Here is a 72,089-nt window from a genome sequence, read left to right as displayed (position 1 = left end):
GAATCAAGATCAAGATTCAAGAATCAAGAGAAGACTTAATCAAGATAAGTATGAAAAGGTTTTTTCAAAAACTGAGTAGCACATGGATTTTTCTCAAAACATGTTTACCAAAGAGTTTTTACTCTTTGGTAATCGATTACCAGTAGCAAAATGAATTTGAAAAAGTTTTCAAATGAATTTACAACATTCCAATTGATTTCAAAAAAAGTTGTAATCGATTACAATGTTTTGGTAATCGATTACCAGTGCCTTTGAACGTTGAAATTCAAATTCAAATGTGAAGAGTCACATCCTTTCACATAAAAGCTTTGTGTAATCGATTACACTGATTTGGTAATCGATTACCAGTGATTGTTTCTGAATAAATCAAAAGATGTAACTCTTCAAATGGTTTTTGACTTTTTCAAATTGGTTTTAAGTTTTTCTAAAAGACATAACTCTTCTAAATGGTCCTCTTGACCAGACATGAAGAGTCTATAAAAGCAAGGCTTTGTTTTGCATTTGATATCAATCCAATCAATCTAATACAATCCTTTACAAGCCTTGAATCTCTTTGAACTTCTTCTTCTTCTTTGTGTCAAAAGCTTTCCAAAGTTTTCTGGTTTTCTAAACCTTGAAAACTTGTGCTATTCATTCTTTTCATCTCTTCTCCCTTTGCCAAAAAGAATTTGCCAAGGACTAACCGCCTGAATTCTTTTTGTGTCTCTCTTCTCCCTTTTCCAAAAGAACAAAGGACTAACCGCCTGAATTCTTTTGTGTCACCCTTCTCCCTTGTCAAAGAATTCAAAACGACACAGTCTGAGAATTCTTGATTCTTCCATTTCCCTTATACAAAAGTTTTCAAAGGACTAACCGCTTGAGAATTCTTTTGTATCCCCATTCACAAAGTATCAAAGGTTTAACCGCCTGAGATCTTTGTCTTAACACATTGGAGGGTACATCCTTTGTGGTACAAGTAGAGGGTACATCTACTTAGGTTTGACTGAGAACAAGAGAGGGTACATCTCTTATGGATCTGTTCTAGTGGAGAGTACATCCACTAGGTTGTTCAAAGAGAACAAGGGAGGGTACATCCCTTGTGAATCTTTGCTTGTAAAAGGATTTTTACAAGGTTGAAAAGAAATCTCAAGGACCGCAAGTTGCTTGAGGACTGGATGTAGGCACGGGTTGTTGCCGAACCAGTATAAAAACTCTTGTGTGTTTGTCTCCTTCTTCCTTACTCTTTTAATTTCTACTGTGCATTTTAATTTCCGCTTTTACTTTTGGTTAAGTTTCTCTTCTACTCCTTATTCTCTTAACAACATAGTAAAAGCCTTAGAAGAGTAAATTTTTAATTAGTAAAGGTTTAGGAATAATTAATTCAACCCCCCCTTCTTAATTATTCTGAGGCCACTCGATCCAACATATCCAACTAAGCTTGTTGTTGTTGTTGTTGTGGGCCCTTATTTGAGAGACCTGCATAAGAATTGTTAGAAGGACCTGTTAAAGAAGTGTTAGTGGGACCAGAATATGCATTATTATTTTGTGGCCTCCAACCATAAGGCTGATTTGAACCTGAGCCTCCTTTGTAGCCTTGATAGTTTCCTTGAAAGCTATTTTGAGGTCTGGCTTGATTCTACAAATAATGGGCCTCTTCTCCCTATTGGCAATCACCAGGTCCTGAACAATGGCCATTATGATGGTCACTACCACAAAAGTCACATCTTAGAACTTGTTGAACTTGATAAGCTTGGTGTGTTTTTTGTGATCCACCTTTTTGAAATTGTTGAGGAAGTTGGACTATTTGTTTTGTTAAGGCCTCTATTTGTTGAGTCAAGAGTTTATTTTGAGCCAGAATTACATTATGAGTATCCAGTTCCATTATACATTTTCTTTGAACAAGAGCCTTATCATGGTGACTCTAATAATCATTGGCTGCAATGGAATCAATGATTACAATTTCTTCCTCAGGGCTCTTAGACATCATAGTACCTCTAATTGATGCATCAAGAGTCATTTTTTTTTGGGGTCTCAACCACTGTAAAAGATATGTAGTTGTGCAGCATCATCAAAACTATGGTTTGGGCACCTCTGCAACAAAGACCTGAATCTTTCCCATGTTTCATCAAGAGGTCCATTTGACCCTTGGGAAAAAGAAGCAATGAAGGATTTTGCACTGATAAATCTGGATAGAGGAAAAAATCTTGCAACGAATTTTTCCTCCACTTATTCCCAAGTGTTGAGACTTTTTTTTGGATGTGATTGGAGCCATGTCTTTGCCTTACTGCCAAGGAGAATGAGAAATCTCTGAGGTAGACAGTTTCAACATCTTCATTAGAAGCTCCCATGGTACTGCATAATTCCATGAAGGTAGAAAAATGTGTATATGGATCTTCATGATCCATACCAACAAAAGGGTGTGAGCGAATCAAACTAAGCATGGCTGGCTTTAGCTCCACAACCTTATTACTGAATGGAGGAATGATTATGTTGCTGTAATGATTTGGCCCTTGTTGATAAGCATAGTCACCAAGAGTCCTCCTTGGTGGTCTATTTTCTTCTTCTTCTCTTCCTTCCATGCCATCAATTACGAGTGGCTTTTCTGGTGAAGGAGAATCAATAGAAAAAGATTCACCGAGTGGTTTAGTGGTTGCTTGTTTTTTTCTTCATGTTCTTCCTTTCAGTCTTGGAAATTTTTGGATCAAATAACAATTTATTTGCAAAAACTTTACCTTGCATAAAGGAAAAAGAATTGACTACAATAAACCGTAAGCACCAAGGTTAGCGAAAATAAAATATATCTAGAGAGAATTTATACAAAATCAAGAGAAAAGAAATAAATACAAAAGTAAAGAAAAATAGCCTATCTAACTGAAAATTTAAATCAGAAAGAACTAAGTGGGTGACTCAAGCCCCTGGCAACGACGCCATAAACTTGTTAAACTATTGGCAAGCGTACCAATGTTGATGCAGGATATAGATTTATAAGAAGAGATCGTCTCCACATGGACTTGAGTTACTCAATTCCTTTCGGATAAAAGTAAACAGTAGAATAGTTATGTACAAATTCAATCAAAATATCATGGGTTTGTCTAACTAACGAAAGATAACTAAGGTAACAGAATAACGGAATTTAGTGTGTTGAAAATACGTATAATTACAGAAATAATAGTAACAAATTTGATTAATTCAAGAAAAATGTAAGATTGGATTTCATCGTTCATACCCTCAGTATCCTGATAAGATTAACATATATGAATCATTTTCTAACATTACTGATGCACACATTAAATTTCTCTGAATCGATCCCTCGCACTTGAGAATCCTAAGAATGTTTACCGAATATTGATCCCTCACATATGAAATAAATATCCCAGCATTACAATCATAATCTCATGTTATTTGCAATCAAAATGTTATGCTCTATTCCTAGCAACATAACGTGAAGAGTAAATTCATTCAGTTTAAATTCTAAGAGTACTTTCTAGTCAAACTTAAAATCCAATTTTATGAACCTAGTGATCAAATAGAATCAAACATTACGAACAAAATGAAATTACCAGTAATGAGTAAACAAGAATCATACATATATAAAATATAAAAAGAAATACATAAAGGTATGAAGATTACATCTAATTCTTTGAAGAAACTAGTCGATCATTGAGTAGAGCAAAAGATCAACAGGATGAATGACGAAGGATGTGATCCATGGTCTACAGCACCTGGCTCCACTTTTTCACTCTTGCTTCTCTACTGCGAGATTCATCTAGTTTCTTCATCTAGTTTCTTTTGGTTCTATTCTTTTTTAGCCTTCCTTTGCATGGCTTTTCATAGAAAAAAGGGAAGAAGTTGCCAGACCAACTCGCCCAGGCAAGCTGCACTCACCTTGACGAGTTGCTTGCTTAATGTTGAAGGTACTCACTTGCCAAAGTGAGTTGTAGCTAACCTATGCAAGTTAGTTGAAGAAACTTGATTATCCCAGGTGAGCTGGTTGCTAGCCTGGGCAAATCGTTGTCTAAAATCTTGGGAAATGACCATTTTGCCCTTCCTTTTAACTTGGTTTCTGGATCCAACAAACAACCATCAAAGCCTACAAATTCATGGATGAATCTTGCATATTTAAACAAAAAAATTAGTAAATGTACAATATATATATAACAAGTAGATTCAAGGGAAGTTTATAAGAAAACTATTATAAACAAAAGATAAGTCCTAACATTTTAATCCCAAAAATAACTAAAATATGACACTTATTAGAAGGACCATTGGGTGCCGATGGAGTTGTTGCCCAGGTTTGATGTCAGGTGTGTGGGGTTTGTAGGAGGGGAAAGGAGGGAGTTTTGGGTGATGGGTGGGTACAGCGTGTCGAGGATGATATTGATATTTTTTTGGTGGATGAGTATTATAGGGATGCAATGGTGATGGGTGTGAAGAGTGGCATGTGGAGAGAGATTGGGGATATGTGGGGGAATGGGGAGAGGGTGAGGGTTGGGAAGATTGTTGTGGTTAATGGATGTCCCGTGTTTTTCATGTTTGATGGGAATGAGATTTTGATGTACTTTCTCTGATTCTGTTTGTTTCTTCAATTTCACTGATTAATAGAAAATTCAAGTTTTGGCAGGTTCATCAAAAATGCATTTTTGGCCGAATAGGTTGCTAGAGGTAGAGTGGCATGGAAGGGGAGTGCATTGTTATGAAAGGTAAGGGTGTATACCTTTTTTAGAAAATAATAATTAAATTAAGGGAGAAATTGACAAAGGAGTGCATTTTGTAAGGTAATTTGGGGAAAAAAGGAAAAATGGAAGTGCATTAGTATATAGGGGGTGGAAATGACAATTGCCTAAAATGAACATGTTTTCTTTTCTTTCTATTTTTTGACAAACTTTTTCCTTTTTACTAATCACATGTTAAAAACACTCACTCTTGTAGTCTTGGGCGAATGACCCCTCAACTGACCCTTATTGAATCTCTTGGGCCGAACAGATCTTCTTGACCCACTAAATATCACATATGGTAAATATGGAACCTTCTTAATTTAATATATATATATATATATATATGTGTGTGTGTGTGTGTGTGTGTGTGTGTGTGTGTGTGTGTGTGTGTGTGTGTGTGTGTGTGTGTGTGTGTGTGTGTGTGTGTGTGTGTGTGTGTGTATCTATAATCATCTTTGGATTAAGTATAAACCCTAGATAACGAAAGATTAACAATGTAATAAGATTAAGGTAAGGTTCATGGATCCTGTTGGATCGAGTGGCCTCAGAATAATTAAGAAGGGGGGGTTGAATTAATTATTCCTAAACCTTTACTAATTAAAAAAATATACACTTCTAAGGCTTTTACTTATGTTGTTAAGAGAATAAGGAGTAGAAGAGAAACTTAACCAGAAGTAAAAACGGAAATTAAATGCACAGTGGAAAGTAAAAGAGTAGGGAAGAAGGAAACAAACACACAAGAGTTTTTATACTGGTTCGGCAACAACCCGTGCCTACATCCAGTCCCCAAGCAACCTGCGGTCCTTGAGATTTCTTTCAACCTTGTAAAAATCCTTTTACAAGCAAAGATCCACAAGGGATGTACCCTCTCTTATTCTCTTTGAACCTAGCGGATGTACCCTCCACTAGAACTGATCCACAAGAGATGTACCCTCTCTTGTTCTCAGTCAAACCCAAGTAGATGTACCCTCTACTTGTACCACAAAGGATGTACCCTCCAATGTGTTAAGACAAAGATCTCAGGCGGTTAAACCTTTGATACTTTGTGAATGGGGATACAAAAGAATTCTCAGGTGGTTAGTCCTTTGAACACTTTTGTATTAGGGAAAGGGAAGAATCAAAAGAATTCTCAGACTGTTTCGTTTCGAATTCTTTGACAAGGGAGAAGGGAGACACAAAAGAATTCAGGCGATTAGTCCTTTGTTCTTTTGGAAAAGGGAGAAGAGAGACACAAAAGGAATTCAGGCGGTTAGTCCTTGGCGAATTCTTTTTGGCAAAGAGAGAAGGGAATGAAAAGATGAATAGCACAAGTTTTCAAGGTTTAGAAAACCAGAAAAACTTTGGAAAGCTTTTGGCTCAAAGAAGAAGAAGAAGAAGAAGAAGAAGTTCAAAGAGATTCAGGGCTTGTAAAAGATTGATTGAATAAATTGTATTGAAAATCAAATCAAAGCCTTAATTTTATTGACTCTTCATGTCTAGTCAAGAGAACCATTTAGAAGAGTTATGACTTTTAGAAAAACTTAAAACCAATTTGAAAAAGTCAAAAACCATTTGAAGAGTTACATCTTTTGATTTTATTCAAAAACAATCACTGGTAATCGATTACCAAATTAGTGTAATCGATTACACAAAGCTTTTATGTGAAAGGATGCGATTCTTCACTTTTGAATTTGAATTTCAATGTTCAAAGGCACTGGTAATCGATTACCAAAACATTGTAATCGATTACAGCTTTTTGAAATTAATTGGAACGTTGTAAATTCAATTTGAAAACTTTTTCAAAAACATTTTGCTACTGGTAATCGATTACAATAATCTGGTAATCGATTACCAGAGAGTAAAAACTCTTTGGTAAACATGCTTTGAGAAAAATCACGTGCTACTCAATTTTTGAGAAAAACTTTTCATACTTATCTTGATTCTTGAATCTTGAGTCTTGAATCTTGATCTTGATTCTTGAGTTCTTGAATCTTGATTCTTGACTCTTAACTTTCTTCTTGAGTCTTGAATTCTTCTTGATTCTATCTTGAACTCTTGAATTGTTCTTGATTCACTTGAGTTGTTCTTTGATTGATCTTTGAGCTTTTTGTCATCACCTTTGTCATCGCCTTTTGTTATCATCATTGTTATCATCAAAACACCTTTGAATCACCTTTGATTCACCATGAAGTCTTGCTTCTACAGATCCAAGGTCCATTTAAATATGTATAAATAGGATCAAATTCTTGAGGTAACACATATTCATTCTTATTTATTACTATCATTATAAAGCCAAAAATCATAAGGGGATTGAATTGTGATTTTTTTTTTGCAATTCTTTTAGCAACGAAAGTTATCATCTGATCAATGAAGAACATTAAAAAGAGTTTTGATAAAAGTGTTTCAGGCAAAGAAGTTAACATATATTTCAAATAGAAAAATTTCAAAAAATGAAATCACAACCCAGGTCAGAAACAAATATAACAAAAGATTATTACACTAGTTTGTCTCTACCACTAAAACTACATCCAATTCTTGTCAACCCACCAAATTTTCACTATCTTTCTCACAAAGATACAAGAGTTCTACACTGTCACTTCTATTCTACCCAAGTAAATTTACAATAGCTTCTCCAAGCTAATAACACCAAGTATTATTTCCTCCCAAGCCACTTTTGTTTCTAAACAAATTTGCAGATTTGTTTTAGATTGGGTCACACAGACCAGTCTATCATCTTGCAAATGAATTGAAAAGATATACAAATATGTTTATACTAAGCCACAAATGTCTTAGAAGTGCCTTCTCCTATGTTCCCTCCGTCCTCTCTATCAACACTTTCCTTTTCTATCTACTATCAACTCCAACATTTTACCTTACATAGTTATAAATAAAAAAAAAAGGAAAAGAAATTAGGAGTAATATTTCACAAATATTTCATTGTCTCACAAGGAATGCTAGCAATAATCTTTGGCACTCTTACTCTAGCATTTTCTTTATGATTGGTTGAAATTTATAGAAAATCACCAATTTTGGTGGTCCCACTTCTCATTTAATGATTTTCTCTCTCTATCTCTCAAGAAGAAGGTGGAGGAGGAGGCTCAAGCTTAGAGTTCCCTATTGTCTTTCCATATCCTCTTTTCTTACTAGTTGCAGTAAGCCCATGCCTAGCTCGCTTATTTGTCGTGCATGACTTGTGCTTTCATGTTTAAAGGCCTAACTAAGCACAATGAATGTATGCTCAACATGATGATACTTTTTGGGTTTATGTTCAAGGGGCAAACTAAGCACAATGAATGTGTGCTCAATGTGTTTAAGTATGATTGCAGTCTAACTATGCATCAAATGTGCTAAATGCGAGGACTTAGAGAAAGTAAGGTTAAAACCTTTAGATGAGTGGGCTGAGCACATGATAGGCAAGCTAAGCGTGGGAGACATCCAAATAGCAAGTCTAGAGCCTTTATTCTAGAGCTTTAGGCACAAGCTATGCATGACAAGTGCGAGGGTCTTGTGCGCTAAGCACACAGTAGACAAGCAAAGTCCAACCTACCAGACAACAAGGGAGGGTTAAACATGTAGTGCTTATGCTAAACCCAATAACCTTAAACAATATTTCAAATTTAGTTCCTTTTGAATCTTTTACTTATGTTCTCATGTTTCAACTAGCTGCTTGAGGATAGTATATGATTGTTTCTTGTATGCTTGCCATGGTTGGTACCTTGAGGTGTTTGTTTGTTTGTTTTTATATTATGTAGTGTATATATGATGCTCTTGTTACAAGGGAACATGATATGCGTTAACTACTAGGCAAATGATTAGAGTGGGTTGGTATAATAAGAGGAACAAAGCTATGTGAGTTAGGTGAATGTTAGGACTATCTAAGAGAGTTAGTTAGCTTAAATTTGATTCTATCAATAAAATTAAGTATTAGAGGAAGAAGGTATTAGATATGTGTTAGTTGATAGGTAAATAATGAGTGGGTTAGTACAAGAGGAACAAAGCTACGTGAGTTAAAGTGAATGTTAAGACTATCCTAGAGAGTAAATAACCTTAAAATTTGAATTGTCAATAATATTAAGTATTAGAGGAAGAAGTGTAAAGCCAAAGGAATGTCTAGTACACTAGATACAAGTGGGGTGTGAAGTGTTTAATTTTGAGAATGAAAGTCTAAAAGAGTGATCATGAAAAAGAAACAATGAATTAATGCGAGGATAAGAGAGTAGCCACGAAAGGTATTACAATTGCCTATAGATTCAACCATGGGAATGACATACTTGATATAAATATGGATTGTTGGGTAAAGGAGTCTAGACTCACTACAGGTAGAGTCCTTAAAGCACTCATTGAAACATTATGTCTTACTCCTTTAAGCTCTCTTTCTCTAGGAAACAAAGGATGATGTGTGTCAATGGAGCTTGGAGCCTTATTTGTTAAGTCTGGATGGTCCATTGTCAATTGAATGATCCATCTCTACCCATAATTTTGATGATCACGAAGGTATAAATTATTGATGAACCAATGAACTATTCTTAAGTGAACAACACCTACCATATATGAGCACACTTAGTATTATTTCTTATCCTACAACTCCTATTAATGCGCGTCCAATCACAAGTGAAATGTTTTTTTTTATCAAAAAGTAATATTCAACATTCAACATGTTATTATAAACTAGCGTCTTCTTATTGCGAAAACTAGTTTCCATACACTGTGTTGTTTTTATTCGCGTCTAATGGACTTAATCATTTACATAATATATTTTATATTAAGTATAAGTGGCATCCAATGTTGTACTGAAATTAGTGTTAACTGCAACAGGAAGTGCACAAACTTAACTTTCACAAATTTATTTTAGCCCATCTGATTTTGAATTTAAGGAAAGACAAAATAGAAGGAAATAAAGGGTTTCAAAGGAATATTCCTCATCTGTCATTTTTGCTTAAGAAAAGGAGCACATATAGTTGTCTCCACTTTTTTTCTTTCTCTCTCCACAAGAGTGTGACACATAGCAATGCATCCAATTGTGAGACAATGGTCAAATCAAAGACAATGACTAATCCCATAATGGATGCTTTCATGAAGTCTATACAAAGCGATCAAGGCTTTGTCTGCTATCAAATGCAAGAAGAAAACGAAAGAAAATACCAAGTGAAAAGTAAGAGCATTTTGAAGTGAGAATTTATTAAGTCATTGGATGATACAAAATAGTGCTTAATTAGTTCATCCTTTGCATAACAAAGTCATTCATTTGTATTCGAGCTTTATTGTTTATCCACTATGTTGAGTGATTTGAATTTGTGTGTTCATTCAAACATTATTTGTTTGTGAAAGCCATGAGTGACTTAGTGTTAAACAATAGTTGGGTGTCTTAGATTCAGGGAGAGTCTAAGGCTGTGCCAGTAGTGGCCTAGAGAATATTATTGTAGCTAGGAGTGGCAAGACAAAATACTTGTTTGTAATCACGCTTTGATTAGTGGCACCCTTCACTGATTTGTGAAGGAGAACTGAACGTAGCTTTATTTGAGTGAACCAACATAAACTAAGTGTTTATACTTATCTCTAAAGCTATTTGATATGTATTCTCTCAAGCTTATGTTGACACACTTTGTCACACAAGTGTTCTTTTGAAAAACCATTGTGAAAATACTGTTTTATCAATTACTAGACGACAGTGTTTTTGTTTTCATAAAAAATGGTTTTACTCATTGGACGAAACTATCTATAACTTGGTTTTTGCAAATTTGTTTGTGAAAAACAACTTCTTGCGAAAAGATTTTATTTTCATCTAACACGTTATTCAACCCTCCTTCTAGTGTGATATCTATTTTTTCATTATCTTGGACAACATAGTTTAGTTGCATTGATGTTTCTATGTATTTCTTTTATGTATGTTATGATACCCACATCTTGAGGGTTAAATGTATTTAACTATATATGGATTGGGTTGTATTTTTATATATTTATTTGTTAGCTTCCAAATGATATTGTTGGATGAAAGTTTCTAATTTTCAAGCTTTCAAAATATACTTAAGCATAATTATGATGATATCGTCTAGAGTGTTAGAAGCAACATGTACAACAATATAACTACGGGTGGAAATAGGCTAGACTTTTCTAGGCTTGAGTCTGGCCTTGATTAAAATTACATGGCCTAAGCCTATCATACATAAAAGTCTAGTTTTGCTTGACCTAAAAGCCTATTGAAAGTCATACTTTATGATAATTTAACACTAAAATAAAGGTGAAAATATGTATGTTAGGTTTTATAATAATTGATTTTGTCTTATTTATATGATATAACATATTTTTAAGGTCTAATATGATATTATATTCATGATAACTAATTACCAACATATTTTATAATAAGACTTTTTTTTTAACAGATTATAATAAGACTTCTCAATATCAATAAATTTATCTTTCAATAAGCTCATAAACTTAAGCTTGACTCTTTATGTGAGTCAACATGCTTAACATTAAAAAGATAAATAAATGTAAGATTTTAATACATTATAATAATGATAACAGTTGTAACAACAATTGCTTCCGATATAATAGTAATATCAACAACAACAATATTTATTTGTGTTTATTTAAATAAGCCAGCCTAGTAGGCTTAAAAGTGTTTTTGGAAAGCCTAGAGGCCAACCTTTTCAAGACTTTAATAAAAGTTTTGGCTTGATTTCTTTACTGAAAAAACCTAATTTTGCTTAGAATACATTCTCTATTATTAATTGACATTTATTGAATATCACAAATTTTTGTGGGTTCAACCTCATTTAATAACTCTCTCTTTGTCGATTTTGTAGTTTGAATAAATTTCAACCAATGGAGAGTATGTGTTAAGAAGAGTATGTTGCTAACACTTCTCAACAAAGAAAACCTAAAAATAGGAACAGATCTACAAACATAAGAAAAAGGGGGCCAAAATTTTTTTAGCCTAAAAATAGGAATAGATCTAGAAACATAAGAAAAAGGGGGTCAAAAAATTTTCTTTCCTTTGTAAAATAAAATTATATAAATATATAATTTCTACAAATAATTATTTAACAAGTAATGACATTCACAAAAATATTTATTGGTTTTATATATAAAATTAAAACTAATTTTTATTTCACATTATTTAAATAGTAATAAAAATTTCTCATAAAAAAAGTTCTATTTCACATGATCAAATTTTCTATGATTTATAGGATATTGATTCTTTAAAAACAAATAAAAAAATATAATAATTATATTTTAAAAACTTTGTTGTGTAATATAATAACTGCCTAGCACAAATCTACTGTATTGTTAAGTCGTTTGTATGAATATCCAAGCATTATCATAGTTTACAACAATAATTAAACAAGTCTTACAAGAATAATCCCACAATCATCAAAATCATCATCAATAAAGTTATAAAGTCCTTGTAAATATAATGTGTATATATATATATATATATATATATATATATATATATATATCATTCAAATATTCATGATTTTTTTTTAATTATGCATAGGAATACCCCACTATAAACAACTTGTGTTTGTTATTGCACAAATTAGAAAAAAGAAAATAATCGGATACTTTATATACAGTACTACAAAAGTAACATATAACAACACAAGTTAGAAAGCACTCCGAAGTTAAAAATGCTGTTACAAGTGTGCTAGCCCATTAAACATGGCTTTGAAATTAAATGTGCCGTTATAATTTAGATTTTAAAAAGCTCTCCTAAGTAACTTACGTTGTCTTGATCTTAAAAAAAATGCTTCATCTAGGAAGTCTTAGAATTGGATGACCCATCACTGGAGGATCCATTCATTCCCTTTGATTTTGATTAATGATTTACATGTAAAAGTACATGCATGCATGACATATCATATAGAAGCATTATGGTAATAACTTCCTATACTTCAGCTCCATTTATGATTGTCGCTCACTCTACAATTTTGTACCTATTTTTAAAAAGTAATATCCAGTGTCCAATGTGCTGCTAATAGAACAAACGTTGAAAAAATAGATCATCCACTATGCTTTTATCATGCATCCAAAATAACTCTTAAACACTTACATAAATATTTTATCGATCTTTTGAAAGTGTAGTCCAATAATGAGTGGATTCATTCATACTACACTTTGTCTTATTTGTCTACACGAAGATTGTTCTTTATTACTTGAATTAAAGTAATGTTTGAATCTAGTATGATTGAGATAGATCTAGAAAGGATCTATTCAAGATGAATTTGCTACTGGAATCTTGAAGAGCTTATTTAGAAAGATTCGCACCTCCAATTGTCAATACACCAAATAGACTGACAATAGTTAAGTAACATATGATAGCTCACTACTAATCTATTCATATTGACCTCTAGGATGTTGTGGAGAACGGTTACTATACTCCACTAGAAGATCAACTAAATGAAGTTTGTAACACCTTGAAATATCGCTAATTATAAATCGATGTTTAATTGTATTTATCATGTTATTTGATTATATGATTGACTTGAATGAGTTGAGGTATGATGTGAATTAGTCATGTATGATTCAGTTGATGTGAATGTTGAGTTATGGGGAGTTTTATTAACTTAAGTTGAAATTATGAGATTTCAAAATTTACCTAAAACTATTCCAGTAAAATTGCAATCCTACATTCGTTAACCGTTGGGATTTTTCAAATAACAACTTTTGACCTCTCGCTTAGCGCAAGAAGCGTGCTAAGCACAATTACAACTCAAGAGGAAATTGCGCTGAGCGAGAATTGTCGCGCTTTGCGCAAGAGGAATTGCGCTTAGCACAAATTCCAACCCGAGAGGAATTGCACTGAGCGTGAAAGGTCACGCTTAGCGCCAAAAGTGGACTTTCGCTTAGTGAGCTTATCTTGATAAGTGTGATCTGTAGATTATAAATACGTTCTTCAATGTGAAAAATACGATTTTTCACTCTTTTTCTCTCCAAACATCCACCCAAGCCCTAACACCTCCTCCTCCATGACCCATGACCACCGGTCACCACCACGAGCTGTCGTTGCTTGCCGTCAAACCACCACACCAAGAGGAACATTTTAATCGGAGCGGAATCTTCAGAATCCACCTCAAGGATTAGGTGGAGAACAATCCCTCAAATCCTTTCTTTTGTAGCTTCTCTGAGATAATCTTGACTTCTATGCCTTTCTTCTACTTAGTTAGAGCTTCTCTTAGTATCTCTTGTGTTTTGGGCATTGTAATAGGGTGTTTTTACACTTCCTTTAAAAACCCTTGAAAATGAGACGTTATAAAAGTTATGTTTTTATAAAATTGATGTTATTTTCGTGACCTTCCCTAAACCCCGGTCACATTGGTGTGATTGAAATTTCAAAATGACGTCTCCTTTTAGTAGAATCCGAAACACCTTTTATCCCTTTATGTTATGACAGGGGTAATTGACCCCGAATATTGTTATTAACCTTGTTTTTCAAATCTATACTAAATTTCCTTCAATTTGGTATATAGAACATTGTGTTTGGACTGATAAACATGAACGAGAGAGGTCTCTGAGCGACGCAAAGAGGAACTAACGGAAAACTCATGATAAGTGAGGGGAGTTTATTATAATTTACGGCTTTTAATACCATAGTTGGGTTCAGGGAACCTAACTATGGGGATGTATACTTGTCCTTGTTGCATGCTGGTTTTCAAGAAAAATAATGTTTTTGACTAATGGGATGTGATACGTCTGTTATTGATATATGACATTATTATTTTTATTAGACTTGTGTTGTCTGAAGACCTGGGAGTGTGAATCTCAGGCATGAACTATATATGTGTGTATATGCGGAATGTGATTTACTGGTGATATTGTTATTGATGATATTAATTGATGAGGTGACATTGATGTTTATGATAATTTTGATAGAGAATGATCTTGTTATTGAAGATGATATTGATAATAATTGATACAAGATGATGATGGTGTTTATGATAATGTTGATATGAAATGATGTTGTTATTGATGATTATGTTGATATGAGATGATGATGTTGTTGTTGATAATGTCATTGAGATGAGATGATATTGATGTTGAGAATGACATTGAGATGAGATGATATTGATGTTGATAATGGCATTGAGATGAGATGTTGATGTTGAAAATGCCATTATGATGATGTGTGATGTGTATGTACATGGGGGTGCAATGATCATGTTGGATATCCCTAGTGGGAGAAATAGAGTAGTTAGAGAGTTTTGAGCATCTCTGGAGGGTGATGACTTAGAATCTTTAATTATCCATGGTCAGTGTATTTATGGTGCCCATGTTTATGCTTCATATTGCATGGAAATACTATAAACTTTGTTCGTAAGTACTTGTAGTTTCTCATGAGGGAAATACTTGTACTTGGGGGCATGTCACTCGGTTTGGAACTCCCTTGAGACTCAGGCTGATCATGATGGGGGGGAGTTGCCTGTGCATGATAGGGTGACCTCGACACTTACTACCTAGTTTTCCTAAGTGAGAGTATTGTGTGGACACGCTTAGGCTATTTTCTTGATGAATGGTACCACATTGCATTTGAGAGTTGAGGTCAGGTGCATGCATCATACTGAGCATGATTGATTGGAATTATGGATGGATGATGATTACTTGTTGAGTGTATGTTGGACTAATGGTAGAAAGTTTAAGCCAAAACTCAAAAGATCATAAATAAATTCAAAGGAAGCATGAGGAAAAGGTAGACAGTTTTTTAGATTTTTCCACTCAAGAGTGTGATATGTAGTGTGTGCCTACCCCAAATATCCATAAAAAAGGGAAAACAATCCTACACTCAGACCAGTCACTATCCAAGACCTACAAGTGATATGTAGTGTGTGCCTCTATGGTGATCGATGGCATTCAGGGCTCATCTAACAACAAAAAGTGGCGTTGGATGTAACCAAAGTATGCGTGGAGGCATGCTTCTTCCTTCACCGTGTAGCTGCAGTGGTAGCTACTGATCCTGGTGAATATCCTCTGTGGATGCTCCATGACCTCCCCCTAAAATGGTGGTTGTAAGGGTGAGTCCTCCTCTTCTCAAATGCCACAAACAATAGGCAATAGTTAAACAAAACTAAAACATACAATCTATGTAACCACTATATATGGTTATCTAAACAAACAACACTCTTTGCATCCTAAGCGTGTAACTATCCACTTATTTCACCATTGGGCCCAATCACTGCCACCAATCCTCCTAGGTCTTGATGGTCTTAAAAAATCATATGGATGATAGTCGAGAGTGATTGCTATATACGGATACATTATACACTGACCCCTCATCTCCCAACTCAAAAAATATAGTCTTGGAGTCTGTTAGGAGTAGCAAAGTAAGGCATGCGAGTAGCCCGCGCTAAATGAGTGCAGCAAATGATAGGTAATCACCACTTGCTAATTCCCCTAGGTTATTCAAACCTTTCTGCCCACTATACCCCAATGTATATCTATCCATCATCCACTTCCTCAATGCAATCTCACATTCTCATAGAAGGAAATAGAACCACTGGGTCATTATGCGCACACACACACACACACACACACACACACACACACACACACACACACACACACACACACACACACACACGAAATAAATTTGTGTGCTACAAATATAATTGTCAGAGTTCATACTCTACCATTCTTATCATTTAATAGTCATAATAATAAAATATAGACACATATTTCGGTAATTTTATCAACAAAGAATCATCCCAATTTTAGAACATTCATTAGTCATCACATCTTGCAGATCTCTCAGCCACACAATAGAAAATAAATCAGTAGTTCCTAAAAATAAATAATTCTAAGATAATTTATATGGAGGCACAAATCCCAAAGTTAAGCTATCTACTTTCTAAAATTACTTTGTCGCTCAATTTTTCAAAGTTCTGCTCCCAACTTATTTTGAGTGCTCTCAGTACTCTCAGAGTCGGATTTTTGCAAATCTTATTTGCTACCCTATATCTTCTAACCTAAAAAATTCATTTTTGAGGTCAAAACTTTAATAAAAAAAAATAGTTCATACTGTTGTAACTCTCAGTCCAAATTCATGACAAATTTTTCATTTTATAAAAGTCCTTAAACTTGTTTTATTTGTAAGTTTTGCTAGGAAACTCCGATTTGGGTGAAATTTTAGGCTAAATCTATGTTTTAACATGCAAATAACTCACTTTTGGATTTAAAAACTCAAGGAAAGAAACTCAACACATAGATTCTGTACATGACAGAAAGCTCAAAAATTTCAAAGCAACATGTTCAAGGAAGTTCAATACCAAGCATATGGTTCAAGAGTTTGAGAGACCCCTCTTACCTCTTATAGTCTCCATGAAATTTAGAAGGAAGAATGAGGGAGTTTAGATTCAAATTTCCAACCTTCAAGAGTGCAAAATAAGGTTTTGAAACTACTAGTGAGAATAGAGCAAGAAAATGAAGTGAAAATCAAGCTTAAAGTTGAAAATAAAGGTCACTTACCTATGCTTAATGAAAGAAGGGCTCAAGAACACTTGGTAAAACTTGGAAGAAGAAGATAAATACGGTCTCCTCTTTCTCTTAAAGCTTCAAAAAATGGGAGAACTAACCTAGACATTGGCTTTTAAAAACAACACTTATTGAAGGTAAAATGCTTGGACCAATGGGATTGCAAGGCCTAATCCTTATCTTCTTAATTTAAGCACTTTGAATGACCATTAATATGGCTAATTGGTAGCTTGGACAGCCCTTGAAGTGTTTTCCATGAGCTCAACCATGCCTTATATGGCTTCTTGCACTTTTCCAAACTAACTATAAAAGGATAAAGTAAAGTTTTGCCAAAAAATGATAAAAAAAAACTATTTTGGCTAAAACTGGTAACTCTTATCCTTATCTTTTAGATTAGTGTGCTAACCTCCCTTGGGATATGTGTACTTAGAGTGAACCTTGTGAAAAAAGATGATGGTACTCAACAAACCAAGAGGGGGGTTGAATTGGTTTTCAAAACAAAATGAACTTCTAAAACAGAGTTACAAAAACTTCTTTTGTACGGATTGTATCACAAAACTTTTCATAAATCAGATTTAATTGCACAAGATCCTTTATTAGAGTTCTTTCTTTCACAAAGATATATCTTGAACCTTTTTGAAAACTGGTTAATACTTGAATGAAAGATAAAGATCAGATCAAGAGAAGAAATACACAATCTTTTATACTGGCTCACAATCTATCACTAGAAAAGCTAATCCTTTCGACAAAACCTCACTTGACTGAAGAGGTATTCTTCTTGAACTCAAGAAAGTGACACAGCTCACTTATCACAAAAGATCTTCGCAATCAAAAGATTTGAAGGTGTGAGTTACTTCTTCTAATCACTTTTCATCTCTCCTTTCTTTAACTAATAACAACATGTGATCTTAGTTCATTCAGAGGCTTATTATGTTATTTTTGAGATTTTTAGATATTGAGTATGTTTAGAAGAGAGGACAAACTGGTTATTTATAGAGAAAACAATTATAACAGCATGTAATCGACTAAATCTACAAGGTAATCGATTAATTCAATGAAGTAATTGATTATATTATCTTTTTAATCGATTCAAGTGTTCTTCCCAAAACCTGGAAACAACTCAAGAAGAATACTCAAAGTAATCGATTAAAGTGTTCTTGTTCACTTCTGAACAACTTATAGAAAGAGAAGTAATCGATTATATCACATGGTAATTGATTAAAACAAACACTCCTGAATAAATCAGTCATTGTCACAAAATAATTGTGTAATCGATTACGAGAAGGTTGTAATCGATTAAACCGATATGAGACATAACTCTGCAAGTTTCAGACAACTTGTGTAATCGATTACGATAAAGGTGTAATCGATTAAAACTAGTTTTGCCTTCTGAAGAAACTTTTCTAACTTAGAAATATTTATTCTCATTTAGTCATGATAACGCATGATGCACAAAATATATGATATGGACTAAGATTCAACATTCAATAAACAACCAATACAAATGCCACTCAAGGGAGTTAGGCATGTAAAAGACAAAACATCTTCAAGCTTTTCTCCAAGCTTCAAGCTTTAGTATTCATGTTGTTTATGTTGCTCCCCCTATCTCTAACACCTTGCACAAAGTCCACTCATACAAAGATAAATTACATTCCGACTCAATGCACAATGCAATTCTTGCACAAATGAAAAATCTAGCTTAGAAAATTTCTATATAAAAACATATAACTACTAAAATTAAATTCATACATGCATAGATGGCACAGCACAGAGTTTCCTCTGTCAGTTTGAGTTGTAATTTTTTAGGGTGTTACAACTCTAACTTATTTGACCATTATTTGACCAGAGAATTTTCTATGAATTATCCTTATTCTCTTTAGACTTTAGCTTAAAAACTTAAGAGTTTAACCATGCCTAGGTATCCTATGGTAACATCTCATTTTTTACCTTTTCATTAGTCTAAAAACACTACCCATGCCAATTGCACAACAAAGCAATAACATTGTCTACCACACACATACATGAAAAATTGGGATGTTACACTCACCGGTAAGGAAAAAAAGAGACCACAAACAATTTTTATATTGGTTCATCACAACCTTGGGGTACATCTAGACTTCACCTTCCAAGTGAGGTTTTTATATTGGTGTCAGCTGTACTTGACTTGTTAGAATTTTGAATTCATAATGAAGTTTCCATTCTAAAGAACCATTTTGATGAGCTTTTGAAGGTACATCATAAATGCATTCTGATGTTGTTGAGGAAGGACCTATTATGATGTAGGTTCCTTCTAATGAAAACTTCTTGATAACTCTTTGTAGGTAGCTCAACTTCATCATACTTAACATTTCTTTGCAACACAAATCAATTTGAAGTAACATACTTCACCATAGCCATAATATGCCTGTTGTTGTTGGTGTTGTTGTTGTGTTAGTGTTTTGTCCTTCGTTTAGACTTCACAAAGTCTCTTCAATCTTCATTATGTTGTTGCACATCAGATCTTCTCAAGGACATATCTCAATTTTTCAACATGATACATCTTGAAATGACTAAATTAAGACAACAAACTAAGTAAGGACTAAAAACTAGAATTTAAATTTTGAGGGACTTAAATCAAAGAATGAAAATTTTACAAGGACTTAAAATGAGGAATGAAAATTTTCTACAACTAAAACAAATTTCAAAATTTTAAAAGGAGTAAAAATGATAGCGAAAACATTGCACCATGAGGCATCACATGAAAGTGCCACGTGATAAACCAACAAGGCTGACATGTTTCACTTTCTTAGGACACCATGTGGCACCACATAGGAGTGCCACATGGCACTTCCAAGTCTCCTTATGGTGTCACATCGGACCTTAATGTGGTGTTACCTTGCATAAATGTCAGCAAAGTTTTACACTTATTCTTTGCACCAAGTTGTCAAATCACTATGGTGAATGTGTGATGTTTTAGTTTTTATACAAGTAATGTTTCGTTGTAGCGAGGTGTCAATTCACTATGGTGAAACTAAACTATTTTTTATTTTCAACCATAATTTTGGGAGTGAAACTAAATGAAACAGATCAAAATATTGTTAGGATGAAATCCATATAATTCTTCATATGAATCTCGTTCCTAATCAATCTCCTAATTCAATGCAACCAAATTTTAAACTACAATGACTAATCCTAATTCCTTAGCAATTAATTATTGAGTTCCAATTCAAATCCCTAATTCCTCAGGTGACTAAAACCTAGAAACTCAGAAGAAGATCATTGAATTTTTACAAATGCAAGTATTGGATCCATTCTTGACTTCAAAGCCTTGCACAATTTCAATTCGGATCAAGGAACTTGAACTTGTTTTCACACAGTCCAAATCCCCAAAATATAGGTTCATAACTCCTAATGTGCATATAAGCATAAATGTGAAACAAGATCACATTAACCATGAGAATTGATAAAAAAAAATATTACACACTTGAATTCTATTTCAACCACTCAGCAACTATGAATTTTTGCTCATTTGGATCATGGAGGATCCAAATAGAACATTAAAAGAGCAATAATGGAGGCAAAGAGAGAGAGAGAGAAGAGAGAAAAAGTTCAAGATTCTATTCCTGAATTTTTCAAATGAACCCAAAGTCCTTAACATGTTGTTACAAACTCTTAAGTAGAGTTGAGATTACATCTATCTTTTGTACCTCAAAGGATTTTCATTTTAGCGAGACTACACCTAGGAACAAAGGACTCTGCACTTAATCTTCATGCCTCTACACCTTTATTTGCTAGGGTGAATGGAATAACTCATTATGGTGAGTTTCTCTTAATTCTAAGGACTTTAACTTTATGAATTCGTTGTGCCAAAGTGCAACTTCAATGTGACAAATCTCTGTCAGTTCCAATTGATCAAGCCTATCCCGCTGTGGCAAAATCATCTCTACAACTCTTCAATCTTTGATGATAAAAAAATATGCTATTGTAACATCAAAATTTACACAAAACATAAAAAACTATCTTTTGAGTTTCTAAAACCATTTAATATGTTGTGGAAATCCATAATTATAAACAAATTATAAAGAAAAATTAAGATAATTGCTCACAAAATAAGGTGTGAAAAATAATTATCAGGCTACCATTTGCTATGTTGAAGTGGACATTTGTTTGCCACGTTAGTACTTAACATATCCATTTTAATATTGAGGACTAAATATGCTGAAAAAAAATAATGGAGGGTTAAAAGTTGTCAAAAATATTTACAAGAGACTAAAAATTAGAATCTGAAAAAGTTGAGACACCAAAAACTTAATTAACCCTTCTTACTTACATCCATAAATAAGCCTATACATTTTTGTAATAAAAATTATAAGTGCATTGATGATAATAAAAAGTTGATGAACCAAAAAGTTAATTAACCCAAACAAGAATTAAAAAACAAAAAAAAGTGAAAAAAGATAAACAATAAAATGTTTAAAATTTTAGGTTGTTTGATTTGAACAAAATAAACTAAATAAGAAAAAATTAGTTATTATTTTTTTTTTAATGTATTTCTATATTATAGCTAAATAAAATAATTCTTGTCAACCATTTCAAACTACCATCATTTATTTTTATATTGTATTTCAAAATCTACCTCTTCTTATTCTGCTTGTGAAGCTTTAGAGATAGTGTCAACCATCTAACATAGTCACACTACATATTTTTTCCTTTATATAAAAAATGTTTAATTACTCAATTAGTCTCTATAGTTTTCAAACTTATCCCTTTTAGTCCCTATAGTTAATAAGTAGATTTTTTAGTTTATGAAGTTTATATTTTAATTTTCAAAAAGTCCTTGTCGTTAAAATTCTTTAACCATACAGAGTTAAAAAAATTTAACGATAAAAATCTTTTGAGAATTAAAATGTAAATTTCAAAGACTAAAACATTCACTTATTAACTATAGGGACTAAAAGAGATAAGTTTAAAAACTATATGGATTAAATGGATAACTAAACCTATAAAATAATAACAAAATTCTGAATAATTAAAATGTAAAAAATATTATCAATTAAATTATAAAATCTGTTTTTCGAATTAGATAAAACATCTCTAATTATTATTGATAATTTTCATATTTAAATAATTATAAATATAAACAGTGTTATGTTTATTTAATTAAATATATAATTCTTATTAAAAATATTAACTTAAGAGTCTTCCACTTGGGATGTTGTTGAGGACCTAACGATATTTGATGAGAGTTCGTGCTTTGAATTCATATTCAGATTAATTCAAGTCCTATCAGTCCGGCAAGGGAAACGTGTTGCTATGATGTTATGGAGTGTTTGGAGGAGATGGAATGAAAAGCTTTGGAGCAATAAGGATAGTACAGAGTCGGAGGTGATTCATTATGCAAATATTTTTTCTAGGATTGGTTCAATGAAAAAAGGTGCAGGGGGAGATTAGAGAGAAGGCGTGGTTATAGCACAACTGAAATATGGTGCCCTCCTATATTGAGTAGGTTGGAATGCAATGGTGGATGCTAGTTTGAACGAGAATCTGAATATGACTGAAGTTGGGATGTACATCCGCGATCACCATGTAAAAGAAGTTGTTATTCGAACTCACATTTGAGCCCCGTGTTTGACAGTTGCTGATGGAAGCTTGCTTGTGGGGCTTCTATGGAGGCTGGATCTTTGAGCTTCAATGAGGTCCTTCAATGGTGATTTTTCACCATGGAGATGCAGCGGAAGACAAAGGAGAAGAGGTGAGAGGAGGCACCATCCATTAAGGAATAAGCCATGGAAAAAAGAGCTTCACCACCAAGATGAGCCTTGGATAAGAAGCTTGGAAGGATGCTTCAATGGAGGAAAAGAAAGAGGGAGAGAAAGAGAGAGGGGGGAGCACGAAATTGAAGGAAGAAAAAGGGAGAGAAGTTGAACTTTGAGTTGTGTCTCACAAGACTCTCATTCATCAAAGTTACAACAAGTGTTACACATGCTTCTATTTATAGACTAGGTAGCTTCCTTGAGAAGCTTTCTTGAGAAAACTTCCTTGAGAAGCTTCTTTGAGAAAACTTCCTTGAGAAGCTAGAGCTTAGCTACACACACCCCTCTCATAACTAAGCTCACCTCCTTGAGAAACTTCCTTAAGAAGATTCCTAAAGAAGCTAGAGCTTAGCTACACACCCCCTATAATAGCTAAGCTCACCCCCATGACAAAAAACATGAAAAAAAAAAAAAGTCCTTATTACAAAGACAACTCAAAATGCCCCGAAATACAAGGCTAAAACCCTATACTACTAGAATGGCCAAAATACAAGGCCCAGACGAAGGAAATACCTATTCTAATATTTACAAAGATAAGCGGGCTCATACTTAGCCCATGGGCTCGAAATCTACCCTAAGGCTCATGAGAACCCTAGGGCCTTCCCTTGGATCTCTAGCCCAATCTACTTGGAGTCTTCTACCCAATGCCCTTGCGGGGTAGGATTGCATCATTCCCTCCACCTTGGAAAGGATTTGACCTCAAATCCCGAGGTTCTTTATACTCTGGGCTCCTTCCCTCAACACCTGCAAAAAGAACAAAAACATATGTATTAGTGGTGTTTGGTATGTTGAAGTAAGGTAAGGTCTGAAATTCATTTCCTGGGCATCTTCCCATGAAGGAACATGGTTTCTCATCAACTCAATGAGTGGTGCTACAAGTATAGAAAAGTATGGGACAAACCTTTTGTAAAAGTTTGTTAAGTCATGGAAGCCCCAAATTTTTCTTATACTTGGTGGAGTGAGCCACTCAGGAATGACCTTTATTCTCTTAGGGTTCATGGGAACCCGTTGATCACTATTTGAAAAATTAAGAAAAGTAACGCAATAAAACATACCTTTTTCTGTATTTTCATATTGATTATTCCTACCAAAAAGTATGACAAACCTAAGGTGTCCCATATGAGTACCTAAGTTTGTATTGAAACTAAAAATAAGAACAAACCTACCTAATGGGTCCCTATGTACACACACCATGAAGATGTTAGGTGTACGAGTGATTTTACAAAAGAGGGTTGCACCACTCAAAACATTCATCATACCACCTATTTTAGGGACTTGGTGCCTAATAATACCTATTTTGGGCACCAAAAAAGCACAAGGATTTAAGCTCTTGCGAACCAAACTCTCATCCAACAACTTCTTTACTTGAGGAATAAACTCAAGCCCAAGAGGTGTGGCAATGCTAGCAAGTGTCTTTTTACAAAAGAGAAAATGTGGAGGTTGTCTAAGAGGAAAAGTTTCTTTAATGTTTGTCTTTATTGTAAAATGAGTTTCCTTCTTAGCTAACCTCTTGGAGGAGACACTTACCTCCTTACACTTCTCTTTAACCACTAATGGTTGTCCATCTTCTTGGGGGTAGATTTCTTCACTAGATTCTTCCCATTTTGCTTCTTCACTTTCACTAGAGGAAGGTGAAGTAGTAGCCTCATCTTGGCTACTATAAATGTCTTGGCCCCTCATAATCATGGTTTTTGTGGTGGGGCATTGAGAAGTAATGTGTCCTCTTCCAAGACATTTAAAGCACTTTATAGAGCTAGTTTTCTCTTGCATACTAGCCTTAGGGGCTTGCTTTTCTATTGCCTTCCCCTTATCATCTTTGGGCTTAGAAGGTGTCACCCCTAAGATGCCTTGACCTTGGTCTTTCTTTGGATAAGAGTGAGAACCATAAGATTTTGAAGTAGACTTCTTTTTAAGTTGTTGCTCTACCCTTATTTCCCAATCTAAGTTAGCCTCTACATTGTCCTTCCCATGGAAGTATGAGAGGTTAATGTTAGCCTCTTGAGGCTTTCTTTCCTTTTCTCTTCTATGGGAGTGAGGTCTAAGATGTGACCTATGCCTTCCTTCGTAATAGTCACGAAGTTCTTCACTTAGGCTCTTGCAAGAGTTATGACTACTATAGGAGGCATGTTTTTCTCTTTTCATTTCTTTCATTATTTTTCTTCTTTCTTCCTCTCTTATTTTCTTTCTTTCATCTTGACTTATTTCTTCCACTCTTTTTTTTCCTTTTTCTTTTCTCTCTTGTTTTTCTTTCCATAACTTGAGGGAACTCAACTCATCTAAGATTCTAGATAAAGGGTCTTTATGACTAGTACCCTCGCCATTAACACTAGATGAATGATGACTCATGTTGGTTCCTAATTTGTGGTTCTTTCTTGTTGGAGGTTTGAAAACAAAAGGTAAAAGAAACTATGGTTGAAACTAGCCAAATAAACACTAAAAGAGGTGTGAAAGATAATGTAAAAAAACTAATTGGTAAAATGCAAGCTATCTAGGCGGTTTGACAATGGAAGGTAAAAGAAATAAGCTATGAAAGTAAGCAAGAAATGTAAACTAGGTGAATCTTAAGAGTGTTTGGATGACCACATTCAAGGTTCCCAACAAAACACTCACTATCCTAAGTAAAAATTGCCTAAAATTATTACACACAAATGGAAGTTTGGTAACCTATTGGAGGCTCCCAACACACTTCCAATGAAAGACCTTTTTGTTACAAAACTTGAAAGCAATGAAGGTAAGTAAATTGCAAATTACAAAATTACAAAACAGTCCTCAATTTTGGTGGTTGTTCTCTCTTTGGTGATTCACTCAATTTGGAGTGCTTCTTAGTCCAATAGCTCTTAAGGTGGTTGGCCCCTTGCTTCTGGACTCAAATTCTTCAAGGGATGGCACCAATCCTCCTTCCAATTCCTATATGGCAACCCACAAACAAGGAAACAAAGAGACAAGCAATAACCAAAGACCAAAAAAAATAAAATGAAAGCTAAACCAATGGAGTTTTAACAAGACAATTTTTCAAGGATTATTCAACAATTAAAGCAATGAAAAGGACATAGAAGCAAGCTAGGACTCAAAGAGAAACTTAGAATGGCTCTAGAGTAGAGTAAAAAAAACTGAAAAAAAAAGACTCAACAAAACTCTAGCTTTGGCACTTGTCTTCACACTAATTTTGAATTGAAATTTCCAATTATAGAATAAATTTTGAGCCAAAACAACAAGCACACTTCCTTTTCACTTTTTTTTCCTGGATACTGATTTTTCTGCCAACTTGTGTGATTTTTATTATTTTTTCCTTTTACCCAAATCACTTGGTTCTTTTTTTATAACTTTTTTCAAGATGTCTAGAAAATTCAGTAAAAATTTCAGCTCAAAATTCGAAGTAACCAATTCTCAGTAATTTTTACAAGTTTGTATGTCCAAGTTGCCAGCACCAGCGATTTTTTTTAAGCATGGTATATTGATTGCCTTGGGCTTACTTTCAACCTTCCTATGTATGTTGAACTCACTAGGATTGTTTACCACAGTTTTAGGAGTTCAATATTCACTTAGGATCAACATTTCAGCCAACAATTCAATCACCAAAACTCAAATTCACAATAGACACAATCATAAGGAAATCTAAAAGTTCAAGAAAAGGTTCACAATCAAAGACTCTCTAAGAATTTTGCATGAACATGTTAAGGACTAATTAACATGAAAGATTTGACTCAAATCAACTAATAGGCTAAAAGAATTTCATACACTCATGAACAAATGAGTTAGACAAAGAAACAAGAAAAATAAAATTCAGCACAACATAAGAAATCTTATGTGACAAGTTTCATGACTAGACATGACTTCTATGACAAAACTACAATAGGTGAACAAGTCACTCTAGATTTTTGAGGTTTTCTTCTACTTTAATATTTTTGTAAGAATTTTATGATTTAGGTTTCAGCCACAAAAAATAACAAGACAAAACTCAAAGGAACCTAAACTCAACACAATTCATGGTTCAAGAACAGGAACAAGAAATTTGAACCATAGAAAATCAAATCTAGCTTCTATAGCAAGTTTAATCGGTGGAAAATCTAAAGAATCATGTAAAGAATCATGTTAAAAACATTTAGCACAAGACATGTGAGGAGATACATGGAGAAAAAAATGAAGAAACAACAATGGAAGAGAAGGTAAAGCAAAAAAATTAATGGAGGTTTAAGGAGCACCTACTTGAAGCTCTTGTGCTCTGATACCACTTGATGGAAGCTTGCTTGTGGGGCTTCTATGGAGGCTGGATCTTTGAGCTTCAATGAGGTCCTTCAATGGTGATTTTTCACCATGGAGATGCAGCGGAAGACAAAGGAGAAGAGGTGAGAGGAGGCGCCATCCATTAAGGAATAAGCCATGGAAAAAAGAGCTTCACCACCAAGATGAGCCTTGGATAAGAAGCTTGGAAGGATGCTTCAATGGAGGAAAAGAAAGAGGGAGAGAAAGAGAGAGGGGGGAGCACGAAATTGAAGGAAGAAAAAGGGAGAGAAGTTGAACTTTGAGTTGTGTCTCACAAGACTCCCATTCATCAAAGTTACAACAAGTGTTACACATGCTTCTATTTATAGACTAGGTAGCTTCCTTGAGAAGCTTTCTTGAGAAAACTTCCTTGAGAAGCTTCTTTGAGAAAACTTCCTTGAGAAGCTAGAGCTTAGCTACACACACCCCTCTCATAACTAAGCTCACCTCCTTGAGAAACTTCCTTAAGAAGATTCCTAAAGAAGCTAGAGCTTAGCTACACATACCTCTCTAATAGCTAAGCTCACCTCCTTGAGATGAGAAGCTAGAGCTTAGCTACACACCCCCTATAATAGCTAAGCTCACCCCCATGACAAAAAACATGAAAATAAAAAAAAAAAGTCCTTATTACAAAGACAACTCAAAATGCCCCGAAATACAAGGCTAAAACCCTATACTACTAGAATGGCCAAAATACAAGGCCCAGACGAAGGAAATACCTATTCTAATATTTACAAAGATAAGCGGACTCATACTTAGCCCATGGGCTCGAAATCTACCCTAAGGCTCATGAGAACCCTAGGGCCTTCCCTTGGATCTCTAGTCCAATCTACTTGGAGTCTTCTACCCAATGCCCTTGCGGGGTAGGATTGCATCAGTTGCAGTAGGAGAAGCTTGCGCATCATTGGAAGCTATATGTTGCTTATGTCTTCGTTGGGCCTACAGAATGTAACTTTTGAACTTGATGCAAAGTTATAGTGGACAAGATAAAGAGCAATGTCACACTGATAACCCACCTCATTCATAGCTCACTATTAGAAAAGTAGGATTCTACATCGGTTCTTTGAGAGAAATTAACTACATCGGTTTACGACCGTCGTCATAGGAAACAACGTTAAAAGGGGTAGTCTATTCTACAATGGTTGACAAGGACCGTCTTAGAATGATCAATATTCTACATCGATCGTTGAAGGACTGTCGTAGAATACTCAGCAGGTTGAGCGTGAGCATCTTAGAATGCCTTGACATTCTACATCGGTCTTGTCAGAACCGATGTAGAAATGCTAATTTTTTTTTTTTTTTGTAATTGGAGCTACTTTTTTTTGTATTTAGAGAGTTGAAATAAGGTTCAAATACTTGCAGTAAACATGTGACAATATAAAATTAATTAAATTTTATGCAATGAAAAAGAAATTTTAAAATATTTTGTACTTTGAAGCAAATTAAATACACTAAACATGTTTAATTTTTAAGAAATTTGACACAAATTAACCAAATAAGCAAATATTAGACATGGAAGATATTTAATAAAAAATTAAAAAAATCAAGTAGTCATGAACTCAACATCCAAAACAACTTATACATGAACATGCATGCTGCCTTGAAGGCATAACATATCAAAAACATGGCTATCATATATATAAGGTTAATAAGTTTATATAAACAACAGAATAGGAAGTTTCACTTGAATGAGAACCATTGGGCATATTAGATGGTAGTGTTTCCTGCTTAATAGGTGATTGAATATCATTTCCAAAAGTATGAGTTTGCCATATGAACTAAAAGGGTCTCTATTACCTGTACTGCAGCAGAATTTGTTGCCTTTGTAAACCCCATGATAAGTTTCCCCTCAGACTCCATACGACTAAATTACTGCAGAAATTTAAGAATAAAAGTTTAAACATTTTTGTAACCAAATTTCAACATGAAACTAAAAAAAAATTAGAAGCAACCACATGTTGCAATTTAAAGTTAAAAATGGTACAGAGATCTATTCCCTACCACAATGTATTTGTCTTCAGTAACAACTAGCATTTCCCACCACGTGATGAAGCCTTTTAATGGCTTCCTTCATCTCCTTCATTTCCCAAATATTAGACATGGAGGATATTTAGAAAATAAATAAAAATAAAGTAGTCAAGCTGTATGATAAGTAATTATTTATATGTAATTACTTTCTTTCCCAAATTAATTCGATACTAGTAATCTTTACTTAAAAGGCTTTAATAAATATATAATAATTAATAAAAATATATATACTTATTAATAAAATATACTGTGAGTAATAATACAATCTTAAGAATATTATCTAAGGTAGAACCTGCAGGTGTTACTTGTACACTAGAATCTTCCACGTGAATTTCTCCACCAGGAAAGAATGTCCTTAATAAACTGAAGTACACTGCTTGGTATTTGTCTTTCAGATTCTTGGTTGTTTTGGGGTCCACTAGCAGCCAGAATATTGATATTTACAACACGAGAAACTAAAGGCTCTTGCCTTGTGCTTGGAGTTGATAATCCATGTTATGTCATTGGATTTGCTAGAAAATAACTCAATTGTCGACAACACTACTAGAATAATGTTTTTTTACGACGTAGTATTTAAGTCGGTTATCCAGAACCGCCTTAGATAGTGGCGCGGTGGCAAACTTGTAATTATCAAAGCTGAGAATAATTTTTTACAACGTAAATTCTAAGGCGGTTATAAATAACCGTCTTAGTAACTCGCTAGGTGGCATTTTTGTAAATATCAAAAAATGTTCAACGACGGGTTTGGATAAGGAACCGCCTTTGTTTTATTTCCCTCAAATTATGGATTTTACAGCCATCCCTTTCCACTCTTCACCCAGCGTCCCCTTTGGTCTTTACCAGCATCCCTTTCCACTCTTCACCCATTCTTCACCCACGACGAGAAGTTTGTGACCCATCATCACTAAGCCCTGTCGAACAGAAGTTTGTGACCCATCACTAAGCCCTGTTCAAGGTGTGTCGTGCCGCAGTCCGATTGTATGAATTGGTAAGTACCCATGCACTGGTGTTGCTTGCTTGAAAATGTGTAATGAATGGCATTGTCAAGACAAGGTTTTTGTTTCGCTGGTAGGTAGGGGCTTTTATTTTGCCTTTCTCGATTAGCAACACACGGACGAAGGGCAGCTTGCTTGCGGCTTCAAAATTTGAAAGGTGAGTTTATCCTGATCCCTGAACCCTTTCTTCGTGTTGCTAGTGATTTTACTGTTTTTATCTAATAGAAAAACTTGAGGCTTGTGCTCATGTGCCTTATTTCTTCCTATTTAGATTGTTGTGTGTTTTGTATCAAGTTATTCAAATTTTCTTCTGACTTGGGAGTGTTATTACCTATTTTCTTATTAGTTGTATCTGTGTCATCTTTGAGAATGATGGGTTTTTAGATTAAGTCCATATGTCACAGCCAATCTCGCGATACCTTAAAAAAAAGCACATTTGAAGTAAAAAAGGAATCAAGTTTTGTGCTTAGTTTCATAAGGAGTCAAGTATGACTAGTGAATGTATGTAATTTGAAGTACACACCAGGATCAGTCATTGAATTTGGAAAAGATATCAAGAAAACCAAACAGGAGGCAAATGTGAGAGTGGATAAAATATCCAATCTGAAATTCAGTCATTCAATTGCAGTAGCATTGTATAATTTGGGCTGGGAATATCTGTCTATCAATTTCATATTTATGTCATTAAATCTTGATTCTTGCTCAAAGCTTCTTATGGTTGTTGATCCAGAAATTGTTTCAGAAAAATGTTGTATTACTGGAGCTTGGCATGTACCTACTAATCGTGCAAACTCCCTTGCTGATGCAGAATAGTATCGCTGCATTTATTGAAGCACTCTGTTAGCATATATAGTGATATTATTGGCATAATAATATCAGTGAGTTTCATTTTGCTGATAGAACACCAGTTGATAAAGTAATAAAATATAATATCAAACACTTAAATCGCAGACAATGCAACAATACACATGTTGTCCCAGAGGCAAAAGTCTCCTATTACACAAATACAATAATACAGTTGCTGTTCCAGAGACAATACTCTTCTACAGAGAGTATTCTTTGTCCACAAAAAGAAAATAATTTCACACTTCCTAATTACACACCTACTATTAGATAATATATCCTTAATACATAACTACCTGTAACTATTTTCTACACATAAAGGTCATCCTACAGTTTCTAGTATAGAACTAACTGTCATAACTGCCCCTAATCCAGTTCCTACAATTTTATTCCTCTCAAAACTTATGTAACAAAATTTAATTACACGTTAAACACGTGCCTTGGAAAATAAAATAGGAGGAATGAAAGTCAAAATTAGATTCATTTGGTGACATTATCCAAAAAGCTACCTGGTACCATATGCATGCTGCCATGATTGGAAACAATACTATAAACACCTGCCATGCAGCTTGAGACATCACAACAATATTTCCCAAGATTTGAACCAGATTGAAGACAATTGCCCATACTAGATTTGAAATGTTCATATCTAGTGCACTTTGGTCTGTGGAAGCCAGCAATAAGGTCATTTGTAAAAAAAAATAAAAAAAATAGAGGAATCAAACTTTCAAAACAATGCAATAACCTGTTAAGGATATCAGGTAAATAAGGTGTCTTTTAAAATTAAACCATGAAAATTGTCAACATAGTATGACATACTCTATTAAGGATTCGCCCACTCGAGGTGGCATCAAAATATGATATTGGTGCTCGAAAAATGCACAAATGCATTTTATTAAAGATCACAATGGCTGTCTTGTATCCAGCTATCACAGCAAGAAATGCTCTGGCAAAGGTGAAAATGGAACTTCCAATTGACAAAGCAACATAGACAACCATAAGTTTAAAGCTTCCAATATCAGGTTCTGCAGTTGCAGACATAGGAGTAGCCAAAATCATCCAATAATTGCTAGCAATCTGAAAAGCCACAGTGAGTATCGTTGAAAGTAATATGATGGGTACAAGAGCTCCTCCATAAGCTGTTGTGATGTATTTCCAGTAGACATTAAACCCTACTCTACCCTTTTCCCGTTCTTCTTCTTGAACTAGTTGCCCTTTGGGTTTAACTATGTCATCTGACGTATCATTTGATCATATACCACATTTTTGTCAAGTTCAAAACAACTTACTGAACTTGTGTCCTCCTTGGTTAAAGTTGATGTTTTAAATGTTGGCCTTCTCTCCAAGGACTTGATTAAAGACAAAGCTGCTTTGTGTGCACCTACAAGTTCCATAAAATCAGTGCCTGACCTGAGAATGTCATTGTATTTTCCTGATTGAGTTATTCTTCCTTCTCTCATGACCTAAATAAATGGTAAGCAAGAGAAAAATACTGAGAAAATAGTAAATTGACTAAATGCTGATTTTTGAATTCTTTAGTGAGAAGTCTATGATTCACTCACCACTATTAGATCAGCATCGGATAAGAACTCTACTTGATGAGTTATATAAATCACAATTTTTGATTTTAAAAGGCCAAGCAAGCACTCCTGAAACAATGTAGTGTAAATGGAAAGTTAGATGGCATCCTGTACATCCATATACATAACAAAACTAGTGTAATTCTGTTGGAAGTATATTGCCTATTACAAAAGAAAGTAGAATCCATTTCTGTGAAGCTATAGCTGTAAACAATATTTTGTAGCAAAACAGTAGAGTTTAGGTAAGATAGTACCTTAAAGAGATGGGATCTTGTATGAGCATCCAATGCACTGAAGGGATCATCAAACAGATATATATCAGAATCTTGGTATAGAGCACGGGCTATTTGCACTCTTTGCTTCTGTCCACCACTCAAATTGATTCCCTTCTCTCTGATAGTGGTCTGATCACCAAATGGTAGAACCTCAAGGTCTTTTGTCAAGGAACATGCTTCTAGCACCTCATCATACTTTTCCCTATCCATCTCTTTACCAAATAATATGTTGTCTTCTATCTTGCCACTCTGTATCCATGGTGATTCATAAACATAAGCCTTTGTACCACATATCTTCAGGGTCCCAGATATCTTTGGTACTTCCCCTATTATACAAGAAAGTAAACTGGACTTGCCTGACCCAACATTACCATATACAGCAACCCTCATACCATGAAAAACTGTGAGATTTACGTTTTTCAATGTTGGATAAGGGGAAGATAAATCCCAAGAGAAATTTCCATCTACTAATTCAATTGCCTTATCAGAACTACCCTGTGGAAGCTTCTCTACTACATCAGTCTTCCACTCATCTAGACGAAGAAATGATGCAATCCTTTCAAGGGAAACCTTAGTTTGTGCAATCATTGAAATGGTGTCAGGAAGACTATATATGGGCATTTGAAGAATTCTGAATGTTGCAAGTGCTGATAAGACCTTTCCTGATTCAAGTGGGATTCCGATAAGAGCACATGCACCAAATGTATCCACAGCAATAAAAGTTGGGGCGTTATAGAAGAGAAATCTAACAATTGTTGTACCAACTAGAAATTTCTTTAGCCATGTCTCCTCAGTCTTCCTAAGCTGAATAATCTTTGATAGGAACTTCATCTCCCATGCTTGCAGTTTTAGAATTCTTATACTGTTCAGAATCTCAGACGTTGCCTTCATTCTTTTATCTTTGAACTCCATTATCTTGCCTTGGAATTTTTCTTGCAATGATGCCACAAGAAGGTTTAGCAACATCACAACTACAGTGGCAGCAAGAGCAGCTATCGAACCAACCCCTACACTTCTATACAGAATTCACCGCTTAAACAGTCAGGTTAACATGATAGTGGAACACTAATCTCAATTAAGACACACTATGTCTACCTATCCAACAAAAAGAGAAAACAGAATACTCTTCTAATTCCTGATCCACATTTGAGAATCTAATTTGTTGGCAGTCCCTAACATACAAACACAACATACACGTAACACGTCTGCCGCTGCATCACATGAAGTGGAATTGAAACCACAGAAACAAGGACAATGTTTTAATGGGATATGTTAGCAATCATTCAAGTAACTAGTTCCCTCCAATATACATTTTCAAAGAACATTGGAATTCACACTACCACGATTACATTTTCAATATATACAAACATGCCCTTACAAGTTATCAAGGTTTTTTTCAATATGATATGCTACATCATTTTTCTGAATCAAGGAAAAAGAATAGGAAATATTATTAATTTTTGTGAAAATTGTTGCTTGTTAATTTATGGGCATTTTCCCTTTCCTTGACACATCACCATATCATGCAAATAGAATAGGAACGTATATAAGTTAATACTTTCTAAATCCAAAATGCAGATTCAGGCTTCCAAATGATGCTTACCCAAGTTTTCGATATTTATTTGTTTGGTTTCATGGCATGCTACATTCTATGCTATCTTCCAAATGACTGTTACCACCCAAGACTGATATATAAATAAATAAAAGATTGCCAAGTGGCTGTATTTCATGTGCCATTGTTGCACTACTCAAATAGTATGAACTAGGGGAACAATGGGCAGGATTTGATCCTTACAATCTTAAATATACCACCTAATCCCTCTACCGGGTTGGAATTGAAAGAAAATTGAATTACTGGGTTGAGTTTTTTTTTTTTCGGGGTACATTTGTGGCATTGAAGTTTGAATATATACTATCTCATCCCATACTTAAACTCTTAACCACTTAATTATTAGGAAGAGTTAACTTGGTTTTAAAACTTAATGTTTTGATCGAGTTGAGTTTAGTAGAAATGTTATTCCCTCTGTTCCTAAATTATATAGCGTTTTTTTTTTCAAAACTATTGATGTTTTACAAATTTATGTTTTAAAAATTATACAACTTTTTTTCAACTATAGTCTCTACTTTGGGTATAGCCTTGCAAGCGAATGTTGTTGTTTGACCGTCTAGCACAGGAAAAACAATGGTTGCAAAGGCTGTGGCAACTGAAGCCGGAGGAAAAGCAATATCCCAATAGGTATGTTAACAGATTATTTTAACTCTTTGGAATGTTTGCAGTCAGCTGAGTTGACTTCCATGTCAATGTAATCATGTTCTGCAGGGTCACATGCAAAGAGTGTAGTAGCCATTTCAGCCTCTGAGGTACACAACATAGACTTTATACTCTTTATAATAACTAATTTTATTTCAATCTTTTTCATTCAATGAAATGAATGAGATAGAATTTTATTTGATTTACCAGTGCTAAGGAAGCGCATGAAGTAAAAATAGTGTGTACATATCACTTCTCTCAAAGCCCAGATTAATTTTACTTTTAGAGCTTAGCATAGATTATTCCCCCTTTTTAGTATAAAAATAAATAAATTATCTCCATGCTCTTCTTTAAATTTCAAAATTATTATTGTTTATAGTGGTATAAAATAATCCATTTATGAACAGGTAACTCCTATTACCAAACCTCAGCATGTGGAGAAAGTGGAATCAGTAGCACCACAACCACAAGCTCCCCAACCACTAGCTGAAACATCAAAGCAGGCTACAAACACAGTTAAAAATACCCCTCCTAAAGTTGACTATGCCACAGACCTTTTCAACATGTTGTCTATGGATGGCCCCAATGAAAATGGCTCTGAGGCAGCTGGTACAACAACTGATGATAATCACTGGGCAGGTTTCCAGTGTATGTTTGTGTCCTTATAAAAAAAATTGCACTATGAAAACTCAATTGAAAGTGTTGCTAGATTGTTTTGGAAGATTTGAAGTTGCTTCTATTATTTTGGGTAGAACTTGGGTTGTAATTTTGTTGCTATAACTATTTCAGTTGCTGCAGAGGTGTCAACAGCTGAGAAGACTAGTCCCCTGAAAGCAGCTGATAGTACTCCAGCTTCTACATCTGGAATTGAGGATCTTTTCAAAGATTTACATCCTGTGACACCAAGCTTGACTCCAGAAAAACCACAAAGAGCTGTGAAAAATGATATCATGAGCCTCTTTGAGAAGGTAGACTGTTGTCTTCTTTAAAGTCTAATTTTTCTTTACCATAAAATAATATTAATATTAATGTTGTCTTCTTTAAAGTCTAATTTAAATTTCGGTTTGGTAATTAGTTTTTATTAATTTTTTCTAACTCAATGGTGGCATCTTACCTGGCATTCAGTGCCGGTAATTGAGTCTTATGTTTTTTATTAGGTTATTTTCATCAATCTTTGTTTCCTTTATGTTTGCTGCTTCTCCTTTTCAAACAACAGTCGTGAATTATCTATTTATGGCCGATGAATTTATTTATTCTCAATTTATTTATAAAAAATAAATATTTATTTTGTGCATTGCACAAACTAAACTAGTATATTAAATAAGAAATAAAATACTACTACTTAAGAAGAAAATGTCTCAAATACTCCTAATTTGGATAAAAAATAATTGTACTAAAGCAAGGTCAAACTTTTTTTTTCTTTAATTTTAACTTGATATATTAATTTTTTTTTTGTAAATAAGTAATTGCAGTATTGGAGGATTGGTTAAGAAACTTTAAAAAAAATATTTATTATAAAAATTATAAGAAAAGTAAAAAAAATTATGATCCATATAATTTTATGTATATTAATAAAAATCTTATAATTTAATTTTACGCAAGTTAATAGAAATTATTTTTTTAATTCCTTAGCCGCGAACTGGCCAGCATTTTATTTTGATAGTATTTTTTGAATAAGCGTCTCTCACAAGCTAATAAATAAACATCATTTGATAGTATTTTTTGAATAAGCGTCTCTCACAAGTTAATAGAAATTATTTTTTTAATTCCTCTTTTATCTTGGGATTTTTATAAAAAAAAATTCCTTGTACTATTCTGCAGGTGCTCTTATATGCTGCTGTTGTAATGGTTTTGATATTCCCCTTTGATATCATTTATTTTTCATCTAGATATTTCTTCTTAAGGACACTCTGGCTTAAGGACACTCTGGCGAATAGTTTTTCCATTACAGGCAAGTTTACTTTTATTTGGATGTATTGTGTTAGTAAGCTACTAAGCTCTTACGCTATTACTCTACAAATAGTTGACACTGTTTTACCATCTGGGTTATATTTATGCTATGCATAACCATGCAGATATATAATCTTCAACATAGAATATGTAACTTATTCCCTTGCTTCCCTGCATTCAGTTTTTATAAAACTTGCAGAAGTATTAATGCAACTCCCCCTCCCTTTGGTAGTCACTAAAAGAACAAGCAACCAGTGTTAGTGCATTAGATGAGATCCTCATGTGTTGTTCCAAGTGTAATGAAGTGTGAAGAAAAGCTGGCAAGACTGTGCTTGAATAGGATCTAACTTTTTTCAATTTTCATTAAAACAGGCAATATCATTCGCAGATTTATTCTTGGCTGATATCTTAACTTCCATGGCAAAGGTCTGCTTTGGTAGTTCAAGTGCTTCCATGACTATCTTCAACTGTAACTTTGGTAGTTCAAGTGCTTGTTCATTGTGTATATATTACTAAAATGAGATTTTATATAAGAGATTTATGACATGTTTGTTTATTCTTAAAATAAAGTGATTCTATACTACAGTTTTTTAGTGTTTTTTCCAGGAGTTATTATTTTCGTAGCCTAAATAAAGCACTAAAATGTCTTTTTTTTTCAATATATATATATATATATATATATATTTAAAAAATTCACCAACAAACAGGCATTCTAATTTTTCTTTTTTTGGTTGAAATGGTATACTATATGGAGAAATGGTAAATTAGTTATATACAAATGAGGATCTAATCCTACGCAGAGCAAAATTTGTGAAATATATGATGCAATTTAATCTAATTTTTATGAGATTTGTCTATTAGATTGGAGTTAAGGATGTAATATTTTTTTTTCCGGGAGTAACCATTTTAAGTAGCTTTTAATTAGAATGCTGCCACTGGTAGTTTTATTTATATTTATAATTTTTGACATTTATGTAGATTTGTTTTCTTCATATGTGGAAATTATTAGAATATATGCCATACTGATTACTAGAATATATAACCATTTTAAGTCAAACCTCTGATGAATTGTTGGGGTGCACATAACATCTCTCAGTCAAAATAATTTAATTTTTCTGTGATTATTTTGACCTTTCAGGTGCTTTGTTCAATTGTTCTCTTGTAATTTAGATTTGCCCTTTATGTGCCATAGTGTTGCATCCTTGTCATGCACCAGTCTCTGCTCTGTATTTTTTACTCAAAGGATGTGTGGGAACTAGGGCAATGGCAACATCTAGCAAGTTTGATCCATCTTCCAGTAGCCCAGACACACCATTGTACCCTGGGCAACGTGGATCCCACATAGCTGCTTCATTAGATAGATCAGGTAGCTTTCGCGAAAGCATGGAAAATCCAATTCTGTCTTCTCTTCCGAACATGTTAAGAAGCAGTTCTCTAGCAACAAATGGAGATGTGGAAAGCTTCTTCAATTATGTGCGTTTTGATCCAAAGTTGTTAACGCTAGAGCATAAGTCTAATCGTCAAATGGATTTTAAGCGACATGTTAATGCTGCTCTTGGAATTTCACCTGATGAATCTCCATCTAGTTCTTCAAAAGGCAAGCTACTGCCATCGCCTGTACCAGAAGACATGAAACGGGTAAAGGATGCTTTAGGTGCAAACATTGTGAAGGCAAGGTAGTTCTTTGTAGGTTTTGTTACTTGCATTGAAGTTAGGTGTGTGTAATTAAGTTTATAGCATTGCATAATATGCACTATTCAACAGGGAACGTGTGAAAATGTTTAGTGAGGCTTTATTTGTATTCCATGAAGTTTTCCAAGCTATAACTTCAAAGAAAAGATCTCGAGCTGAAGGTTTTTCTAATGACCGTTCTAATGTCATGTTAAGTGATCGTCCAGTCTTGGGGCCAAGCATAGGCAAGGTTGGAGTTCAAGGTCATCCTGTCACAGGTGGTTTTGAACTTGAGCAGCAAAAGTCTGATGAACGTACCAAAAATGTTGTTCCAAACAAGCGCACTCGAACTTCTATGGTTGATGTAAGGGTACGTGTCTTTGATTTTCCCCCATGCTTGTTTGCAAGTGTAAACATGCTCAATTTCACTCTTTTCAATTCTTCCTACAATTGCTTATTCATTTTCTCACTGTTTCAAAATTTAAAATAAATACTGTACAGACATAAATAATAGTATATATGGCCTAGTAGTATATTTTGATTTTGTAGTATCTCTGATTTACATGGAAACCGCCTTTTTTAAAAATTGTCTTTGCAAAAATTGCCTGCTATAACATTTATCCAGTGGTATTCTTGAAAAAAAATATATGTAGATTTATTGTTTACATTATGTATTCTGTCTGAAGCTTGTAAAGAGCTTTATGTTCGTTTATGCCTTTCCCATTTTTTTTCTCTGGAAGGGGTGAAATATAGGATATTCTACTTTTTCAGTTTTTAGGTTCTAATAAGGCATAATTAAGTGGTAGACTCAGCTTTAAAATTTTGTTCTTTCCTTTATATGGAGAATTATCTTTCAGATTAATGTGACTTGTAATAAAACCTTTTGAGCAAAACTGACTTGTTTTTATAAATTTCAGATGGATGTGCGGACTAATTCTCTCGTCAGGCCATCAGGGACAGTTGGCAGAGATAAGGAAAAGCTACGGATTGCCAACAATGGTGTCGTTCAGAGTGAAGAACAAACCTTACCTATTGGAGGTGATGGTTGGGAAAAGTCAAAAATGAAGAAGAAGCGTTCCTGTATCAAACTAGATGTTTCTCCAAGTACAACATTGACTAAACCTGTTAACACCTTCCAAGAAACTAAACAGGGAATGCAACAAAGACTTGTTACCGATTTGCGATCAAAATTGACTAATGATTCTCATTCTTTCAGGTATGAATGTGTTATGTAATTAATTTTTTGTTGTTCTCATATAATATTTCTTATTTTAGGCTAAAATAATATTTTATGGGAAGATTAGAAAGTAGGCACATTTTTTGTGGGAGGATTTAGGATAAGAAAATCCTCCCTTAAAATGAGGAAAAAAGAGTCAAAATGTCCAAAAAAAATGTTAGGCTTTTCAATCTTTATGCACATCAACAAAAGAAATTCCTTTGAAATAACCACGAGCATATCCCTAGAGAAAATCCATACATGAATTTTGGGGCAAAGAGACACTCTTGAAAATGCAATCATTCCAATTCCTCTCTAATGAACTGCCTAATAACTGCATAAATTGCTTAGTTCCATAGAATTGTAGCCTCCTGTTTGCTGCCAAATGTTACAATTGGAGAATGAAAATAAATTATAGGCAGTAACTGTTTGGAGTTCTCTCCAGAGTGTTAATTGTGAAAGGATTTTCTTCAAAGAAAAACAATACAGTTGTGAGGGATTTTGCTGATATTAAGGGTCATGAATTTAAAATCTTTGATGGATGATATCATGTAACAATTTATTTATTTATTTGCTCTATCCAATTCTGATTTATTTTCTTGCTTAAACCTAGCCGATAAATATAATAATTTCATGTATTTTTTTTAGGTCAGTAGTTTGTAATGGAATTGTTGGAGTTGGAAAATCAGATGGTATCTCTCAACAAACTGGGTTGGGCATACGAGCTTCTACCCCTAGAAACAACCAAGATAATAATTCCCTTGTCAATGATAGGAGGGGCCGTCCTGTTAGTTCAGACAAGGAAAGGGTGAACTTCAGAGCTGTAAACAAGTAAATACAAGCTGTGGAACCCCTTTTCTTTATATGATTGTGCGTTTGGGAAAAAGAATTGTCCTTCACTAAAATGTTTTTGCATGTTGCTTTCTCATTTTCTCCTTATTTTCGTCTTGTTTTGGTAGAATTGTTCAATTGTTTGCTTTCTGTTTCCTATGGAGCCTTGCGATTATAGTTCATATATCTCTTCATCTTTGTGATATCTTTTCTGCTATTGATGATTCATTCAGTATCTGTGTTATGTTCTATGACCAGGGCAACTGCACGTGATGAATTTAATTCAGCTAGCCCTACCTCAAGTGCCAAAATAAACAATGCTATCTGTGTTATGATATTTTTTATTAGTTCTATTGCATGCAATCATGTTAATGGTATACGTCACTATTATTACTGAGAAGTGGTTAAATGTCAAGTAGATCAAGCATGCAATATATAATTTTGGTTTAGATATTTATTTGGTGTTATAAATATGATCTAGAAGATAAAATACAGCACAGCCATTGACTGTTGTAGCTTAATATGACATTGACACTGATCAATTTCTGTATGTATCCAATGTCATTTGATAACTGTATTTGCTAGCTTCCATTACCTCTTGTTTAGGTTAAACTAAACCCAGAATCTAAATTAAAAATGCTCACTGTAATTGGCTTGTATCTGGGAATATGGGTGGGGTGGGGTGTGGAATAAACTTCTCCATAAGCACTTCTTGGGAAAAAAATGAGAAGGTAAAATGCATTGAGCTTCTTCATAAGCTAAAAAATCAGCTTATACACCTTATCTTTTGGAGAAGATAAATGAAAAGAGCTTTTATAAAAATTAAGTGCATAAGTTGATTTTAGCTTATGTGCAAAATTCAATTCATTATATCTTCTTATTTTGGTAGTGAAGTTTATCAAAACGAGGTCAATGAATACAACTTTTTTGGCTTTAGTAATTTCGAGCAACAGATAGCATTGATGTGACCTTGATTTGACTATTTCAGTGTTAGAACTTTTTTGAAAACTACAAATGTTTATTATGTTCTGCAAATTCTATATTATCTTTCTATTAGAAAAGTCTTTGTCCTCCTCTTGCATGCTAATCTTTATTATTAAATATTAATTTCTATTTACTAAGTTTTGAGCCTAGATATATGTTTATTTAGAGATTTGAAGCTATATACTTTTGCCTGCATTTACTTATGTTTATTATTATGGATACAAAGGTCCAACACTGACACAATCTGAGAATTTAGAATTGGCATAACCTGTTGGTCTAAATTTTAGTTTCTAGTGATGCATTACTGTTTTATTTTGATTATCGTTGTAATTTTATGCAGGTCTTTTCTGACTTGGAGCGTTCAGTGTGTAGAATGGTCCATCGACAGGTTTGATTCTGATAAATTGCTTTTAATGTTTTCTACTGTTGGTTTGAGAGATTATATTTACATTTTATTTTAGTAACTTGAGTATCGTATTCTGATTATGGCAGAACTTGATCAAGTTCAAGTGTATGATGAATTCCTTTTTGTTTAGCATTGGGATCATGGAACAAGTTTCCTTGATTTCATTTAAAATATTTTGAAGATTTAAATCAGTTCATTTGATTCTGTAATATTAAGATTTGTAACTTAATTACAATTTTGATTGTACATACCTTTCTCTGTTCCCATGGAGCTTTTTTTTAATAAATAGACCTTTTGGATTTGTATTTAGTTTTTGTCTTACTGCGGATGCTTCTTTTCTCAACTTGGGGGATTCGTTTTTTAAATTTTTTGTAGGTTGCCACAATTGCTTGGTTGGAAGCTGATTCTGTTTGTGGCAGCCACTCTGTTGCAATCCCTTTGGTTCTTGTCTTGCGTTATCTTTTCCGTTTAAACCAATGTCTCCGGCAGTACAAAGATACTGGAGAGAAAACTACTCTTCTGAATGGTAAGAACTCTGTCTTGTTCTAAGTAATGCACTTTTTTGTTTGTTTTAGAACTTATATTAGTCATCTAATTTTTTTTGCAAGTTTATGAAGTTGATATATGGAGTTTTTTTTGTCTGCTTGGTATTTATTACAAAATTATGTTTGTCGTTTGTCAAAATAGTATCATACATAATTTAAGAATCCAGTGCATGTTTCCGTCGATTTTACATGCTTTGCTTCCAAGTGTTTATGATTCTATTTATTATTACCATTACTATACAATGTAACTTAAATGCAATATCACTATGTCAGCTTTCCTGAGCATATTGTTTGAAATATTCTTAATATCTTGTTTCAATTACTTCTTATATATCCTTGTTTTGTATCATTGAAATGTGATGTTTTAAGCTAATAACAACTTGCCAGGTGAAATTAGGACATTTTTTCCTTGACTGGAATGACCTTTTGCACATGATATAGTTTTTCAACTGTCATTTAAAGGTCTTTAATATTGTTTTGTTTGAACCAAATATGATGTATTGATTCTCATAATTGATTATAGGTTGTTGCTTGTATCTAAATATGAAACGGGACATTTTTGCAATTTTTCATGATGTGACTGGATATAGAATTCGTAATGATTTTTGGAAATTGTACTATACTTATCATAAAAAAAACAACAAGGAAACATGAAACTTCATGTTTAGAAATGAAAGAAATTGTTATTATTTCTAGAAGTGAGGCTAGTAATTTTTTGGATCTGATGAGTGTCATTAGACATGTTATGATGATTATGGCTTTCTTTTTTGCTAGTGGCTTCACTCGAATATTCAAGTTTAACAAGCCACATATGTTCTCACATATGTTACATGGAAGGAGATGGGTAAGTTTTGTTATGAGATAGCTTGTGTTCAGTAGCCCTTTTTCCTTTGGAATTTATCATTCATATTGATTTTTCAAGTTAAAACAGCTAGAATGTAGTTGTAAAAATGGCTTTAAAGAGATCAAAATATGAACATTTCTCATTTCTGGGACTTGGGGTTATCAAGAAAAATTAGTTTGTGTGTGGAGGTCAATTGTAAATAATATAAAACATAAATGTAAGAAGATAAAAATTATTTTGCAATTTTAATTTTTTTTAAATAGGCCACGGATTCCTCTATGCACCATGAGGAGCCAATAAGCCATTCATTATTATAACTCTATCAATCACTTATAACTCTTTATAACTCTTCATATGTGTATAACCTTATTAATGTGATTCTAAGTTCTAACTGGTTAGCTGAATTTGTGAAATCCCACATGGTGAAAAAAGAAAATAACTGCGGAGAACTGAAATAAAAGAACAGATTGTTTTCTAAATGTGCCAAGTGGTTTTTATATGGAAAGGCAATTAATTATTCACACTGGTTGCGTTAGTTTAATTTTTTCTTGAACTTTAAATCTATAAATGGACTTTGAACTTGAATTTTCTTTCAACTCAGAGGAATGAAGTGTAGGGAATTGCAGAACTTGAATATGGAATGTTGAGGTTGTTACCTCTGGTAGTTTTGGTTCCTAACCTGCCTTTACCAATTTTTTTACAAACATTCCTTTAAAAGTTTCTCTTGAACATTTTGGAAACACAATTCCAACAGCTAGAGTAAGTTCATGTATATACATACATACTTATTTCATGTTTCAATTGTCAAACATTGGTATGACACAACTTGTTGATGGAACCTCGTTTTTTATTTATTAAAAAATAATTCTTTAAAAAAAATACTGGATGCCTGATATTATTTATTTTTTCACATGATTATCTAGCCTCTATTATTATATTAAAATTGGGTTGAACATTATCTCAGTTGCAAAATGATCCTTTGGTTGGTTTTAGAAAGTGATAGCGGGGCAGGGTAAGCACCTGAAAGTAAAATAATTTTCATGCACTATTATTGATATGCTAACTGTATTTAATGCATTATATTCCCTAGGCAGTCTCTCCATACCATTTTGTAATGTGCAGTCATATTCATTATCTGCTTATTCTTGCCATGTGTAAAATTTGCAATTTGTCTTCTGTTGATATATAACATATTGAGAACTACCCTTGCAGTGCATGACTGCCAATTGGTGGACCAGTGGATATCATTTGTACTCCAACACAGGTCATTTTCACAAATACATTTAAGCCAAAGCTTCAAGTTTGGTTAAACAATGCTATCTAGTACCTATATGACTTCACATTTTCTTATTACCTTTTAATTTGTAATATCATGTATTTATGCAAATGAACTGCATATACTTGTGTAATGAACTGCTTGCAAATGAAGTGTGAGAGGTGAATGCTTTTATGAAAATAGTTTGATTGATGAATTTCTGTTACCATTCAGTGAAATCTGTCAAAGTATCATGTAGTTATGCTCACAATTTTTTTAAATGTATTTTGATTTTTAAACAATTTATGTAAGTAATCTTTCCTTGCTGTTGTTGAGAAGAATAAAAAATTGTTTGTTCTAGCATTTTAGAACTAAGTGATCTTTATTTTATTTTTATCTGATAAACACTCGGTGATCCTTATATCAACTTTTAATCAATGTCCTTTGTTTGTTCAGGGATTTATTGCATCCGCCCTTAATTATGGACTCATTACATGGTGAGGAAGGTTTCAGCATTGCTTTATGAAAGTTTTGTTGTCAAAGTTTGTAATTTGTGGACAAGTTACAACTGAAGTTAGCAATGTTAGATATTCCATAGTAATTTTAAATTCTTGCAAAACTATATACTATCATTAATTATGTAAATTCTTTTATTATGTGATTAAACGATTTTACAATTCTTCAAACTATTGATGTAAATTCTTTCATTAATTATGTAAATTCTTTTATTATGTAAATTCTTTTGCTTCAAATCAATTTATAGAATAATTAAAACACTACCTAAAAAACTAGACCTGCACCCAAAAAATTAAAAAAAAAAATATATATATATATATATATATTCTAAGACGGTTATCGAAAACCGTCTTCGTATGTCTCACTTTCTAAAACGGTTGTATGAATAACCGCCTTAGAAAGTTTTACAAACAAAGACATACTAAGACTGTTCCAACCTGAACCGTCTTAGTATGTCTGACATTCTAAGAGGGTTTTAGTAACAACCGCCTTAGAAAGTCTCACAAACAAATGACATATTAAGACGGTTGTTGAAAAATCGTCTTAGTATGTCTCACTTTTTAAGACGGTTTTTACGAAAAACGTCTTAAAAAACCTTCAAAAAAAGGACATACTAAGATGGTTACAGGCAAAAACCGTCTTAGTATGGTTCATTTTCTAAGACGATTACAGACAAAATCATCTTAGTAAGTCTCACTTTCTAAGACGGTTTTTGTAAAAACCGTCTTAGAAAGCCTTCAAAAAAAGGACATACTAAGATGGTTACAGGCAAAAATCGTCTTAGTATAACTAACTTTCTAAGACGGTTACAGACAAAACCGTCTTAGGAAGTCTCACTTTCTAAGACGGTTTTTGCAATAACCGTCGTAGAAAGAGTGGTCTATTATAACGGTTAGTAGATGATAACCGTCTTGAATTAACAATAAATTTTAAGACAGTTATTCTTAAAACCGTCTTAAAAACCTTAATCTTTAAAGACGGTTTCAAAACCGTCGTTGTAGAGGTGGGCACATTTTACGACGCTACATGCTATGACGGTTCAAAACCGTCGTAAAATGACCTGCAGAACCGACTTAAAAAGCTTTATTTGTAAGCTTGCTAGGTGACACGTACTATCTTTCCCTTGCCTCCATTTATGTTATCATATCATTGATTGTATTGATCAGTTAATGATGTTAATGATAATGAAATGATAAAAATATTTCCCAATAAAAAAACTGGAGTTAATAATTAATCTATCAATATATTGTATGTTTCAAACCCGCAAAGTACATTTACTTTTTTTTTTAATATTGTTTATGAAGTATTGAGAGTTTGATACATAAAGTTCACCAAAACAAATAGTTTAATACATAACCTCTCGCCCCAATATCTATCTTTTTAAAACAGTACTACAAAGAAAGGTCCGATAAAGTGAAAGAAAAGAGAAAATGAATAAGAAATATATATTAAGCTTAAATTAACATGTTATTTTTTTTTTCTAAATTGAATTTTGGTACCTTAATTAGTTTATATTTAAATTTCAATTTAATCTCTTATATTTAAAAAGTTTCACCTTAATCTCTTAAAATTTCTCCATTACACTAAGTTGGTCGCTTTTATCAGTTTTTTACACTAATTTGGTCAAAATTGATACCACTATTGTCAAAAATTATTATAAAAACATTATAAGGGATCAAAGTGAATTATTTTAAACTTAAAAGATAAAATTAAAACCTAAAACATTGATAAGGGACCATAATTCTAATTTACCCTAAATTTTTCTTATAAGTTTTGAGTTATAAAAATGTATCACTTTTTAAATTTTTTCTTGTAAAATTTGAGTTTGGATTAATGTTATTAATGTGTACAAATGGACACCTTTTGGTAATGGGCACTTTTGGATTATTTTTTTTCTTTCACGTGTTTGAGTTTTGGTTAATTCGTGTTATTATTTTGGATGAGTGATGAGTGCACTTTGTGTCACAGATGGAATATTTAATTTCATTCACTCGTTTATTTTTGTGGTGTTTAGTTAGGTGTGCCGAATGAAGTGCCATGCTTATTACTTATAAGTGGCTTGGTGACTTAGCGTGTGTAGTGTTTGGTATCCCGTGGTGGCCGTCGATGAGATATGCATGCGTGTTAAGAGAAATATTTGTATGCTATTTGCTTCTGTAGTTGCCGATCTATTCTGACGTCATGAAATATATCATATATGCACTAAGGAGGCTATTTGAGTTATTCTTCAATACCAACTCCCTTTCATCATTGAAGATCACGAATCCATTATTTTTCAAATTAAGGATATCACGCCATCAGGGATATAAACGGGTCCAACACTTAAAATTTAATTTTATATAATAATAAAAAATAGTTATTTCAACTTAATTATCCTCTCTAAATCTTTTTGAGAAGAATGTTTATGTACAAATTTAAAGATTTTTTATGCAATCATCCAATAAAAAATCATTATATAATAAATTTATTGACTTATATATACATAAACTTCTCAAATTCATATCATGATTTATTTGTTGGCTGTACAAAATAATTTTAAATTGCCAATGCATTATCTTTTAAAAAAATTATATTGTTGAAAATTTTCTCTCTAATATAAATTATAATAATTACCATGAATAAGAGTGTCTTTAGAAGTTATTCTTCTACAAGAGTGTTTTTTGGATTTTTTTCGTAACTTTTCATTTCTTTTAGTCTATCATTTTTACATTTATTTCAAAATTAAATTTTAATAATTTTTTAATAAATTATCAATAGTTAAAAACAATATTGTATTACAATACAATTTTTTTATAATATGTTAATAATATAATTTATACATTAAAAATATTTATTTATTAAATTTTAATTATAATTAATTTATATATTAAAAAATATTCATTTATTATAAATTTTAGTTATATAAAATAAATATTTTTCATATGTATTTAATAGATGGAAATACTAGTTTTGAAAAAATTTTATCAAATTAAAGCTTCAACAACTTCAATTAGTTTTAAAAAATGAATTTAGGATTTATTTTTTTTAGTTGAATGGTTAATAACTTAACTACACTTTTAATCTTTTTAGTTTCTTCTGTTTAATTTTATTTTATCAATTTTTTTAGCTAGCTAATTGAGTACTTATATTTTAAAATTAAGTAATTTGGTTTTGTTGTTTATTTTCTTGATTAAAACTCTCAAATGATTATTTTATATCTAACTGTTTTAGGATTTATCTACTCCTATATTATAAATATGAATATCCTCGTCTTGAACAAAACCATTTTTAGGAGCAATTCCTTGACCATGGTATGTTTAGATATTTTTCTTAAATGAGAATTTTCTATAGTTATTGTCTTTCTCATTAAATCGCTCTCTCATCATAATCTTATATATTGAGAACCTAATAAAATATCAAAATCACACTGAAAGGGAGTTGAATAGTATGTTAACCAAAATATAAATTTTTTCGCAAAGGAGTGATTTTCACAAGTTAGTATGCAAGAATACAAATATGGATTGTGTCCTCCGGTGAGTAAAAATCAATTTCAATGAAAACAAAATTGGAGATTGTGGTTGGACAACAACACCCAACATACACTATTGAGCCAGTTGGAGATTCTGCAGTAGCATCTAAGATACATTGTTGAATTGGGTAGTAGTTGAAGATTCAATGGACTGCTTGTACTGCTCACTCTCCAACCTTTGTTGTTTAGCATTGTCTTGTAGTTCTTTTTTTATATCTTATTTTTGCTTCTCTATCAGAGCCAAATCAAGAATGGCTTGTACATAGTCTGAGCCTCCTCCTTTTTCTTTGTCAAAGCCAAGTCAAGCATGGCTTGTACATTATCAACAATTAAGGAGCTTGGGGCAAAAAAGCTGATTGGTGCAACATCAGAATTGTTTGAGAAGACTACAACAGCATCAGGCACCTCCTTGTGCATTGAAGTGTCTTCATTTGAGGTTTCAGCCTGCTTGATGGACAAGTTGGAACAACCTCATCAGCCATGGCAGCATTAGATGCAGCAAGGGACACTTCTGGTACTTGTTCTTCTTATATAGCGCCAAAAATAGTGAGATCAATGAGAATCTCATTTATCTTGGCAGTGTCATTCACTGCTTGTTGTTCTACTCTTGTTTGCTCTGCAACTTGTAACTTAGCAGCTTCTTTTGCAGCCTTCTTAGCCTTTATCACAACAACATAGGTCGTTTCATGTTCTTCTCTGTTAGGTTCTGCACTTCGTCTAATTTCACTATATGTTCTTTAAAGTCCTTTCATCCATCTTTGAGAGATCCTAGACATAATTATTAAAGATAATAGGTAGTGCCTTTAGCCTTTTGATGAATCTTTCGTCAACTACATCATTTATAAGGCATACATAAGCATTATCAAAGTGGTCAAAATTGGCTGAGAAGACTACAATAACATCAGGAACCTCCTTGTGCATTGAGGTGGCTTCATTTGAGGTTTTAGCTTGCTTGGACACAGGTTCATGTGAATAAGTTGGAACAACATCATTAGCCTTGGCAGTATTGGACACAGCCGGGGACACTTCTAGTACTTCTTCTTGCATAGTGCTAGAGATAGTGAGATCAATAAGAACCTCATTTATCTACACGATATGGTCCACTACTTGTTGCTCTGCTCTTGCTTGCTTTGCATCTTGTAACATAGAAGCTTCTTCTGTAAAAGAATCTCGAAATTTTGATTGTTATAGTTTGGCCTCAAAATCTTTTATCAAAGATTAATCAGTTCAAAGTAATATCTTTTTGAACTAGTAATTGATTACCAGAGAGATCGTGAACATAGCCTTTTTTAAATTTTGAACTTATTTGAATTTTGAATTGTGTAATCGATTACCAGAATTCTGTAATCGATTACCAGTGAAAAGATTTCAGAAAAACCTTGGAAAAGTCGTGACTCTTCAGAAATATAACTGTGTAATCGATTACCATAAACATGTAATCGATTACCGGTGAGAAAGTTTCAGAAAAACTTTTTGAAAAGACACATCTCTTCAAACTATTTTGAAAAGGCACAATAAGCCTATATATGTGTGTGTGTGTCTTACTTCGAAAAGTAAGAGAGCATTCTCAAAGAACTTAATTGTTAAAATCTCTCTAAACAACTTTGGCCAAACACTTGCAATTTAGTGAGAATTCCTCTAGGAACTTCAATTTGTATCATCTACTCTAAGAGAGAGAAATCATTCTGTATATTTTATAAACTCAGTTGTAATCAAGAGATTGTTTGTCTCTTGGCATGTGAGAATCTTGAACACAAGGGTAAGGGATCCCAAGGTGTGTTCAAAGACTGTAAAGGATTTATAAAGATAGTGGAAAATCTCAAGTGGGTTACTTGAGGATTGGACGTAGGCACAAGAAGTGGTTGAACTAGTATAAATTGAGTTTGCAATTCTCTCTTCCCATATTTCATTTATTGTTGCAACTGATTTTGTCTTGCACGTTTAAAGAACATTGATTAATTTAATTGTTGCTTCTTCTTCTGCATTCTGAGTCTATCATATATCGTTTGAAAGGAGATTAAAAATTTGTTAGTCGAAAATTTTAAAACTTAATTCACGCCCCCCCCCCCCCCCCCCTCTCTTGAGGTCACTTGTTTAACAGGAGCAAGGAAGCTCAGGTGTTATAGCAACTCACAACTTGTTCAAGGACAAGTTGCAAACAGATATCAGACCAAGGAAGCAGCTCTCCTTAGATATTATCATGTCGTAAAAACCCTTGATGGTGACTTTGATTGTTTCGAAATGTATCACATACCAAGGGAAGACAACACTAGAGCAGACTTACTCTCCAAGCTTGCAAGCACCAACAAGACCGAACACCTCAAGACTATCATCTAGGAAACACTCCAAGCACCAACGATATATATCAACGAGGTCATGGCAGGGGTAGAAAAGGAACCAAACTGGATGACCCCTTACAAAAACTTCTTAACTCAAGGAGTGTTTCCACCATATGAAAATAAAGCATGACACCTGAAGAAGAAGGGTAATTACTACATTATCCTTGACGGGGAACTCTTTAAGAGAGGTTTGACAACACCCTTACTCAAGTGTTTGGACAGCTAGTAAGCAGACTACGTCATGCGAGAGTTGCATGAGGGGATCTATGACCTTAACATAGGGGGGCACTCCCTAGCAACCGAGGTAGTACGTGCTGGCTACTATTGGCCGACACTTAAGGCTAACACCCTCAATTTCATGAAGAAGTGCAGAAAGTGTTAGCAATTTGCTGACATTTCGCACGTACCCTATGACAACCTCCACAACTTAAGCTCTCCTTGGCCTTTTGCCATGTGTGGGATGGAGAGACTGGGGCCATTGCTAAAAGCTCCAGGACAAGTCAAGTTCTTACTAGTCACTGTAGACTATTTTACCAAATGGATCGAGGCAAGACCACTAAGAGAGATTCCAACCAGTGAGGTAGAAGAGTATACCTAGAAGCACCTCATATGCAGGTATGACCTTCCCTATGCCATTGTCATTAACAACGACACTCAATTCAAGGCTCAAACCTACTATGACTTCCTGTCAAGGTTAGGCGTTAAGCACTTCATAATCTCTGTCAAACATCCTTAGACAAATGGCCAAGCAGAAGTAGTGAATAGGGTCATCCTTAAAGCCCTGCGCACGAGACTTGACAAATCCAAAGGCCTGTGGAAAGAAAAACTCCCCAGTATACTATGGGCAACCACTATTTTCCCCCAAACAGCTAATGAGACTCCTTTTCATCATACATATGGCATAGATGCCATGATTCCTATAGAGGTCGGGGAGCCCTTCACAAGAAATATATTTTTCCATACTCAGCAGAATAAGGAAAACATGAAGGTTGAACTTGATATTAGAGAAGAAGTCCAAGAGATGGCCAGGGTAAATGAGGAAGCTACCAAGCTTGAGCCTCAAGAAGATACAACACCAAAGTCTGGCCTTATGCCTTTCAGCCTGGCGACTTAGTATTGTGAGTTCGAGGAGAAGCAAGAAAAATCCCACGAGCAGGAAAGTTGGGACCTAACTGGGAAGGCCCATTCAGAATTATGGCGAGCCTAGACAATGGAGCATATAGACTTCAAGAACTAGATGGAAAAGCAATCCCAAGAACATGGAATGCCACTCATCTAAAATTTTGTTTTAGTTGAACCATGACAAGACCAGGTGTTGTACTCTTTTTCATACTCAAGTCTTTTGTCCCAAAATATTAAAAATCAGGGTTTTGGATTGAGAGATTTTAACGAGGCACACCTGAGGTATAGATGGAATTTATACTCAAATGATTGAATTAAATAAAATTTCCTCTCATTCAATCTGGTTATTTTTGTGCATACATTGATACCACAAATCATTAAAGGCTCATTAAACCCAAGGTCCATCCTTGGTGAGTCTCACGAAACCCAGAACAAATGTGTTCATGGTCAAATCTCCAAAGGTTCATCAAACCTAAGGTCTGTCCTTGGTGAGTCTCACCAAACCTAGGACAAACATGTTCTTGGTCAAATCTCCAAAGGCTCGTCAAACCCAAGGTTCATCCTTGGTAAGTCTCACTAAACCCAGGACAAACGTGCTCCAGGTCAAATCTCTGAAGGCTCACCAAACCCAAGGTTCGTCCTTGGTGAGTCTCACCAAACCCAGGACAAACATGTCCCTGGTCAAATCTCCAAAGGCTCGTTAAACTCAAGATCCGTCCTTGGTGAGTCTCACCAAACCCAAGACAAACGTGTTCTTGGTCGAATCTCCAAAGGCTCTTCAAACCAAAGGTCTGTCCTTGGTGAGTCTCACCAAACCTAAGACAAACGAGTTCCTAGTTGAATCTCTAAAAGCTCATCAAACCCAAGGTCTATCCTCGTTAAGTCTCGCTAAACCCAGGACAAATATGTTCCTGGTCAAATCTCCAAAGGCTCGTCAAACCCAAGGTTCATCTTTGGTGAGTGTCACCAAACCCAGGACAAATGTGTCCCTGTCAAATCTCCAAAGGCTCGACAAAGCCAAGGTCCATCCTTAGTGGGCCACTCTACGCCTAAGTCTGTCCTACACAGATACTTTTGAAATTGAGACACACTTTTGGTAAACTTCTTCACTTAAAACCATGATGTTCCTAGTCAAGGTCCAGATTAATCTAACACTTGGCCAATGTAACGTGTTATACTCAATGCACCTCACCAGAAAACACAACCTCAGGTAAGAAGCTCCACAAAGTGAAAAAGGAAGCATCAGCAAGTGAGAAGCCAAAACCAATGGGCACTCATGATTATTGTTCCTGAGATAAGTGCAATATCATGAGAGTCTACCATGGCAAGACCTTCAACCAGGTTAAAATCAAACCCGAGATGACTAGGCAATACCTTTAACCAGGTTGAAATCAAACCTGAGATTATCATACATTATCTCGTTGAGTTCCTTATTTCATACAAACCCATTAAGCATGGCAGTGCAATACTTAACACAAAGAACCACCCCTAGTGTTCCACGATGAGGCCAAGTCTAAATTTGGTATAAGTACAAAATGGCGATATGCACAAGACAAAAAAATATGTGACACAACAAGTTAAAGAAAGGAGAAAAATAAAAGTGCATTAAAGTAAAAAGAATTGTCGAGATTACAAGGCCAATGCGGCCACAAAAGCAAAGTAACAAAAAATCAAAAGAAGCATGGCCTAAACATCAGCCCATTTACCCTCCTCTCCATCAAACATCTCCATGGTGGCAATCTCATCCTCGTCAAGCAATTTCATGTCCTTCACGTCTTTAAATAGGTCAAATAGCTTAAGGTCGAAACGCTCAGCAAAGATTCTTGCCTGCTTGATTCCCTTAAAGAACTTTTTTCTTGTGTTGCTTCATAGCCTCTTTCTTAAACATGAGGAGCTCGTCCTCAAGCTCCTTATTTCCTTTCTTCTCATTCACTACTTTGAGCTCGAACTCCTTCGGCTTAGCTTGGAGGTTGGACGCAGTGAGCTCCGAATCCCTCACCTGGGCTTGAAGATCCACAATCAACTTAGCAGATTCTGCCACCATCGTATTAAGTGCTTCTTTCTCCTCAGCAGAGCACTCCACCTTAGCTGTCAAGTCATTCTTTTCTTTTAATACATCTTTATAACGTCTGAATACCTCGTCGTTGTCCAATCTTGTGCTCACTGACTTGGAAAAAACATTGTCGACCCTAGACAACAACTGATGGTTGAACCCGATGGCTTCAGCAAAGGCAACGGTAGCATTTTCCACCTTAGGGCGCTCCACTCGCCACACTGTCCTGGCAGTGGCCCTCCACTTGGCAGCTTCCACCTCCAAGGAAGCAATCCTATTTATGGCCTCCTTATGCCTATTTCCATTTTCTTCTATGATAGCTAGGCTTCTCTGGAGAAAGACCTTCATAGTGTTAGCCAAATTTTGCACCATGACAGAACGAATCAAATTTTGGTCAAAGGGGGATACAAAGTCTACAGACATCCTCTGCTCAGGTCTATAACCTATACTCCTTAATGAATTTGCCTCTCGAGAAGGATATACCTAGTCCAATTAAATGTTTGGAAGTAAAGAGGAAGAAGGCGTGGCCGAAGATGGGACAGTAGGAGCTGAAGGTGGAAAAATGGAGGGAGGAGGAGGCATGCTCGTTAAGACACCTATCGTAGTGGCGGTGCAATGGAAAATGTAGGAGCAAGCATGGCAGGGGGAATGAAGATGTGGCTGGTGTAGAGGAAGAAGTTGCAGAAACCATCTAAGTGGGTGGAGACAAAGGAGCAGGAGGATCAAAAGCGTTCGCCATAGCAGCAGCAGCCTCAATGGTTGAGGGGGTTGAGGGTGGACTTCGAGGGTTGGTAGACACAGAAAGAAGGAAGGAAAGAGGGACGACTAGAACTAGACACCAACCCAGTGGCATGCTTTAGAGCCTGAAGAGTAAAGGGAACCCTCTATTTCTTGAGTTAATTGGTCCCTCCAACCTTTTTGTTGCGCTTCCTCTTGGTTTCCATAAAAGGAGGCACGTCTGGCGTAACCTCGACAACATCAGAAGCACGGGGCAGGTCAACCCTAGCATCAGTCAGATCTCCTCCCCCTCTAGAAGGTTCATTGGCGTTGTTGGGAGGAAGGGACACATCACCTTCAGCAGGTCCAACCAGCTTCACTAAGGGTCGCCATTCAAAGTCGCACATTATTCCTATAGAGACAGACAAAACATAACACACAATCAAAAAAGAAAAAGTTATATTAGGAAAAATACAAAAAATGGAAGGCACGAAACTTTACCATCCAAGACAAGAAGAGGGTTGCTTGCCAAAGGCAAGCACAAGATGGCCCATGTGTCAAGCAAGGCTGGCAACTATTCCAATATAGTCGTGTCTACCCTCTCCTCCAAAGACATTAGATGCTCTTCAAAGGACTTGAACCTTGCGAGGGTCTGATTACCCGTAAAAGGGTAAACGAGGCTCCCCATTCTCCTCATACATCAAAGGTAACCCATCAGAGATGGCACTGGTTGCCCTGTCCTTAAAGAAGGTGTCCTTGAATCTATGGAACGTCTTTGAGTCGAACTCAAACATCTTCTTGAAAACACTATTCAACAACACCCAACCAATCTTTCAATCAAATTCATTTGGAAAAAGTACATAAACATCGGAACACTGGGCCTAATGTTAAAAAAAGGCATAAAATCTCGAAAGCCCTCACCATTTCCTAGCTATTGGGTGTAGTTGGGAGGGAGCCACGTTCAAGCGCCTTAGCCAGGCACATTGAAAGTTATTCAAAGGAAGAGTTAGATTCAAGACTTCGAACATACACCGGTAGACAAAGAAGTAAGGGGACCGTCAAGGGCAAGACGCATGAACAGGTGCCCGTCTTCTCCGCAAGCCACTAAAGTCATCTTGTAGGTGTCACCCGATTTGGCCAACTGGAGTTGACGCCACAGGGCACCAACGCTCACAAAGGACGTAATCCCTGAGCAGTACTTCAAAACGTCCTCCCTCACCCACTCGAAACCAACAATATACGGAGGAGACAAGGTGTTTCGTCATCATGGTGATGCTTGTTTCTTGGTGAAACCTTAACTTCACCACCATTATCCCTGCCCGTAGCCTCGACAGCCATGGAACTCCCCTAAGAGGGAGGAGGTACAATGGTCGCGACCAAGGAAGGTTGATCCTTAGAAGGTTCCATCCTTGCACGTAGCCTGGAGCTACCCTCACCCACATTACCAAAGTCCATCAACCTCTCAAAGGAGGAGGACCCATTGTCAAAAACCTCACGAGGCACCTCCTCTGACTAGGAATTTCCAATAGGAACTACTTCCCACTCAACCAGGGGTTGCTGAATGGAACCCCCAGAGTCACTTCCGCCTATACCCAACGTGGAGTTAGAAACAGAAGACATAGCAGGGAAAAGGGGTGTACCTGGAGTGAAGGTGAAATCAGAAGAAGGAAAGAGCAAATGGAGGAAAAACCCAACAATTGCGAATAGCTACGGCCAAGAATCGAAACAATCACGACATTCGTAACGAAAGCTGAGATTGCAAAGAGAAATTGTAAAAAACCTAATGTATGTTCCTTTTAAATTTGGAGAGAAGGCCATGACCTTTCAAAAACTAGCGAGAGTTGAAACGATACCCTGAAAACTTTTGCCACGAAGTAACCCCCAAGAACCACGTAACACATCTTTAAGATGTGTCCTTTCACGAAGCGACACGTGTAAAGAAATGGTGTGCGTTCATAAGACACACTACGCTTACTTTGGGTGAAATGAAATGCCTCTCCCAAATGCGTTGTCTAACGATTAGAAGGGTCAAAATGGTTAAAACCAAGGACCTCTCACATAAGACATTCTAGTACCTGACTCTACCTGAAGGGATAGAAGTCACACTCACCTTACATAACCTATCAACCGTAGCCCGAAAAACCCTCCTCCAAGCTGGGGGACTTGTCAAGCCTGCGACCCTTAAATTTGTCAAGGTTACCACCCTCGACACTGGTAATCTCTTTCACCAACAAATTGGATTCAGAGCTTGGGGGGCTTGTGTACTATCTAGGGTCCACCAGTGACGTGACGAGTGATGTGACGTTAAAGTACACACGTCAACCCTCCTCGTCAGCCCTAAATCCAGTATGTTGATGCTCCTCGTATAATATGAACCCTAGCTCCCGACAGCCAAATGGTTGGGCCATTATGATTTTGTTATACGAGAATCTTGGTGATAAGGTTGTTACTTTATTATCAAGTATCAACAAAATTGTTATGTTGTTACAACAACCTCAACAAGGGAGGAACCAAGGTTTCATCCATCACTATAAATATCAGGTTCTATGTTCACTCCAACTCACTTTTCACTCATTCTTAGATCACTCAAACATTTAATTGAGTGTCGGAGCCCCTTTTGCAAGTACCCTTCATTCCTCAGAAGGAAGATACCTATGAGTCCACCACCAAGGAGATCACCGGAGTCCATTTTGACGGATCAGTCCAATCGTTAGATGGGCTCTAGATTTTGATAAGTAATTAAAAAAAATAATTTTAAAAAACATTTTTTAGAGGCTGAAAATATACTCAAACATATATTTGTATGGCTAAAATATCATTTTGGTCTTTTACATTTTTGTGTTTTTCTAATTTAGTTCTTTATGTTTTAAAATTGTCAATTTGGTCATTTCATGTTTAAAAATGGATCCATTTTGGTCCCTTTCATCGGCAACGTTAAAAATGTTAACCAAAGTGTCCAATGTGGAGATGATGTTTTAGAAAGAGTTGCATTTTGATTATTTATATTTTTAAATCGTTCCAATTCATTTCATTATATTTATAAATGGTTTTATTATATTTACGAAAGGTTTCATATAGTCTTGAGCATTTCACATGTATAAACCCATTGTCTATCGCTAGTACTTGATGACCTTCTACCAAAATTGTCAAATTGCTACAAATCACTTCAAATTTGTTTAAATTTAAGTACAATTCTACATAAAGGACCAAATTATATATAAAAAAACACGAGAATATAATAAACCGAAATGATATTTTAGCTGATTTATTTATTTACTCTGTAAGTTTGAGAAAATTAATTACATAAATAAAAGGTAATCAGCTGCGAAAGTTGAATGCCTACTAGTATTCTATTGTCCTGTATATTGTCGTGGCTCATGTTACTTTGTAATTCGTGACTTGTAATTCGTGACTTCCTTGTTTATATATAATCTTTAGGCTTAAATAAGCTTTTACTACTTAAAAAAAAAAAAAAACTTTTGCCCCTTGTCTTTTATTTTAATAATTTAAAAAAATATTTTAATTACTAAACAATTTAGTCTTTGTTGACAATTAACAAGATTAATTCATTGTAAAAGAAAACAAATATAATTGATGAGATAACACCAACGTTAGCAACTCATTGACTTACTGCTAGTCATGTATAATTTTTTTGAAAAATTATATTTTTAAATTTCTCGTCATCTAACAGATTATTTTTTTAAAAATTGTTAATGATGTTTCTAAAATGCTGTAATTGGTTTTTGAGGGTAATAGTAGATTTTGCACCAAACACTTCTTTCAAATTCCAAACTAAGACTGATTCCAAACATTTCTCGTACTCAAACTTGACTTAAAAATTTGAAACCAAGTTATAATATTTATATAAGAAAAAATACTGTTTATTGCTCGGTAAAAAAGACAAGGAAAAAAATGCTAGTTAAACTAGTTCTTCGGCCTACAAGACTATTTTCGTCCAAAAATTATAGATAAAAAAAAAAGTTATTAGAATTACAGATATACCCTTTATTGATAATAAAAATGTTATGTTTACATGGTAGACAATTATCATCCTTTATCAGGTTGCCTACCCTTACACTTTGGAACCTTTTAAATCATCAATCACAGCTTGTTTTTTGTTGATGCAACAATCGAACCCATACTTTGATGGTTTGAGATCTCAAACCACAAAGCCATGAGTGCAAGTGGCACATCTCGTTCAATAAAAACGAGATAACTAATAAAGTATAGTTTGTAGTAATAAATAAATAAGCATACTCTTTTAAATGAATCTATACATCTGGACGCTCATTCTGATCAAAAATACGATTATGGCAAGTAGGGTTGCAAGGGTAGGCACAATCTATCTCACGGAAGGGCCTTCGATCATAAAACCAATCACCCACTGCCTTTGCAATTGACTGCACCATGTTATGCAAACAAGTTAGCTCTTGATATAAAGGAAAAGATAGTAATAAACCTACCAGTAATGAGACTTAAACACCCCTTTATTTTAAACATCATTCGTATCACGTTGTATAACTTATCATACCTTTTTTTTTTTTTTCTCTTGCACCAAGTGTTAAATAGTATATTTTGGGTGTCCAAGTATATTTTTCTTAATCCTAAAGCCGCACAAAGATGCACATATTCTGTAGAAAGGAGAAAATAATGTCAGTTTCTTACTGTCTTGGCCACCACTGGGGAGTCATTTCTCAGCCATGTCTCTTGTATTCCAGTTTGGCAGTGTGCATAGCAACCATCTATAAAATGCCCTTTAGATGCGCCGTTGCCAACCACACTAAATGCCCTTAAGAAATCTGTCCTGAATCCTGAAATCATGCATTGAATGAGTTCACAAACTGTTGTAAAATGTGGATGTCAAGAATTCCATAGGCCCCTAAAAGGCTTCAACCAAATAGTAGAAGATTATAATGACTAGTTTTGATTCCGTTGCTTTTGTTTTTACTCATGTCAGTTTCATTTATAAACTGGAGCCTGTTCAGATAAACTTTCCCAAAAGTACTTATAGGAAAAGAAAATAAGAAGGAAAAATAAAATAAGTTTCTTCATAAGCTAAAATTAACTTATGAATAAGTAAAAAATATGCTTCTGGAGAAGCTAATATGAGACAACTTCTACAAATTAACTTCTTCATAAGCTAATTTTAGCTTATTGACAAATTTATTTCATTTTTCCTTTTTATTTCCTTCTGTTGTAAGTGCTTATGGCCCAAATAAACCAAATGATATATGTCAAGTAGAGTATTCACAGAGGCAGAAAAAATTTTAGACAGCTTTAGGAGGTTGGTTAGAAGCCTAGCAGAAGTCCTAGAGTTTAGGAATAAGCAAGTTTCAGTGTGACGCTAGTTATTAGGACCAGAAATGTCCACCTTGCATTACACTGAGTTGATTAGGTGAACAGTTTTTGATATCAAGCTTGCATTCACGCCATTGGCCATGGGGATCAGCAGCACCTGGTGCCAAAATGTTTTTTATCTGAATCAAAGTAATATGATAGGGATCAGAGAAATATTGTAAAGATTGCAACCCTTATTAAAAGCAATATGTAGTGGAAACATCAATTGTCTACTTCATGAAGGAGATGAGTCATTGAGCATCTTAATGGAGGGCAAATGTGATTCAGCATTCAACCATAAACCATTTAAAATAGTATGCTAAGATAAAAGGAATATGTAGAAAAATCTTGGCTCAATTTGAGACAATATCCTGGTTGCATATGTAAGCAGAATTTTCAATATTGAGATAATTAAGCAATCATAGTACTTTTCACTGGGAATTCAAAGTTAAAATCTCAAGTCTATTATATATTATGTTGTTCTGTATAAATCCTCATATATAACCAACGTTGCTTAACCTTATAAACAAGCCAATCAATTGATCAATGAATATAAACATATTATCAGTTTTAAGTAGGACCAAAATTCCAAATGAACACCATTCCAAAAATAGAATGTTTCTTGAGAAAGAGAATAATCTGACCTGCCATGAGTCATAGGCTGCATTTACAAAGAAGATTGGGGTACTGATTTGGGACACGACATTTTGAGGGAAAAAGCACTACACAATTGTTCAGAAGAAGTATTAGTAACACCAAAGAAGCCACAAAGGTAGAAGACGTAAATTCCCAAACTTACCAGCCCTGGTCTGAGTCTTGAAGTGCACGATGTAGGCAAATTCTTTGCTGAGCCCTATAATAAAGAAGATAAGAAAGTTGGTCTTGATTGAATGAGAGCATCAGAAAGTTTCTTTTAAACAGAAAGTATGAAAACATTAACAGCAATATTTTTGGTGTAAAACACGGCATATGCTAGTTCTATGGCAAAGGGAAAAATAATGAGAGAAAGGACAAGTACATGTGTTTGAACAACTTGACTGTAGAACTCTTCAATGCGCTGTGCTCCAGAGACATCCTTTCTGTTGTACAAGAATAACATATTAAATCATTAGATGACTTGAGCAACTCCAAAAAGAATTCAGGAAAAATGATAAGTAGAAAGCAAATTAATGCACAGCTTACACATTGATAAAAAAACCAGCATCTGCAAGGCATTTCACTTTAGTTGTTGCAGGTAGTAGTGATTTGAATCGATCGCAATTTAGAATAGAAGCCAATCCTCCAGCTGAACATCCGGAGATAATTGCCTGCAGTTACAAGTTTCAGTAAGTGAATTAAAAAACTTACTCTAGTCAAAGACAAAAGTTGGAAATTATCAAAGTCCCTTACATTTTGAGCATTTTTCATTCCTTTTGCTAATAAATCCTCAACGACCACAGCAAAAACCCTTGCTCCTCTGAAGTGCAAATTGGTTTTCTGATAAATTCATATTATAAACATCAGCAAAAGGAAAATTAGTATATAAAATTTATGAAATATTAATATTCTCCTACAAATTTATATTACAAAATCCTTTTGAATTTGTAAAACTCACCGGATCAACAGCTTCAACATCACCAGTAAATGATGACCCATCACAATACCTAACCTTGATTCTGTTCCAATCATAGAAATCTGGAATAGCCAACAACATTCTTAGGGAATGGTTCATGAAGACAAACAGTCAAAAAACATATATTGATTAGTAGACAATACCTGGATTGAACTTTTTACTGTTACTGAAAAACCCAGAAAAGGAAAGTGATGTATCCATTTTCTTAGATGAACCTAATCGAGTGTCCCTACGGGAAAGGCAAGTAGTAACGTTGTTGCACCATCCTCCTCCCTAAAACAAATTGTATTGAAGATCATTAACAAAAATAGAGAACTTTTCCAATATTTCATATATTGTGTCTGGAAAATATCAAGAATTTACAAAAAAGGGACAAGTTAATTGACCAATGTTTTGCATATCTATACAACGTATAAAGAGATATGCTAACAACACACTTTTTAAACACATCCTTAATTATTGGTCATTCTCTAAAAAATTTACAAGGCAACTAGAAAATGAACCAATAATTAACATTCATCTAATATAAAGAGGTAAGTATTCTGACTTTTGTAATGTCATTTCCAGCCATGTTTCAACATTATGTTGAGTTTAATTATCATGCTTCTCTGTAAACTCTTTTACTCTCTGTCAACCAATCAACTCAAATCATTCTTTAAATGACTTTTAAGGTAGTTATTATAAAAGTTAAAAAACTTAACTATACAAATAAAATCAATGTGTATGTTGAGTTTAATTACTACTATCATGCTCTCCATGTATAAATATTTACAGTCAACCAAAAAATCAAATCATTCTTTAAATAACTTTTAGCATAGTTATTATAAAAGTTAACAAACTTAACTAAATAGATTTGTGATTAGATGATAATGTAAAGAAGTGCATATAAATTCTTTTTATTATTCCAAGTCATTGTGTCTTTCCCTCCTCCACCTAAAATCCTTATAATTTTAAGGACCAAATTTGAGATTTAAGAATTGAAATATATGACTATGAGGGGACATTTGTTTCAAGATATATTATTACATTTCAAAGAATATTACGACCAAGAATGTTATTGTTAGGTAATATAGTAAGTAACCGGGAGTGAGTAAGGAAGTTAATTGTGCGCTATTTTTATTATTCCAAGTCATTGTGTGCTATTTTTTCAAAATTCAAGAATAAGAATAAAAGTGGGAGTGAGAAAGGAAGTTAATTGTTGACACCATTGAAACAAAAATTAAAGGAAAACATGGGAAAACCACTTTCTTGAGAATCAACAATGATCTAGGATTTTTTTCTTTTAAAAAACTTGTACCAAATACAGAAATGTCACATTCCCATGTTCATTTTTGTGGGAACAACTTCACAAACCTCAAAACATACACAACCCATATTTAAAAATTTTAAAAATCACCTTCTGATCCAGTTGGCAGTTTAACAAAGCAACATTTATACATGTATTCACAAAATATAAAAAGGAAAATACAAATAAAATAAAAAATGAAATGAATGTTTTCTAGAGTTGGTAAAGACTCTTTATAGTTTCCATTTTGCAGAAAGAGATATACCTCAAAGTGAACTATCCAGTTGTTAATCCCTGCTCCAGATCCCTTGTTGAAGTGGTAAGCTGGAGGACTCCCATCCAAACAAACTGAACAAGATGTTAAACATAGATCAATTTCCAAACTACAATAAACAATCCTGAAAATTGTGGTGAAGGAGATGAAGAGCATAGCAGAAACAGCAGAAATTTCTCACCAGCCCCTTTTGCCACTGCATTTTCAACAAAAGTGATTCCCACAGGAACCCCTTCTGTCTGCAGTAATAGTAGTACACATATCAGAAGACTTAACCATTGGCATATTCTAGTGATCTCCATTCTGCACGTATCCAACAAATAGAAAACAATAAAGTTAAGCATAAAAAATGAGAAATACAGAACACCTTGGATGTATCAGAAGGGCGTATTATTTAATTAACATAAAGAAACATTATTTCGTATAAAAACAAAACAAAAGCGACATCATAATAAACCTTACACATAGAACAAGGAAAATTTTATATTGTCTTCTTATCTTGTCACTTGCTACCCGCATCACTTGTGCATTCAAGTTACTAAAAAAGATCAACTCTTTTTTTCTTTTAAGTTCAAGAATCAATGAACCAATAAGTTTGATTTTTATTTACATAAGAATAAAAAAGACGGGGGAGAACCTTGAAATATGAATGAACTAGCGAAACGACACCTTTAATATTGTTTTGTTTTAATAGAGTTTTCTGGCTTATAGAAATTGTTTTTAAAAACTCTTGGGGAGAACACCTCTGCTAGAGAGGAACAAAAACTATCCATACTGGAATCTTGAATTGAAAGAAATGCGGATTAAAAAAACATGAATGAAATATAGAGAACATAGTAAGATATTTATGCACACTTATGTAAAAAGAATCTAAGATACACACATAAATCGCAAGATTAGTAGTAGTAGTAGTAGTAGTATTATTTCAGAGGAAGATGAAATATTTTAAATCCATAGAACAATCTTAGAATCAACAAACTACTTCATCTATTTGGTGTCAGAAAGCTTAGTTAATTCAGAAAGTAGCCCAGAAAACGAAATCTCAGATACTACTTCAGTATAGGTTTAACTGGGGCACTCCAATACCCCCATTGGTACCAATAATGGAAAATCCACATACTTGTACAGAGAAAAAAAGAAAGTTGTTTTCAGTTTTTTTCTTGCAAATCTTTGAAAACATGAAACAGATAGAAAACAAAGTGTGACAGTTTTATAATTAAAAAGTGAAAACAAAAAATGAAAGCAGAAAACAAAAGTGTAAGTAAACACCCCTAACATTTCCATATTCGAATATCAACCATTTAAACACAAAAATAAAATATATTAACCAGCATTCACCCTCCAAATTTGGCCGAAAGACAGATCACCGATTCCAACCCAACACTACCTAGATCAACAACTCTGTTCAATATGGAAATAAAGCTGATAACTTTTCCTGCAATCTTCTGAATGCCCAGAAATAGAAACTTCTAGCCCCACAAACTACTGATGAAAAATGGTGGGGGAAAAAAGAAACAAAGCAAAAATTAATATAAAGAAGATGTATATGAAGTTCACTTATAAGCTATATATACCTTAAATGGAAGCTGGGGAGGTGTACTTGAAAGATTGTATGTTAAAACTAGTTCAGGAAAGTGGAGGCTTATAAAATGCTTCAGCTACCGACACGTCTTCGCAGAGGAAAAGATCGGTTGTGCATGAACTTGGAACTTGGAACTTGCAAGAACACAATCTTATATAAATATTTGTTATTTTTATTTTATTTTATATTTTTATTGTACTACTAGGAGCACATTTTCTTAATAGAGTGGATGTTAACGCGTAACACCAGTGAATCTTTATTGCGAGAGGGAAAGAATAGACTGAAAAAGATAAAGACATAAAGGACGGCAGTGATAGAAAAGAACAAGTCCGGTTGTTGGATGAAAGGAAAATAATGAATGATGGAAAAGTTTGAATTTTAAATTCAAAACAAAAATAAAAGGAAGAAAAAATTTAAATTTTTGTTTTTAGATGTCAAGTTTTTTCTTTTATTTTCTCTCCAATCTAGCGTAAGAAAAATATTTGTTTTCTCTTCTGACCTTCTCTCTTACCAAGTAGACCATTAAAAGAAAGAGAGTACTATCATTTTTATTTACCAAAAAAAAGCATTTTTTTTCAGTTTCATAAGAAAATGAAAATGCATCCCAACAATATTTATAAATAATTTTATCTCTTATTTATAAATTTAATTTAGACTCATTTATGTTAGAGAATACTCAAATTCAATCCAAAAATGAGAATAAATATATATAAATAATTATTAAACTGGTAGGTGAAGATAATCTTTTTCATACAATATTTATTTATGTAAGAATAATATTTTTCCACAGGATTTGACTCTTCTAAAATAATCAAAATATACTTTAGATAATAAATAATAATTATTAATTAAAATTTAATAACTAAGATTGTAATTGATTTTAAATTTTATTATACATATATTATATGATTACTTTTATTATAAACTTTAATTAAGAATTAAGAATGAATTTAATATTCCTAAATAATTTTTTCATCAAATACTTTCTAAAACAAATAATTTTAATGTTGTTATTATACTTGTTTTTAAGTATGTCACTACTCTATGTCTACATTTACAGCGTTGTGCTTTTCTTTTTTTGATGAATTTTTTTTTTTCAATCACGTTTTTCAATTTATTCAACATGAGATTTTACTTTAAAAAAAAAAACTAAATCCAGTATTATTCAATGACATTAGTAGCCGTTGTGCTTATTTAGAATTAATGAATCTGTGGTATGAAGACCATTGGTTGAGAATATTGGTTTGTGGAAGCTAAGGGTGCAGCTACAACTGGCACGCAGATGTCGGTGATTATTTAAAATGGGACCCAACAAAAATTTGGTGTTGACATTGTTGACTCTTTAACGTGCATATTTGACGGTGAAGTTTTGTCTGATAATTTGAATTTCTTTTATCCTTATCGACGTTGCACATTGACATTACACATGCATGCACACACTCAAAGCTGTCATCCAATAAAGTCTTATTCTTTAACTTCTTTTCGGTTTCGGTTTTGGTTGTAATCAATCCTATTCGGGAACAACCCCACATGCTACGAAAAGTATTTCTTCCATTTTCTAAAAAAGAAAATTCATAAATTTGTGGTTTACAATATTTTAGCAAAAATATAAGATAAGAACAATGATTTTAGATTATTTAAGAAACCAATTTTAACTTATTGATAAATTAAAATTTATGAAATAAAGTTATTTTTATTTATTTTTCTTATAAATTCTTCTTTCATATAAGAAATCAATACATAATTTTATATTGATTTTTCTTTCATATAAAAAAATAATACATAAATTTTTTTTCCAAGAATCTCTCACTTGATCTACATATTGTAACAATTATATCACAATTATTTCTTAGGTGTACATTCGTACACTTTTATCGTTAGACTTTCACATTAACAATCTAGTCCATGTGGCGTATCAATAATGGAATCATTGTGGCTTTTGTCAATACGATAAATGTGACTAGACCTCAATAACCATCACATCAATACACTCAATGACATAAATCAATATGCATGAACAACATGAAAATTACATGCAATGCAGTCTCGATCATGCCTATTTCTAACTGGTTCAACATAAGTCTTTAGCGGGATCAATCTAAAATCCTTAAGTACAATTTAAATATTGTACGTAAATAAATAAGATTCATAATAAACTTATAAACCATAACCTTTATTTTTGTAAAAAATTAAATACTTGAAACTCAAATCCAAACATAGAACATATAGACTCCCCACTAAACCAAAGCAAGGCAACAACTGAAACAACGTCATACAAGCAACATGCTCATGTTTAAGTGTAAATCGTTAGTTAGTGGATCACCTAGCATATTGTACTTTCCTATACATGTTCTATAAAAAAATCTTTATTTTCTAACTTTTTTTATTAACAATCAAATTCTTTATGTCAATGACCTTTGACCTAGTTGAACTCCTATTGTTGTTGGAGTATAACACTACTAAATTATTGTCATAATATATCCTTAATGATCTCTTAATGTTGGTAATAATGGGCAGGCCTATGAAAATTTAGCAATCATGTTTTTTGGATTTGATGCCTCACAATAAGATATTAAATCCACCACCATGGTTAAAGATATATCCTAATGTGGAATATATACTATTTGGGCATCCCACAAGATTGGAGTCAAAATACCTAATGATCTCTAATCTATCAGACTTCCAATAATTAAACATGTGGTATCTTGTTTTCTTCAAATAGCGCATTACAAGTTTTACTACTTTCTAGTGTTGTATACCATGATTACTTACATATCTCCCTTAGACTCTCATTAAAATGCTATGTTATGATGAAAACAAACTTATGCATACATAAAATTCCCTACAGTTAAAGCATAAGGAATCTTTTATCTCTATTTGTTTAAGATTACTAACGGGACACTATTTGAGACTAACTTGTCTCCTTTAGCAATGAGTGCATCTTTTGGTTTATTATCTTTATGTTGAATCTATCCAAAACTGCATTGGTGATTCTTTTGTGACAATAAGACTATATTGTGACTATCAACATATAATACCAAAATGATAAATTTACTCCCACTGAACTTTTGGTATACTCAATCATCAACCAAAATTGTTTGAAAGCCATAAGGGACAATAACTTGATGAAATTTGCAATACCATTGATAGAAAGTCTATTTAAGACCATAAATGAATTTCTTTAGTTTCCATACCATAGACTTTGGATCACCTTAAACAAAATTTTCTAGTTGCACTATATAAGTTGTTTCATCATTGTTGTCATTTAAAAATACAAGTTTTACATCCTTATAATGAAATTGTTAACCGTGAAAATTGTAAATAGGCATTCAAAAGTATTTTATTTTCAAAGAAGTCAATTTTCACTAGTGATTTTATTAACAAATAAATGTTTAAGTGTGAGATATAGAATCCATATTCGATTGTATATTCTTTTTAGTCGAACAAGCAATTATAGTTTACAACATAAGAGAATTGCCTAAGTATCGATAGAAATGGTGATAGTAATTTCTATACTAATATCCATTGTATCAAATTTTATAGAAGTAATTTTGATAGTAATTTAGATTATAATAGTTTTGATAGAAAGGTTTATTCAATAATAATAATATTGATGATAAATTTAGTCATATGAAATCATGCAATAGAAAAAAAAATTGACACAAAAATAACTAAAAATAAGAAATAATTAAACAAAAAAAAATTCTACAAAGAATAATGGCACAAACATAATACTAATAATAATATATCAAGATATATAACATGTTTCTACAATTTATATTTAGTTATTATTAAGCAAAAAATTATACAAGTAAAACAAAAAAGTAAATAGGGTTTATATATTCCAAAATGTGATAATAATAACAATTAAGTACAATATAAGTATGGTGTTACATTAGGTACATCCCATAATCAGAGTCAGTCAATCTCGAAAATTTTCATTCAATGGTAATTTGTTGTAGTCACTAATGACAAAACTTGTATCATATTGTTCTCGTCTAATTCTTCAACTTCATCTTCTACAATCATGTTGTAGTATGCATATTATCCTTAATAACTTCCTCCACCATTAAAGTTATGAAATGAGATTCAATATTTTGTGGCCATATATCTTTTTTGGTTGTTGAGATTTCAACCACCTTATCTCCAACCACTTCATTCTCACTTGTCATGCTGACATAAAGCTGACTTAAAATAACAACATAACAAACTTCATACCAATTACCATGGATAATCTCAATTTTTATCATGCACATTCACATAATAAATTATTTTCCATTTGAATCTTCTCATGTTAACAAAACACAACAACACATTCACATGATATTATAATCCATTTCAATCTCCAATTTTCAGCACTAATTCACAATTCACAATGCAATTTTTAATTAGTATTTTTTCAATTTACAAATCAAAGTTCCAACCTTAATTCAAATAGCAATTACTAGCAAACACACAAAAATTCACGATTTAGTCTTTTCCCAATTTACAACACAAACAATCAGCCAAAATTTCTCGAACGGGGCCTAAGATAGAATTTTAGTCTCTTTAATGAGTTTTAAATTAAGTTTTACTTTCAGGAAAAGTTTGAAGATCTTTACCCTAAGTTAGAAAATTAATTTGTATTTGTTAAAAAGCTAAAACTAGTTAATTAAATGAGTTTTATAGGTTAAGTTACATTAATTTTAAATTTCTTGAAAAACTGAGTATTCTAATTGTTTATAGGTACTTAAAAATGTATTTTATGATAAAAAGTTATTATCTAAGCTTTGTATGAATTATGGGATGTGAAATAGCTTTCTGAACCCTTTTTTTTTATTCTCATGCTAAAGTAAATGGAAAACAACGCAAATCAAGAGAAAAAGAAATTCACAAAGAAATCCACATTGTTACTGATACTATAAGTCTACAAGGCTTTTCTTTTAAAACACGGAGATCAATTTGTTCCAAATATTCCTCTTGAAAACATATATGAAAACAAACCCCCAGACCATGTTCAAATCTGGCTTCCAAATCTTTAGTGTGAACACCCCAAGAGCAATACAAATAATTTTGTATCAAATATTCTAATAATTAGAAATCTTTAATCCTAATAACTAAACAATGAAGACATCCTATGCTACCACTTGTTGGAAATCTTTAATATTTAATCCTTATTTCAATATTCATTATTCTTTATGTGGAAACCAAAATCACAGGTCTTAAGATCTACAACACGTTTGATTATTATGGATTAGGATAAATACCTGGATTCGTAGTTGGTTCTTGGTGAAAGTATTCTTCAACAATAGTTTCAAGATCTTTGCAATAATCCATCACGAACAAGAAGAATGATATTATGGCTTTTCCTCAATCAAAGCTTTTTTATTCTTCAATGACACCTTCGTAACTCTTTAGAGGGAGAGAAAATAATGTGTTAACCTAATAGGGTTAAGATATATCCATATATATGTGATTCTTATTTTATCGTATTATAAATATTTTGGAATCTTGGAAATTTAGTTTGGAAGTAGTGGCATCATATTATTTTATTGCATCTCGTACATAAAGTTACTTAAGATAAAGATTTACCACTTAGATTTCCTTTTTTTTATGATTCCAATATTGAGGAATTGACGTGAAAGGATTGATATATATTGTATTAATTTGTGATAAGATTATTTGTAATCACATCAATGATTTGTCGGTGAAATTGAAAATAATTTATGAGATGCTTCTTTAACTCAAGGATTGTTATTCTATCATGTGATAACTAAATAGTAATATACACATAATTTTGGGTTTTAAGTTTATGTGTGAAACATATGTAAATTTAAGACCTCTCATTTTATTGAATTGTCTAATATTTTTTTTTTGATAAATTATTATTTTTTCTTTAATAACAATATTTTGTTAGCGGGCATTTCTTTTAAAATGAATAATGAACATATTAAGAATGAGTTTTTTTTAGTTTCAAGTAACGAGGCTTCAAAGAAAAGTAAGAAAAAAATGTATTCGTGATTTTGAAACGATTTAATAATTTGAGTTTTCAATTAATTCCATAATTTTTAAAATTTATTAAGAAAAAATAATAATAGTAACTAAAGTTGTTATACTGTGTGGTAGACAAAGAAACAATATGGATTCTCCTAAAAAATCAACAATGCACATTGCATCAATCCATATACATTAACTGTGAATAATTAAAATATAAATATTTGTTAAAAAATAACTTTCAAAAACAAAACATAAATTATTAAAATATCACAATGAAAATATGATTTTCTTATACATTATTAAACGAAATCATACTTTTGTTGTGATTACTAGGGTGAAAAAAATATGAAAGAGAAATATGATTCTTCTTTACAATTTGCACAATGAAATTATATTTTTGTGAAAGGGGTATTTTTGGAATAAATTTTTCTACATGTGGTGGTGGGAATATAAATTGAATGGATGGGAATAACAATTTCCATTTGATGATTATGTAATCCAAACCCTTTAAAATTTATAAATTAAATGAGTTAACGTAGTTCAACGCACTTTTCTGGTAAGGGATGAGAAACATTTATCCTTTAAATAAATCCAAGTTTATAACAAACATGTTCTTTTATTTCTATGTCACATTGTATTAATGTTAATTAGATGTTAGATAAGGCATTTTTAATGTTACTTGTGTCAATTGATATTACACTACTAATCATAATGGATCATTAAAAGAGTGAAATTATAGATATTTAGAAGTTATAGAACTCAAATAAAACAAAAAAAAGTTAGAAGATTAAACAAAAATGACCTATCAACTAATTTTGCCAATGACAATATGTTTATTAACAAATAAACTACTTGAAATGTTCAAATACAGTCAAAACCTTATTAGAGACGCGATAAC

The 72,089-nt window shown here is 33.5% G+C and overlaps 2 protein-coding genes, 2 long non-coding RNA genes and 1 pseudogene across 8 annotated transcripts; 3 read left to right on the top strand and 2 right to left on the bottom strand.

Annotated features, from left to right (window-relative positions):
* Window positions 1-31,510: 31,510 nt before the first annotated feature.
* LOC114389303 (probable non-intrinsic ABC protein 5) lies at window positions 31,511-33,127 on the bottom strand. Its single transcript, XM_028349945.1, has 5 exons — window positions 32,897-33,127; window positions 32,625-32,711; window positions 32,345-32,525; window positions 31,882-32,297; window positions 31,511-31,726 (listed from the first exon to the last, which is right to left on the bottom strand). The coding sequence occupies exons 1-5, from the start codon at window positions 33,125-33,127 to the stop codon at window positions 31,712-31,714; spliced, it is 930 nt and encodes a 309-aa protein (XP_028205746.1). The 3' UTR covers window positions 31,511-31,711.
* Window positions 33,128-35,030: 1,903 nt separating this feature from the next.
* LOC114390561 lies at window positions 35,031-35,454 on the top strand. The gene is made up of 3 exons (XR_003661977.1): window positions 35,031-35,153; window positions 35,238-35,278; window positions 35,379-35,454. It is a non-coding gene; the product is annotated as an uncharacterized LOC114390561 (long non-coding RNA).
* A 664-nt stretch (window positions 35,455-36,118) lies between these two features.
* LOC114389859 lies at window positions 36,119-42,775 on the top strand (annotated as a pseudogene).
* LOC114390290 lies at window positions 40,662-41,142 on the top strand. The gene is made up of 2 exons (XR_003661868.1): window positions 40,662-40,836; window positions 41,095-41,142. It is a non-coding gene; the product is annotated as an uncharacterized LOC114390290 (long non-coding RNA).
* A 16,331-nt stretch (window positions 42,776-59,106) lies between the features above and the next one.
* LOC114390558 (pectin acetylesterase 8-like) lies at window positions 59,107-65,471 on the bottom strand. 5 transcript variants are annotated; one of them, XM_028351324.1, is made up of 14 exons: window positions 65,208-65,400; window positions 64,972-65,118; window positions 63,815-63,936; window positions 63,625-63,707; window positions 62,218-62,347; window positions 62,057-62,136; window positions 61,852-61,938; window positions 61,645-61,769; window positions 61,481-61,541; window positions 61,262-61,315; window positions 61,107-61,184; window positions 60,497-60,602; window positions 59,791-59,936; window positions 59,107-59,525 (listed from the first exon to the last, which is right to left on the bottom strand). In XM_028351324.1, the coding sequence occupies exons 3-14, from the start codon at window positions 63,933-63,935 to the stop codon at window positions 59,397-59,399; spliced, it is 1,200 nt and encodes a 399-aa protein (XP_028207125.1). In that variant the 5' UTR covers window position 63,936; window positions 64,972-65,118; window positions 65,208-65,400; the 3' UTR covers window positions 59,107-59,396. The 5 variants fall into 5 exon arrangements, with proteins under 5 accessions (XP_028207125.1, XP_028207123.1, XP_028207124.1 ...); XM_028351322.1 differs by having other exon boundaries at window positions 65,021-65,118; XM_028351323.1 differs by having other exon boundaries at window positions 65,021-65,115.
* Window positions 65,472-72,089: the final 6,618 nt, after the last annotated feature.

The sequence above is a fragment of the Glycine soja genome, chromosome 16, assembly GCF_004193775.1.
Source record: "Glycine soja cultivar W05 chromosome 16, ASM419377v2, whole genome shotgun sequence".
Taxonomy (NCBI): domain Eukaryota; kingdom Viridiplantae; phylum Streptophyta; class Magnoliopsida; order Fabales; family Fabaceae; genus Glycine; species Glycine soja.
This window is presented reverse-complemented; position numbering and strand designations above follow the sequence as displayed.

Excerpts from the sequence above, each read along its gene's own strand:
- LOC114389303 (XM_028349945.1), bottom strand. The coding sequence starts at position 33,127 with ATGGATAGGGAAAAGTATGATGAGGTGCTAGAAGCATGTTCCTTGACA. Across the intron at positions 32,712-32,896 it reads CAAGATCCCATCTCTTTAAG|GAGTGCTTGCTTGGCCTTTT; the intron begins GTACTATCTTAC and ends ACATTGTTTCAG. Across the intron at positions 32,298-32,344 it reads GGACACAAGTTCAGTAAGTT|ATGACATAGTTAAACCCAAA; the intron begins GTTTTGAACTTG and ends ATGATACGTCAG.
- LOC114390558 (XM_028351321.1), bottom strand. The coding sequence starts at position 63,935 with ATGGAGATCACTAGAATATGCCAATGGTTAAGTCTTCTGATATGTGTA. Across the intron at positions 61,542-61,644 it reads GCTGGTTTTTTTATCAATGT|AAAGGATGTCTCTGGAGCAC; the intron begins GTAAGCTGTGCA and ends CTTGTACAACAG. Across the intron at positions 61,316-61,480 it reads GTCAAGTTGTTCAAACACAT|GGCTCAGCAAAGAATTTGCC; the intron begins GTACTTGTCCTT and ends TCTTTATTATAG.